The 72089-nt window shown below is 37.6% G+C and overlaps 1 protein-coding gene across 1 annotated transcript; it reads left to right on the top strand.

Annotated features, from left to right (window-relative positions):
* The first annotated feature begins 22410 nt into the window (after positions 1–22410).
* Positions 22411–41465, top strand: ADH7 (alcohol dehydrogenase 7 (class IV), mu or sigma polypeptide). Its single transcript, XM_054485412.2, has 9 exons — positions 22411–22549; positions 28129–28230; positions 29131–29269; positions 29588–29675; positions 29774–29990; positions 32700–32960; positions 34372–34507; positions 37869–38007; positions 40259–41465. The coding sequence occupies exons 1-9, from the start codon at positions 22496–22498 to the stop codon at positions 40281–40283; spliced, it is 1161 nt and encodes a 386-aa protein (XP_054341387.1). The 5' UTR covers positions 22411–22495; the 3' UTR covers positions 40284–41465.
* The last annotated feature ends 30624 nt before the right edge of the window (positions 41466–72089 follow it).

Genomic DNA, 72089 nt, shown 5'->3' with positions numbered 1-72089 from the left:
TAAGGAAGTGGAGCTTTGCCTGGGATTGGATGCTGTCAGGAAGCGGGGGCAATTCTATGATTGGGCATTTTAATAGCATTTATCAAGAAGGCAAGAGTAATAAAGTGGAAATGAACCTGTAATTGGTAAAGAAGCAGCAGTTACTCATTTAACCAGATACTGTAGTTATCTTTTCTTTGGAGCAAATTATCCCAAAACTTAGCAGCTTAAAACAACCACCAGTTAGTTGTCTCTCACTCTTTCTAAGGATCAGATATCCAGGAAAGGATTAGCTGCGTAGTTCTGGCTCAAGGTGTTTCTTGAGGTCTCACTGAAGCTGTCAGCTGGAGCTGCAGTCCTAGAAGACTGGGGCCAAAGTTGAGCTTCCAGTTCTTTCAAGTGGCTGTCGACAGGAGGCTCCAGTTCCTCTATACAGGGCTGCTCTGACATGGCTTACCCCATTGTGAGGAAGAAGAGAGCACAGAAGGAATAAGGTCCAATGAGTTTTATGATGGAGTCTTAGAACTACACATTGTCACCTCCACCTGATTCTATTCATTAGAATCAAGTCACTAAGTCCAGCCACCCAACAGGAGGGGAAGCTCTACCTCCTGACGGGAGGAGGATTCAAAAACTGCAGACCATTTTTTCACACTTCCACATTAGGAAAGTATGATGTTTGGTCACTTTTGTGATTTGAACAATGATCATGTATGTGGACATATGTGTATGCATGCTCTGACATGATTACAGAGTGGCCATGTTTTTCTTAATCCATTATGGTCACACAGCAGATTTGTGTAATGTTGGTATTTGGGGAAGTTATTTATGTTTAACAAAGAACATCTGAACTTGCTGTGAGTGTCAGATCAACTCCTGGATATCAGGGACTGATTTATTTCTCCTTACTGTCCATAATAATTTCAACATTAAGGACTGTGGGCCTAGACACAATGATATGGCTTGCAGACCATTTTCCATGTATTTCTTTTCTACTCGAATAACAGAATCTGAGCTTTATTTGGCATACATCTCAAGGCAAGTATCCCCTTCCCTGCTGATAGTCTAGGTTTCACAGGTGACCTAGTTCTGGTGAACAGTTACAAAGGGACATCACCAGGATGCTTTTTAGGAAAGATTGCTTTCCATGAAAAGAAGGAGGCATGTGAATGGGAATGTCCTATTTAGTACTTTTCTGGATTTTTGTGTTTGTATGAAGATGAGATGTTTGCAACTGCAGCAGCCATCTTGCTAGCATGAGAGGAAGGACAAAAGCCAGCCCAAAGTCCTGACATCACTAGGGCCCTAGACCAAGGCCAGCAATCACCAACATCTAAACTTCTTGCTATTTTGGATTTTTTTAAACACACACACACACACACACACACACAGTTTTATTTGAGTATTTCTGTTCCTTGGATGAAAAATTTCTAACTGTCATAAAGAATCTCCTCAAGATAAATTTGATTGTTTGCTTTAGGAATTTTGTATAAAACAATAAAAGAGAATAAAAATTGTTTCTACGAAGAAACAGGAAAGCTGCCACTTTGTACGAGGCACAGTATAACAGAATTACCTATGCACTTTGGGTGTTCTCATCATATTCCTACATAATCCTTGTATGGTATTAAAACATTCCCTTTTCACAAAAGTTTAAACTGAGATCTAGATGGGATTCGTAACTTATTATGGTCAGCTGCTAAGTATCAGAGCCAGAATTCCAACTAAAATCTATTAGACTCCATACCCCAAATTTGCTTGCTAGCACTGGCCTGATTTAAAGCAGCATGTGATTAAAATAATATTCTAGTTGTCTCTCTGATAAATGACATTGGCTAGTATTCCTTCATAACATCTCTCATCTCTAGTGGAGAAATTGATAAGGAAATATAAGAAGACCAAAACTAGAGGAGCAGTTGAGCTTATAGAAATGCTAAGGGAATTCAAAGGGACTTGAAAAACAGATAAGCTTTAAAATATGAAAAATGCTACTTTTTAATCAAAAGTGACATTACAATTTTAGAGACTACAACATGATGTTCAAGAAAATGTCTTTCATTGAAAGAATACAAAAATGTGGACTGACAGTTCTTCAAATAGTATGTTTTTGCTGACAACAAATTAGCCTAGATTTTATCTTTACTCTTCTTTTTGGAAAGTAGAGTTATTTGGGGACAAAAGATTATTGATATAAAAGTTGATTAAACATTTATTATATTGTAAACTTCTTGGAACAGAAACTACATCATAACCATTTTAATACTGCCAGCCTAAATAACAAACAGAAGAAAAGGCTCTCTAAAAGAAAATGATGTTTATTCAGGAATAGGGTATTGCAATGGGACTATGTGTGCCACAGTAAACTATGTGCACATTCAGGGAGATGAAGAAAGACAAAGGTTTTGAAAGGAAAAATGAGGGGGGATATGGCCAAGAAAGCCAACTAGAAGCAGCTAGTCTGCATGGCTTTCATGGAGAAAAAGAGAAGGGGCAAGTAAATACAACACCTTCAACTGAAACATCCAGGTACCCGCATTGGGACTAATTAAGGAAACAATGTGATCCATGAAGAATGGAGAAAAGCAAGGCAGGACAATGGCCCACTTGGGAATAACAGAGCCAAGGAAACCTCCCACACCCAGGGAAGCAGTGAGTGAATGTGCAACCTCGAGAATGCATGATTCTCTCACAGATCTTTGCAACCCTTGGGTCAGGAGATCCCCTCATGAACCCACTCCACTGGGGCCTTCTGATACACACAGCTGCGTAGAGTCTCAGCAGAGCAGCTGCTCAGGCACACACAGAGATGCAGGATCCTTAGATATTCAAGTTCTCTGGGCTTTCCAGCAAAATTAGCTGCAACTCCAGCAAAGTGGGAGGTTAGACCCTGGTACATATCACTAGAAAAGAGGATGAATCCAGGGGGCTGAGCAGTGACAGTCTGCAGGCCTCATTTCCATGGCACCTCACAGGATAAGACCCACTGCCTTGGAATTCCAGTCAGCCACCAGTAGCAGCATTGCACTTCCCTGTGATGGAGCTCCCAGGTGTAGGGGCGGGCTGCCATCTTTGCTCTTTGGGCAACTTAGCCATTCCAGCCTTCAGGCTTTGGAGAGTCTGCTTCCCTGGGTGTGGGAGGTTTCCTTGGCTCTGTGTTACTCCCAGGTGGGCCGTTGTCCTGCCTTGCTTTTCTCCACTCTTCATAGGTCAAGTTGTTTCCTTAATTAGTCCCAATGGAGGTACCTGGATGTTTCAGTTGAAGGTGTTGTATTTACTTGCCCCTTCTCTTTTTCTCCATGAAAGCCATGCACACTAGCTGGGGACAAAGGTAGTACCCAAGCACAGCAGAGCTGCTCTGTGAAAATGTGAACAAACTGCTTTTTTAAGTGAGTCCCCAATCCCATTCCTCCTCACTGGCTGGGAACTCCCAAGTGAGGTCTCCAGCCACCTCCCACAAGTACACTTGGGCCAGCAACAGGTCTGTACCTCCATGGTACAGAGCTTTCAGAGGAGGGGCAGGCTGCCATCTTTGCTCTTTTGCAGCTTTACCTGGTGATACCTCCAGGTACTGGAAAATCCGAAGAGACTAGAAACAGGAGCAGTCCCCCAGCATACTGCAGCAGCCCTACAGAAAAGTGGCCAGACTGTTGCTTGGGTGCCATTTCCCATATCTCCTCACTGGGCAGGTCCTCCAGACCTGGGCCCCAGCTGACCCCTCCCAGAGCTATCAAGCCAGTTGCAATTCAACAACTCCCTGTACAGAGTCTCCAGGGGCAACTAAATGCCTTTCTACCACTGCCTCTGCAGTGGAACTGCACCTGCTACCCTCGGACTAGTGAAGGAGCAAAGACCCTAAGTGCTTTAACCATACCTCCAACAAGCTGCAATTGACCCAAGGAAAGGAGGCCAGTCTGTCTCCCATGGGTCTCACACACCCAGCACTACTTGTCACCAGGCAGGGACCCCTGGCTTGGACCCACAGCACAGACCCTCCATCCTGAGATGATTGTACTGAGTAATTGCTGACCTGCATCTTTCTAGGTTGGAGCCCCCAGGAGGCAAGCAAAAGACCCTTGGCCACAACCACTACTAAGGTTCTTTACTCTGCTGCCTGCAAGTTGGGGAAGGAACATAAACACTGAGATTGTCAGAGAGCTACAGTGGCCAGCCCAGGAGTGCCAAGTCATGATCAACCACCAGCACTCAATGGGGAGAGGCACCCACACTTTCAGAGCACTGAGAGGAACACACCTGCAACTGTGAAGAAACATAGGGGAGCCACACAGCTGAGCAAGAGTCTACCAACTAATAAGCCTAAGTGACACCTATTGGATCACACCCCGAAGCTTCAACACCAAAATACCTTGCTAACACGCCCCATTCTGAAACCAGAGACAGGAAATCAGCTTCAAATAAAGACCCTGCACAAAGTCTTGGTGTGATGAAAACATCAAAAAAAAAAAAAAAAAAAGTCTATTGACTGCAATCTACACTGCTGTAAAGAACATCCACATGCATAGATGAGAAAAAAAAGAAAAAGTCAAGAACTCCAGTAACTCAAATGGCCAGAGTGTTATATGTCCTCCAAATGACTGCACCAGTTCTCTGACAAAACTTCTTAACCAGGCTGAACCGGCTCTAATGACTGAAGTAAAATTAAGAATATGGATAGGAAAGAAGATCATCAAGATTCAGGAAGACAGCAAAACCTAATCCATGGAAAATAAGAATCACCTTAAAGTGATACAGGAGCTGAAGGATAAAACAGCCAGTATAAAACAGAGCCTGATGGGTCTAAAAGAGCTGAATAACAAAATACAAGAATTTCACAATGCAATCACAAGTATTAATGCAGAATAAATCAAGCTTAGGAAAGAATCTCAGAATCTCACATGAAAATAAAGAAAAAAGAATAAAAAGGATTGAACAAAACCTCTCAGAAGTCTGGGATTATGTAAAGAGGCCAAATCCACTAATCACTGGTATCACTGAAAGGGAGGGGGAGAAAGCAAACAACTTGGAAAACATATCTCAGGACATTGTCCCTGAAAGCTTCCCCAACCTTGCTAGAGAGGCCAAGAGTCAAATTCAAGAAATGCAGAGAAGTGCAACATTCTACACAGGAAGATCACCCCTAAGACACATAATCATCAGCTTTCCCAAGGCTGAAATAAAAGAAAGAATGTTAAAGACAGGTAGAGAAAAAGGGCAGCTCACCTACAAAGGGAACACCATCAGGCTAACAGCAGACTTCTCAACTGAAACCCTACAAGCCAGAAGAGATTAGAGGCTTAGATTCAACATTCTTAAGGACAAAAATCTAAAAATAATAACCAAGAATTTTTATATCCAGCCAAACTAAGCTTCCTAAGTGAAGGAGGAATAAGATCCTTTTTGCAAATAAGCAAATGTTGAGGGAGTTTGTTACCACCAGACCTGCCTTACGAGAGATCCTGAAAGGTGCACTAAATATGGAAAGAAAATTTTGCTATCAGCTAATACAAAAACACACTTAAACACACAAACCAGTATCACTGTTAAGCAACCACACAAACAAGGCAACATAGTAACCAGTTAACAACAAAATGACATGATCCAATCCACACATATCAATACTAACCTTGAATATAAACAGGCTAAATGCCCTACTTAAAAGGCATAGAAAAAAGCAGGGGTTGCAATCTTAGTTTCAGACAAAAGAGACTTCAAACCAAAAAAGCTAAAAAAAAAAGACAAGGGCATTGCATAATGATAAAGCGTTCAATTTAACAAGAAGACTTAACTACCCTAAATAAATATGCATCAAACACAGGAGCACTCAGATTCATGAAGCAAGTTCTTAGAGACCTATGACAAGACACAGACTCCCATACAATAGTAGTGGGAGATTTCACCACTCCACTGACAATATTAGACATAACTTTGAGGCAGAAAATTAACAGAGATATTCAGGACCTGAACTAAACATTGGACCAAATGGATCTGATACACTTCTACAGAACTCTCCACACCAAAACAACAGAGTATACATTCTTCTCTTTGCTACATGGCACATACCCTAAAATCGACCATGTAATTGGACACAGAACAATCCTTAGCAAATGCAAAAAAAATCCAAATCATACCAAACACACTCTCAGACCACAGTGCAATAAAAACAGAAGTCAAGGCTAAGAAAATAATTCAAAACCATGCAATTACATGGAAATTAAGCAACATGCTTCTGAATTGTTTTTGGGTAAATAATGAAATTTAGGCAGCAATCAATAAGCTTTTGAAACTAATGAGAACAAAGATACCATATTCCAGAATCTCTGGGACATAACTAAGGCAGTGTTCAAAGGGAAATTCATTGCACTAAATGCCCATATAAAAAAGTCAGAAAGATCTCAAGTTAACAACCTAACATCACAACTGAAAAAAATTAGAGAAGCAAGAAAAAAATCAGCCCCCAAACTAGCAGAAGACAAGAAATAATCAAAATCAAACCTGAACTGAAGGAAATTGAGACGTGAAAAGCCATTCAAAAGATCAATGAATCTAAGAGTTTGTTTTTTGAAAAAATTAATAAGATAGGCCACTAGCTAGACTAATAAAGAAGAAAAGAGAAAAGATCCAACTAAACACAATTTGAAATGATGAAGGGAATGTTACTACTGACCCCAGGGGAATATAAATAACCATCAGAAACTACTACAAACTCCTCTACACGCACAAACTAGAAAGCCTAGAAGAGATGGATAAATTCCTGGACACATACACTCTCCCAAGACTGAACCAAGAAGAAATTGATTTCCTAAACAGACCAACAATGAGTTCTAAAATTGAATTAGTAATAAATATCTGACTAATCAAAATAAAGCCCAGGACCTGATGGATTCACAAATTCTACCAGATGTACAAAGAAAAGCTATTATCATTCTTACAAAAACTATTCCAAAAAATTGAGGAGACAGGACTCCTCCCCAACTCATTCTATGAGGCCAGCATTATCCTGATGCCAAAATGCTGTCATAGACACAAGAAAAGAAAACTTCAGGCCAATATCCTTGATTAATATCAATGCAAAAATCCTCAATAAAATACTTGCAAATCCAATCCAGCAGCACATCAAAAAGCTAATCCACCATGATCAAGTAGGCTTAATCCCTGGGATACCCAAGGTTGGTTCAACATAAGCAAATCAATAAATATGATTCATCACATGAACAGAACTAAAGAAAAAAACACATTATTATCTCAGTAGATGCAGAAAGGCTTTTGATAAAATTCAACACTGCTTCATGTTAAAACTCTCAATAAACTAGGTATTGAAGGAACATACTTCAAAATAATAAAAACCATTCATGACAAACCCATACCTAACATTATACCAAATAGGCAATAGCTGGAATCATTCCCCTTGAACACCAGCACAAGACAAGGATGACCTCTCTCACCACTCCTATTCAACATAGTACTGGAAGTCCTAGCCACGGTAATCAGGCAAGAAAAGAAATAAAAGGCATCCAAATAGGAAGAGAGGAAGTCAAACTATCTGTTTACAGATGACATAATTCTATATCTAGAAAATCCCATAGTCTCAGCCCAAAAGCTCCTTCAGCTGATAAACAACTTCAGCAAAGTCACAGGATAAAAAATTAATGTGCAAAAATCACCAGCATTCCTATATACCAACAATAGCCAAGCCAAGAGTGAAATCAGAAAGGCAATCTCATTGACAATCACCACAAAAAGAGTAGAATACATAGGAATACAGCTAACCAGGGAGATGAAAGATGTCCACAATGAGAATTACAAAACACTGCTCAAAGAAATCAGAGATAACACAAACAAATGGAAAAAACATGCCATGTTCATGGATAGGAAAAATTAACATCATTAAAATGGCCATACTGCCCAAAGCAATTTACAGATTCAACGCTATTCTTATCAATCTACAATGACATTCTTCAACTAGAAAAAAATATTTTAAAATTTACATGGAACCAAAAAACAACCTGAATAGCCAACACGATCCTAAGAGAAACAAAACAAAACAAAACAAAAACAAAGCTGGAGGAATCATGTTACCCAACTTCAAACTATACTACAGGGCTACAATAACCAAAATAGCATGGTATTGGTACAAAAACAGGCACATAGACCAATGGAACAGAATAGAGAACCCAAAAATAAGGCTGTACATCTACAACCACCTGATCCTCAACAAAAACAAGCAATGGAGAAACGGCTCCCCATTCAATAAATGGTACTGGGATAATTGGCTAGCCATATGCAAAAAATTAAAACTAGACCCCTTCCTTACACCATATACAAAAATTAACTCAAGATGAATTAAAGACTTAAATGTAAAACTCAAAACTACAAAAACTCTGGAAGACAACCTAGGCAATACCATCCTGGACATAGGAACGGGCAAAGATTTTATGACAAAGACACCAAAACAATTGCAACAAGAGCAGAAACTGACAAATGGAATCTAATTAAACACAGGAGCTTCAGCACAGCAAAAGAAACTATCAACAGAGTACACAAACAACCTATAGAATAAGAGAAAATAGTTATAAACTATGCATCTGACAAAGATCTAATATCCAGTGTCCATAAGAAACTTAAACAAATTTACAAGATAAAAACAAACAGTCCCATTAAAAAGTGGGCAAAAGGCATGAACAGACACTTCTCAAAAGAAGATATACATGTGGCCAAGAGTCATATGAAAAAAATCTCAACATCACTGATCATTAGAAAAATGCAAATTGAAACCACAATGAGATACAATCTCATAGCAGTAAGAATGGTTACTATTAAAAAGTAAAAAAAATAACAGATGCTGGCGAGGTTGTGGAGAAAAGGGAATGCTTATACACTGTTGGTGGGAGTGTAAATTAGTTCAACCATTGTGGAAGACAGTGTGGTGATTCCTCAAAAACCTAAAGTCAGAACTACCATTTTATCCTGCAATCCCATTACTGGGTATATACCCAAAGCAATATAAATTGTTTTATTATAGAGACACATGCACACACATGTTCACTGCAGCACGTTTCACAATAGCAAAGACATGGAATCAACCTAAATGCCCATCAGTCGTAGACTGGATAAAGAAAATGTGGTATGTATACACCATGGAATACTACGCAGCCATAAAAAGGAATGAGATCAGTCTTTTGCAGGAACATGGATGGGGCTGGAGGCTATTATCCTCAGCAAACTAACACAGCAACAGAAAACCAACTACTGCATGTTCTCACTTATAAGTGGGAGGTAAATGATGAGTATGAACACAAAGAAGGAAACAACAGACACTGGACTCTTCTTGAGGATGAAGGTTGGGAGGAGGGAGAAGAGCAGCAAAGATAACTATTGAGTACTGGCTTAATTCCCAGGTGATGAAATAATCTATACAACAAACCTCCATGAAATGAGTTTACCTATGTAACAAACCTTCACATGTACCACTGAACCTAAAATAAAAGTTAAAAATAATAAGCAGAATTGTATAATTGTGTTGAGATAATTATCTTTGGCTACAAAGATTAATAACAAAGGAACAAAGGTGGTGCCAGTCTGAGTTTGGACAGGCAGTTAGTTGCTGGGCAGATATCCTCACAGAAGTATTTTTTGTGTAAGGTTGTGATGACCTTTGTGCATCGTGTGGCTTCTGTAGAGTCTTTTGTGGGAGTTTTTATTATCTGGCATATAAGTGTGAGAAGCCTCTCTTCATAGTCCTCCCCAGCTCTATTTGTCAGGGTTTTTTGTATTTGTTTGTTTGTTTCTTTTAAACATACATGACTCCATTTTCATTCCCACCACTTTCATATTTCTCTTTTTGATTACAGTTGTTCTCTGAAGGTATCATAGATCAATCATCCTGTAGTTAGGTTTTGATTGTCCTTCAATACCCAAATGAACCTGCACTGAGTTGCTGGTCTGTCCCACATTGGAGAGAGTGATTGGCAACTAAGAGTCAATGTCAAACTATTTAGCAACATTTCGGCAAAAGGGAAGTTTGAATGGACAGCTCTCCAGCCACTCCTCAGGTGGCTCTTCTTTTTTAAAGACAGAATTATTTGGGGATGAAAGACTATTGAAAAAACAGATTGTTGGAAATCTATTATATTCTAAGCCTATTGGAACAGAAACTGTCTCAGAATCATTTTAGTATCTGACCCCACCACCAATATCCCGGCACCTAAGCCCACAGTAGAAACTAATACAAAATCTCGTTGAATGAATAAAAGATTTACTGCCTGATTAAGTAAATGAATGGTCACTCACACTTGTGACATTTGTAACTTTTAGGAGATCCTGTGAACTGAGTTTCCCAGGCTCCAATTTGATTCAGTTCTTTTCTTTCTCATAGCCCAGCCAAGCCTTCTTGATCCCATTGTGATCCTTCACACTGGAGGACTAGTGAAGCAGTTAATCACAGACGGTGGTTTCTTCAGCTGCAGAGGGAAATGTCACTCTCACTGTGACTCAGATCTTTTCCATTGCTTGCTCGAATTGCGGTTTGTTGAATAAATCTGGTCGAGTTTGACGATAAAGGTCTCCCAGGAAGTGTTAAAATAAATGAGGTCTTAGTAAGGTGTCTCCTAGACATTTAAAAAAAAAAAAACAAAAAACAAAAAAAAACACACTTCATAAAAAGAATTGTTTGGTTAATGGGCTATCCTTTGATTACAATTGTAAGCATTTGATTTAAAACTGGCTAGTAGAACTTTCATTTACTAAGTAGTTTACATTTAGGTATCAGTATTGTCTTTGAAGTATAAGAAGGTGGTCCTCTTTTTGCTACATGCTTAAAAGGATTTGTGAGTTAGTGTTAACTGGAGTGCCCAGACTCTGAATCTACATGGAGAGTCACCCTTGCAGTACTTGAGCAGCCCCATGTATAAAAATTTTGTTCCTTTCAATATGATTATGTTTCCCTGCCTCTTCATGTCTGGCCCCCTGCTTGGGATGTTACAGAACTACCCTCAGTTGCCCAATGAGCCACTAATGTAACATATTGTGTACCTGCCCTTACAGTGTCTTCCAGGACCTACTTTCTGATGTCCTGTGTTTTTCTGGATACATTTGGTACTCCTATACACACACGTTCTTCACTTTTCCTTGTTGACTCTGCCTGGAGAGGAGAGATCCTATAATATTCCTTTCGGTTAGAGACCCCTTTTGTGTTCATTTCATAGAGCTGCCATAACAAGGTACACAAACTTGGTAGCCTAAAACAACAGAAATTTGTTCTCTCATAGTTTCTGAACACCAGAAGTCCAAAATCAAAGTATCATCAGGATTGGACACTCCTAGAGTCTCTAAAGCAGAATCTGTTCCATGCCTTTCCCCTAGCTTCTGGTAGTTCCCAGCAATCTTTGGCATCCTTTGGCTTGTGGATGCATCACTCCAATTTTTGCCTCTGTGGTCACATGTTGTTCTCCTCTGTGTGTCTCTTTGCATCTTCACCTAGCCTTCATATAAGGACACTAATCTTTGAATTTAGAGCTCACTCTAATTCGATATGACCTCATCTTAACTACTTACATTACATCTGCAAGGACCCTATTCTCAAATAAGGCCACATTCTGAGGTTCTGGCATACATGAATTTTGGAGGAACACTATTCAATCCAATACACCTCCTTTCTTCCCAGCTGGGTCTTACAAGAGCACAAGGTATCATTCAAGCTTTCTTGAGATTTTGCCCACACCCTATGCTTACATATATATGTGCAAGCTCATTTATCTAAAGAGAAAAGAACTAGAAAGCTAGGATTTCATCATTTGAATGCACATTTAAGAGTGGCAGCTTGGAGAAAATAATGTGCATATAAATTATTCAAAGCTTGTCTGGTGGTATCCTAATAAGGGTAGTTACCTTGCAGTGGGCAGGCTTATCACTGATCTTCAGTAATGATAATAAAAGCTAACACTTGTTGATCATAAACAGTTTTCTAGGGAATATTTCAAGCATTTCATAAATGGTATCTCATTAAATCTTTACAACAGTTTTGTGAAAGAAGTACTAAATTGGTATTATCCTCATTTTACAGGTGAAGAAATTAAGACTTGCAGAAATTAGGTAGTTTATCAGAGGTAACAATATTCTTAAATGGATGTCAGAGTCCAGAGATGAAACTTTTAAACACTTCGATGTGGTCTTCTTATAAAAAATACATTGTCTTCTCCATTTGTCAGATGAGAAAAAACGTGGGTACAAGAAGTTAAGTCATTTGTCTGAAGTGTTATAGCCGGTACATCTGAAATGAAAATCCTGATCTGTTTTCCCTTAAAGCTAAATTCTTTTTATAGCACCTGACAGCAAATTTGTTTCTACAGGGGCCCAGGTGATGACAGCAATGGAGGAAAGTGGATAGCTGGCTGTTTGAGGATCCAGCAGATAAAAAAAAAAAAAAAAAAAAAAAAAAAAAGAGGTTGAATCATGAATAATAACCTCAATGGTTTGTCCAAGAGTTTGCTAAACCCACACAAGCCTGACTATGCCTGAGTTTGAATTTGGGAGCCCTTTCTTTCCTTTTGACACTGAGATTCTGTGAGAAAGACACTGCCCTTGGCTCCATGGATGTAGGGACACAGAAACTCCCATTTAGGGGGCTTCATGCTGATAATACTGACTATAATGATACCTAAATGTAAACTACTTAGTAAATGAAAGTTCTACCAGGAAGAACTTTTAAATACTTAAAATTGTAAGTATTTAAATCTAATACTTACAATTTACTTTTAAATACTTAAAATTGTAAGTATTTAAATCTAATACTTACAATTTACTTTTAAATACTTAAAATTGTAAGTATTTAAATCTAATACTTACAATCAAGGGATAGCCCATTCCTTGATTAAATGATGATGGCCCAACTTAGAACTTGGTGTTAGGACTCAGACCACTTGCTGGCTTCCAGCTCATTTCCTTTCCTCTTTTTTTTTTCCTTTTTCCTTCTCTTATTTATCCCCTTTGTTCAATTATTTTATAAATATTTCCACAATCCACCAATAGGTTTCCTGTCACCCATGTAGCATATCATTTCCCCTTTGAGATTACCTTGAGGTTTATTTTAAATTGTGCCTCAGTCTCTTTCTCTAAAATGAACAATGTCATCTGCTTTGTAAGCGTTTTATAATCAAATGAGATAATTATTTAGTGATCTAATAAACATTAGCTATGATTAATTGAAGGAACATTCAGTTAAAAAGAGAAAGATACAGACCATAATTTAACCAAGGTAATTTCTAATAAATTACAGGCCATAATTTCAGATAGAAGGAGGTTACCTACTCTCCTTATACAATGGCAAAAATTTGGCCAGGTCTCTGATTTTCAGGCATCTTTTGACATAAAATATCCTGTTCTACTTTTTCCATAAAGCACTGAAATATTTCAGAAATTCTTCCATTTCAGTGTCCAAGTTACATTTCCAACACTAGGTCTCAAATATGGAAGTGACATCAACAACATCAATGCCAAAACCCTTTACCAGTCTATGCATTGATTTTTAATTAATTTAATTAATTCTCCATAGTTTAGGCAGAGTTAAGCCTTTTTGTTTTAAAGTTAGAAGTTCTTCGTTTTGAAGAAATCCAGGACAAACCATAGCTTCTTGTCAGTTTAGACCTCTCTTACACAATTATAGCTCTGACCTCAATTTAGCCACCAGCGTCCTCATAGTTATATAATTCCTGGTCTCGTCCTCAGTCAGCACTGCCATAAGACTCAGTCTTGTCACAAAACTTCATTCCTAGGACAAGAAAAAAAAACACAAGGCCACAGTGTTGTCTGACCATAGTTCTTCAACAATGTCCAGGGGTCTTTCCTCCAGAGGTGTGTTTAGCTGAGGAACATCAGATTTTATATCAGACAGGCACCTGCTCCTTAAGGTTCGATTGGGCTCTTCCTTTTGCTTTTATCACTTAGAATAAATGCACATTTTATACTCATACATTTCCATTTTTTCCAGGCAAATTATAGAAGAAATGAGAGAGCACACGTATGTTATCTGAGAGAAAACTGGCAAAGACAAGCCAACCCTTTGAGGATGCTATGCTTTATTTACCTCGGTAATGACACAAAAAGTGATGAAGGATGCAGTGCCAGTCTTGGAAGGACAGAAAGTACAGGGGCATATCTCACAAAGCATCGTCTTTGGAATGAACTAGGATCTAATACATGGTTTTGAGCTGTGTTTCTTAAACTATCTGTGGTGAAGACCCATTCTATTCCTTCTCCAGTCCGTCATGGACTGATCCTTCTATAAAATATAATAAAAGTGGATTACTAGAAAAATAAAATGAGAAGCAAAATACTAATCCATTTTTTTATTATATTTAACAGATATAGACTTAATTTGTCAAGTTTCTATAGAAGTTTCTAAACACTCTTAGTTTTGAGGTCCGTCTCCTCATGGACTACTACTAATAATCAGAGGGTTGATGCTAGGCTAGGATCACGCTTTGGGTGGCACTGCTAGTATGGAAGATTAGCGGTCCCAGATAGGCTTCACACTGGGTCACTTGGGAAGATGTCCCCAAACTTGTGTTTATTGAAAGGTGAATCATGTGGATGTTGTTCTGGTATTGTGTTTTTTTAACAGCTTCTCAATTCTTTCTAATGTGCAGTGAAGTTGAAAAACATTGCTCCAGAATAACAGGCCTTGTTATTTAAGCTTCATTTCTGTCAGTTACTGACAAACAGCCATATCTACATAAAGAGTAATAACCCTGAAGGTACAGACAGCTTAGACATTCTAGCCCTGTCCAGCTAAATTACATAAATAAAATTCTAGCTTTTATTTTTTAGAGATAGCCCTGGCATTCATTTAAAAAAACAAAAAAAGGACTCTTAAGGAATTTCTTTAAGACAAAATGACATTCTTTGCTCTGATATCAGCATTAGTTGACCATTTGATCTAAATTTGTTTCCTGTGTGGATTTGCCAGAAGGGGGTACATTTTACAATACGGTACACATGGACCTGTGTGTAAAACCAGACTTCATTTTACTACCTGTGGGAATATGGGCCAGTTATCTAAAATCTCTGAGTCCAGTTTCTTTTTTAAAAAACTTTTAAGTTCGGGGGTACATGTGCAGGTTACATGGGTAAATATGTGTCATGGGGTGTTGTTGTGCAGGTTATTTCATCACTCAGTTTTTAAGCCTAGTACCCATTAGTTATTTTTCCTGATACCCTCCCTCCTCTCACCCTCCACCCTCTTATAAACCCCAGTGTGTGTTCTTCCCGTCTACATGTCCATGTGTTCTCATCATTTAGCTCCTACTTATAAATGAGAACATGTGGCATTTGGTTTTCTGTTCCTGCATTAGTTTGCTAAGGATAATGATCTCCAGCTCTATCCATGTCGCAGCAAAGAATATAATCTCATCCATTACAATGGCTGCCTGGTTTTCCGTGGTGTATATGTACCACATTTTCTTTATCCAGTCTACCATTGATGGGCATTTAGGTTGATTCCATGTCTTTGCTATTGTGAATGGTGCTACAGTAAACGTACATGTGCATGTGTCTTTATAATAGAACAATTTATATTCCTTTGGGTATATACTCAGTAATGGGATTGCTGGGTCGAATGGCAGTTCTGTCTTTAGGTCTTTGAGGAATCACCACACTGTTTTCTACAATGGCTGAACTAATTTACACTCCCACCAACAGTGCATAAGCATTCCTTTTTCTCCAGAACCTCTCCAGCCTCTGTTATTTTTTGACTTTTTAAAATGGCTATTCTGACTAGTGTGAGATGGTGTCTCATTGTGGTTTTGATTTGCATTTCTCTAATGATCAGTGATGTTGAGCTTTTTTTCATAACGATTGTTGGCCACATGTATGTCCTCTTTGAACAATGTCTGTTCATATTCTTTGCCCACTTTTTAATTGTGTTTTTTCCTTGTAACTTTAAGTTTCTTATAATGCTGTATATTAGATTTTTTTGTCAGATGCATAGTTTGCAAAACTTTTCTCCCATTCTATATGTTGTCTGTGTACTCTGTTGGTAGTTCTTTTGCTGTGCAGAAACTCTTGAGTTTAATTAGATACCATTTGTCAATTTTTGCTTTTGTTGCAATTGCTTTTTGCATCTTCCTCATGAAATCTTTGCCTGTGCCTATGTCCTGAATGATATTGCCTAGATTGTCTTCCAGAGTTTTTATAGTCTTGGGTTTTACATTTAAGTCTTTAATCCACCTTGAGTTAATTTTTGTACTTGGCTTAAGGAAGGGGCCTAGTTTTAATTTTCTGCATATGGCTAGCCTGTTATTCCAGAACCGTTTATTGAATAGGGAATTCTTTCCCTATTGCTTGTTTTTGTCAGGTTTATTGAAGATCAGATAATTGTAGGTGTGTGGTCTTATTTCTGGGTTCTCCGTTCTGTTCCAGTGGTCCATGTGTCTGTTTTTGTACCAGTACCATGCTTTTTTGGTTACTGTGGCCCTGTAGTATAGTTTGAAATTGAGTGGCAGGATGCCTCTAGCTTTGTTCTTTTTGCTTAGAGTTGCCTTGGTTATTTGGGCTCTTTTTTGGTTCAATATGAATTTTAAAATAGTTTTCTCTAGTTCTGTGAAGAATGTCATTGGTAGTTTAATGGGAATAGCATTGAATGTATAAATTGCTTTGAGCACTATGGCAATTTTAATGATATTGATTTTTCCTATCCATGAACATGGAATATTTTTCCATTCGTTTATGTCATCTATGATTTCTTTGAGCAGCGGTTTTTAGTTCTTCTTAGAGAGATCTTTCACCTCCCTTGTTAGCTGTATTCCTAGGTATTTTTTTCTTTTTGTGGCAGTTGTGAATGGGAGCTCATTTGTGACTTTGCTCTCATCTCATCTTGCCTGTTGTTGGTGTACAGTTGCTAGCGATTTTTGTGCATTAATTGTGTATCTTGAGCCTTTACTGAAGTTGTCTATCAGCTTAAAAAGCTTTTGGGCTAAAGTGATGGGGTTTCCTAGATATAGGATCATTTCATCTGCAAGCAGGGAGAGTCCAGTTTCTTAAATGCCTTCCTCAAACTACGTTTTATTACCTGTGGGACCAAGAGGAAGTTATCTAAAAATCTCTGAGCCCTTGTTTCTTAAATGCATTCCTCAAAGGATCATTGTGAGTTTTCAATAAAATAACCCACAAATATTGATTATATATTAGTGTCTGGCATGTAGTAGGATTACTCAAATATTAACCCTCACTCATTTCCAGGGCTGACATCTATCTGATATGCCCTGAAATGGCAAGTCAGCTGGCATCTATTAAATTAAGCTGTGGATCCACTGATTGATCAGTGCCATGTATTTTAGGTTGATAAATATTTTGAATATTTTGAATATTACATCTACCAATCGTGTTTCTTATGCGGAATCTGTTCAAAATTATAGTGCCAGGCATTATATATTAACAAATTGGTACCTTGTTTATCAATTTTTCATGTACATGATTAATGTGAATCAGATTCCAGAATTTAATCAAACTCAGAATCTAATCAAAATCAGGCTCTCAAACTTACACAGCTGAGAATTTTTTAGACCCAAGATAACCTCATCATACTATAGGAATCCCAGGGAGATGAGATTCAATATCATCCTGGATCTGCTCTTAACCACCTTAAAAACAATCTAAAACTCATGGGGCACCTGGGTGGAGAGCAAAAGCAGAAATACCTGGTTCACTGTGAGAGCAGTAATCCTTTTGTTCTCGGAAGTCCAGACAGCAGTGAAGCTTTCACCAGTTCAATAAGATGAAAGAGAACAGTTAAGAAGTTAATGAGAGTTGTGGTTTTTATCACATTTATAATATTGTATTAGGTTGTTGCAAAAGTAATTGCAGTTTTTATATTAAAAGTAATGGATTACTTTTGCACCAACCTATTAGCAAATTGTTGTTTGTGCCTCCTCTTCCTCTCTTTCACCTTCCTCACCCATCCTTGCAAATACTCCTACATTTCAAGGTTCATGTGATATAATTGTATTTGGAGACTTAGACCTCCAAGGACTTTCCATTTCACCTCCTGGCATATGTTGATCCACGTTTGGATCCATTCTGGCTTCTGAATTCTAGCAGCCAGAAATAGAAGCTCACTGGGGTGAATGAAGGAAGTCACAATGACCTCTGTTGGCTGCAGCCTAGATAGTGCTCTTCACTATCCCTTGCATTTCCAATTATCAGTTCTTATGTTTCATGTCTTAGGTAATACTGAAGTTAGTTTAACCTCTCCCAACAGTGCAGGAGTTTGGTCTGTACTGTTACTTGCAGATGGTTGTGACCTTCTCATGATAAGCAGCTCAAAACCTTCATAAGTTAACCTATTTAAGATTGGAATTCTCTTCTCCATATAGATAACAGGTTAGTCTCAAGAGTTTCTCTCATGTTTCTACTTCCAGGCTTTAGAAAATACAAGGGGGCAAAACCGTGAGGAACCTCTTTTCTCCAAATAAAGGCTTGCCAATATGAAACAGGTTAAAGCAAAACTTCAAGAGTTGAGGTGCAGTGGAGAGTCACTGAGGTTTCTTCCAGGCTTGCCCCTGACCACACTGCTGCAGCGTAAGGTGAGGTACTAAGTATGTGCAAAGCTCTGCAATGAAGAATTGGTCCAAGGCCACTTCTGGTGCTACCATACCATTCCAGGAGCCTACTCTATATTTTAGTGACATGAGTCCTGAGGGGACCTCCGGAAACAGATGCAAAGAGAGAACCTTTAACTTGACTTCATGAGATACTGAACACCTCCCAGAGCCATGTCTGTCTTCTTCGCAAGGTTGTGCCTCCTGTCTTCCAGTTTTTAGGCACGCTCCCTTTCTAGTTGCTGTGTTTAGATGCCAGTCCTTCCCTGCCAGAAACAGCCTTTAGGCTCAGTCTCTGTAAAGGACTGCTAGGCCTTAGTGCCTTGGGGTCATTTTCAACATATCCTTAGTCGCATACATCACAAAACTGATTCTCCTGTGCTTTTTTTTTTTTTTTTTTGAGATAATGAGTAGGAAAAAAAAAAAACTTGGGTTTATTTTTTTCACAATCCTTGACCTCCTTGAAATGAAATTCCCATCAGCCAGCACACTGATTTCATGAGCTGAGTGAAATGGAGAGTTTATGTGAAGCAGATGTGAAGCCCTCATCTTGTGAAAAATCTGCTTTGGATTCTTTTCTTGAGTAGGGTGTGCATGCAGAAGCAAATTTTCTGAAACTACTAGGCACAATCTCCCATGGCAGTTCTGAAAGCTGGCACAGTGTGCCTGAAAAAGGATTAGCAAAAGCGTGACGAATCTGGGCAGAGCTGCAGAGGCCCGATCTCTGCCCTACTCCTGGCACAGCCTCATTCCCAGTTGGCTTGGCAGAGCTGATGGTATGAAAGGATGAGTTTCAGCTTGCATCTAGCCATAGGATTTACCACCTGAGTTTGCAGTGTTGGAGAAAGAGAATTTTAGAGACAATGGCAAGAATAAAACCCCACTCTCAAGGTTGGAGTTTACTAAAGTGGAGTGTAAATGAGCAGCATTCATCCTAATACTGGGTGTCTAGTTATATCCCACTCAGTAAGTACAATTGCATAACTATTTATGCTATTAAGAATGATTTAGCAATAAACAGAGATCCTTTCTTCCCTTATTAACCTTAGGGAAATACCTATTTAATTTTCAGTTACTGAGTGTTTGAAAGTTGAATAAGCACTTCCACATTTGTGCTTTACAGCAAGTCCCGAAGTGGGTATTATTTCCTCCCTTTGTGAAGGTTGGAGCATTTAGTTTTCTCACCGTAAGTGCCTACCAGTCCCTACTGGAGCAGATACCTAGCTCTTCTGACTTTAGTGACTCTTTCACTTCTCTGCTGTCATTATGAGACTGGAGTGAGAACACTTCTGGACAGGGTCCATAACAGAAAGCTGTTACCGAAGGGCGAAGGAGCAAGGCTGTGGGAGAGTAGTGCTGATAACATGACCCTGTAAGCCTCCCACACTTACAGACTCCCACACTCACAGGTGATGCAGAGTGTGGACAGGGTGACCGACTAGTCTCCATTTGCCTGGGACTCCCCTGGTTTGGGAACTGAAAATCTTGCATCCTGGGAACTCCCTCAATTCTGTGCACACCAATGGCTGGTCAACCCCTGTGTGGATCGTATTTTGCCTCTTTGGTTTCACCTAAATTTCTGGTAGCACTTCCGGGTTCAAAAGACTAAGTCCTCAAACTCTTAGGAAATTCTGGCGGCTTCCAGGACCTCACAGTCAATTGCTGCAAGACAGATTTACTGAGCCAGGACTCCGGGACATTTTGTCTCAAGTGGTTACACATTTAAATATTTGAGCAACCAATCCATAATAATAATAATCCAAGCAGCCAACTGGAGTCAAGTTAATAATAATGACATCTACTACTGATTATGAATCAGGCAGTATACTTCAGTGCTTTCTGACCCTCACCACCAGTCCTCAGGACACCCATGCAATGTGGTTATCATTAGTCTTATTTTATGGATATGGAAGCTGAAGTCATACATATTCAAGCAAGGCTCCAGGCCCTGAACCAAGTGACTCTAATTCCAAAGCCCATATTCCTGTAGTACACTTTTCAAAGTTCCTCTAATTTCCCCTGTATCTTGACCTGAGTAAATTACAGTTGCATGGGTGCTTTGAGGTAATCATTAAAGGCTTTTGTAAACTTTGGGAGTAGGACCAGGCTCACAGTAACTAGGAGATTGAGTACCCTGAGAGTTCTGGCCACCGAATTTCATGGAAATATGGTGTTTAGAAGAAAGGGTCATCTGTTAAATTCTCTAAACCTAAAATTAAGACTTAGCTGCTATATATCCAAACTGACCAATTTTTTTTATTACCTTCCAAGATTCAGCTTTTGGCACTTTATCATCCAATCAAGTTTCATGGAGACTGGATTAGGACCATAAGACTTATTCAGATATTAAGCCTCACATGATACATTATTTTTTGTAAAAAAATTTTTAGATTAATTTGCTACAAAGTTTTGCCAAGCCCTTAAGAGGGAGTTTATCAATTCAGTGCTTTTGCGTTTATGCTGTCACCACCCATGTTTGAACTCATTTACTTTTGTTCATAAGTAAACAAGTTTTTGTTTGAAAGTTGAGCTTAAGAATACCTGCCCTTGTCCACACCTGTTTAACTTTGTCTTACAGTGCCGGCAAATATACTGGAGTTCTTCAGCATTACTGCTAAAGCAATCATGCTTACTCACAAACCTAATCAACTGGCAATGCTTTTTCCTGGTGGATTTAATTTGGTAATGAGTTATAATAACAAATTCTAATTACAAATTCTGAATTTGACATAATATATGTTAAATTGGATTTACATTTACTATATTATATTGAGAGAGAGATTTGTGGAAAAATGTATACTTATTTTTGAAAAGAAACTTTTGTTTGTATCTGAAAAATAAACTCTTAACAAATTTCATCTCTGGGTTGTTAAGAGTCCAGGTTCTGGATTTCATAGCTTGAACAGCTTTGTCTGAAGACTTAGAAAACCTGCTTCACTGGATCACTTAACAAGAGCAAAATATCCTTTGTGTAAAGTTTTCTTGGAGGTGATGGTGTACCAGTATGCTGACCACCTACTGTCAAAAATAACATCTACACTGGACATTCTGCTATCAAATAGTAGATCCAGAAGCTTCTGGTGCCATTGCAACTTATATTAAGAAATAATGGTCTGTAGTGGTTAAACAGCTACTCAAGAAGACCTAGGTACTTGCCCAAGTAAATGAAAACCCTCTGGCATTCGAGAGCCAGTATGCAAGCTGGATTTCAATTTCTCTTGAGCCCCTGCACTGTGTTACATTGGTGCCATAAACAAACTGTACAACCATATGAGACAACTCTGTGGTTAATGTGACTTGGAGTCAGATGATAATTTCTCTATGTGCAGACACAGAAAGTTTTACTTAACTTTCTATACCTAAAATACTTAGAAACCATAGTCATCCATATTGATAGTTTATATCATCTCAACTTCTCTTGCCCAAACTTGACCTACTGTTGCAATTATTTTACATTTCCTTGGCTCTATTTTCATTTATATTTAATTCCAGAAACCACATCAAGTCTTTGCAGAACGAAGTAGAGTATAAAGAAGTAGAGATGTACACATGCATCTCTAAAATCAGCCATGCCTAGGCAAAGTAGCCTGCACTTAAACACACAATACACTTTTCATGATTGTGTTGAAGTGAAGTAACCTAACCAGTTTTTATATCCTTCAAAATAAGGTGGATAGGAATGCTTTCAGCCCTTTTCAATAGCTTTGATTATCTTGTTTTTGTTAGATCCCTCCTCTTGGTTTGATCATAGTAGTTACTGTATTTCTTTTTATAAGTTGGTCTGCAAAGGGTAGGGCTTGCAGACCATTGGAAAGTTGTGACGGCTGTGAGTCATATTGCTGAAGGCGGAACTCTGGAGCCAGACTATCTATGTGAAGGCACAAGATGCTGTTATTTACAAGAGTGAACTGAGCATCAGTCAGACAAAGTCTATGTTTGCAGAAATACAGATCCAAGACAAAGACAGGATGGGCACTGCTGGAAAAGTAAGTGGAATATTTCTGTCCCCTCCTCATCATGACCTAATGATGTGAGGCTGATACTTAGAACTTTGAATCCATTAAAGTAATTAAACACTTGGAGATATTCCTTGAGGAATTAAATGCTTCGTAAGCAGGCATACAGTGAGGGAAACACTGAGTATGGTGTTTCAGAGAATGTCAGTGGAAGCAGGGGTAAGTTGGAAATAGCATATCCAATGTCAGCAAGACATTGGAGGAAAATAGAGAAAGTGATTTATATTGGCATTATTCATAATTTGATTTCAGGATAGCTGGGCAATTGCTCCAGGAAGCAAAATGTTTCCACAAGGACACTTCAATCGTCTCAGTAGCATGTGCTGCACTCACTGCAGTAGTTCAATGGGAGACCAGGGTCTCATGCCCAGATGTTGGAAGAAACGTTCCTGCCATTAAGAATGGAAAATGTTAATTTTGGGATGCAAAATGGACAAGAAAATGTCATGATTTTTAGGTTTCTATGAATGTAGTTTTTATCAAAATATATATTTAAAAATTCTTTAAAATCAAGATTACATTATTGGTAAAGTATGTTTATTGTTTTAAAAACAACAGAGTTAGCAGAGTTGGTGTTAACTTTAGAAATAGCTTTGCTTTGTTTTTTTTTATTTGAAAGTAGGTCAGTATAGTTCCTTGCTTTAAATGGGTACATAATTGCTTAAAGGACTAAATGTTTTTGTTTGTTTTGTTTTAATTTGAACAATTTTCCATTTAGCTTGCTTAAGGTTTTGGAAAAATAAAGATGACATGAGAAGTCTGGGTAATGTGACAAGTCAGGAGACTCTATGATGTTAGAATTTGAAATAAGTTTTACTAGAATTGAATAGAACTGGAATAAAATCATCCTAATTTGGGTCAGAAATCCAGCAAAACTAGATTACTTGGGAAGTTAATTTTGCACTACGGAAGGTAGCAACTCTACCCATGGAAATTAATGAATCTTAGAACTGAAAGGAATCTTAAAAATTTGCAACTTTAACCACCCAATAGATGCTTCAGGTCTGGTTACACTATTTCTAGAAAGTCGATATTCATCCACTGTAAGAACATTTCTAATGATGGAGAAAGTAGCCTCAAGGCAGCACTTTCCAATTAATAATACAGTGTATAATATATAAAGAGTATAAAAGCTATATGATTTTGATATATGATCATGCAATAGTGTGGTTTGCATAAGGATTATATATTTCCCAAGTTTCTGTAGTGTTCCAGTGTAGCTCATGAAAGGAGTTTTCCCTTTACATTGGGATTGATTTTTTCTCTTTATAATAAATGTTTTCTTTTTCATTAAAAAAGTAAAAGATAACTGTACTAGTTTCCTAGGGCTTCCATAACAAAGTTTCACAGACTGAGTGGCTTAAACAGCAGAAATTTGTTTTCTTGTACATCTGAAGGCTGAAATTCTGAGATTAAGGTGTCACCAGGGTTGGTTTCTTCTGAGGCCTGTGTCCTTGGCTTGTAGATGACCCTCTTCTCCCTGTCTTCACAAGATCTTCCCTTTTCCTAATCTCCCCTTCTAATAAAGACACCAGCCATATTGGATTAGCTTCCACCCTGATTACCACATTTTAAATTAATTACCTCTTGAAAGACCCCATCTCCAAATACAGTCACCTTCTGAGGTACTGAGGGTTAGGACTTCAACATATGAATTTGGAGGGAGACACAATTCATCCCATACCAATGATTATTCTAGAAAATTTGGAAGGTCAGAAAATATGAAGGAAAAAAAATCAATCATAATATCACATCCCCAAACTACCATTTTTTTGTGTGTGTTTCCATCTATTTTTCCATCCATAGTTTATGTAGCTGTACTCATACAATATACAAATATTTTATCCTATTTTTCCAACTTAAACATTTTTCAATTTATTACAATTTATAAACATTTTTAAATGTCTAATTTCTGCATTTACCACAATTTATTTCATCATTCCTCTATTATTGTTTATGTATTTTCCTTTATAAATAGTGCTATGATGACATCTACTATATAGAGAGATTTTTCTAAAATTAGTATTTCATCGAGGTAGCCTTTAAAAATGGAATTACATGGGTAAACATGTCACAACATCCTTAAATATCTTGATGTACCATGCAAATTACTTTCTAAAGGGTTGACATAGGTAAGATGGCCCATTTTACCATTTCTCTGACAATATTGTGTATTCTCATTAAGTTTTCATTAAGTAAAAAGTCATTATCAGAGCATGGTGGCTTGTGCCTGTAGTCCCAGCTAACTGGGGAGGCTGAGATGGGAAGATCACTTGAGCCCAGGAGCTAGAGTACAATCTAGGCAACAGAGTGTGATATTGTCTTAAAAAATTTTTTTAAAATTCACTATAGACTTGATAAGCAGATAATTGTACCTCATTTTTATTTTTTTTAAAGGCGTTTTTATGAGTGAGAACAAACATGTCACAATCTATTCATTAATCTGTTGCAGTTTTTTCCATAGGTCCTCTGCCTGCTATGTATCTCTCAGGGTGTAAGTGTGGTATGTGGAAGTGGGAAAGAGTGTTAGGAGTGAAGTTGTTAACGCTTCCTCTGTAAATTTGAGTAAGCATTGTATTTATCAAATGTGGTAACTTTTATCTATTTTGCTTTAATATTTTCCCTCAATACTCTTTGCTGTCAGTGTGGAAAATTTACTATTTCTCAACACACAAAATGTTAATTCTTAGAAGCTGTTTCCTTTATGACTTTTTTTAACTTTTATTTTAGGTTCAGGAATACATGTGCAGGTTTGCTACACAGGCAAATTGTGTATTGTGGGGTTTGGTGTATAAATTATTTTGTCACCCAGATAATAAGCATGGTACCTAATTGGTGGTTTTTTGATCCTTACCCTCCCTCCACCTTCCACCCTCAAATGGGCCCTGGTGTCCATTGTTCTTTTCTTTGTGTCCATAGGTATTCAATATTTAGCTTCCACTCATAAGTGAGAACATGTAGTATTTAGTTTTCTGTTTCTGCATTCGTTTGCTCAGGATAATGGCCTCCAGCTCCTTCCATGTCCCTGCAAAGAATATGATCTTATTTTTTTATGGCTGCATAGTATTCTGTGGCAAATATGTACCACATTTTCTTTATCTAGTCTAGCATTAATGGGCACTTAGGTTGATTCCATGTCTTTGCTATTGTGAATAGTGCTTCCGTGAACATACACATGCATGTGTCTTTATGGTAGGACGATTTATATTCCTTTAGGTATATACCCAATAATGGGATTGCTAGGTCAAATGTTAATCCTGTTTTAAGTTCTTTGAGAAATGGCCAGACTGCTTTCCACAATGGCTGAACTAATTAACCTTCCCACCAGCAGTGTATACGTATTCCCTTTTCGCTCCAACCTCATCAGTTTATTTTTTGACTTTTTAACAATAGTCATTCTGACTGGTACAAGATAGTACCTCATTGTGGTTTTGATTTGCATTATTCTAATGATTAGTGATGTTGAATATTTTTTCATATGCTTGTTGGCCATATGTATGTTTTGTTTTGAAAAATGTCTGTTCATATCGTTTGCCCACTTTTTTATGGCATTGTTTGTTTTTTGCTTATTATTTTGTTTAACTTCCTTATAGATGCTGGATATTAGACCTTCGTTAGATGCATAGTTCGCAAATATTTTCTCCAATTCTGTAGGTCGTCTGTGTACTCTGTTGATAGTTTCTCTTGCTGTGCAGAAGCCCTTTAGTTAAATTAGGCCCCTTTTGTCAATTTTTGTTTTTGTTGCAATTGCTTTTGGCATCTTTGTCATTAAGTCTTTACCAGGTCCTATGTTCAGAACGGTATTCCCAAGGTTATCTTCCAGGGTTTTTAGAGTTTTGGGTTTTAGATTTAAGTCACATCTTAAGTTAATTTTTATGTATGATATAAGGAAGGGGTCTAGCTTCAATCTTCTGCATATGGCTAGCCAGTTATCTCAGCACCATTTATTAAGTAGAGCATTCTTTCCCCATGGCTTGTCCTTTGTTATTTTTTCTATCACTCTTAAGCATAAAAGTTACTCCATGCTCAGTATGATCGATATTTACATCTTCACTGATTGACAAAATAGTATGACTTTAAAAATAAATCTTGGGCCAGGCACAGTGGCTCACACCTGTAATCCCAGCTCTCTGGGAGGCCGAGGAGGACAGATAACAAGGTCAGGAGATCGAGACTATCCTGGCCAACATGGTGAAACCCTGTCTCTACTAAAATACAAAAACATATTAGCTGGGCGTGGTGGCGCATGCCTGTAGTCTCAGCTACTCAGGAGATGGAGGCAGGGGACTCGCTGAACCCGGGAGGCAGAGGTTGCAGTGAGCCCAGATCGCGCCATTGCACTCCAGCCTAGCAACAGAGCAAGATTGCATCTAAAAAAATAATAATAAAAAAATAAAAATCTTAACAATGAATCCAGCTTGAATTTGTTTGGGAATGTGGTGTGAGATTTCTAACTTCAACATTGGGCCATATTACACTGTAACCCATAACATTTTCGTTAGTAAGGCAGAGGGTAAATATTAAATTGAGCTACTGATGGCTTTCAGCCACCCATCTGTTACCAGTTTATCATTTTTCACATTTAATCTTTTTACAAAAGAGCCACTTAAGAATCCATAAGAGCTCTCTAGGACTGTTGTGTTTGTTGACAAGATGAAGGTAACTTATTTTGCATCTGAACAAATTAATTAAAATATTTTATAGGAGCCCTAGACAGATTTGGAGGTAGGAAGGTGGAACAGTTTCTCTGTGTGTCTCTGTCTCTCTCTCTCTGTCATAATTCAATAATCTTAGCAAAACAATTTAATTGAATAACTACAGCAAAACCAGTTGAACAACTGGACGCCAGTCACTGGTATCTCCACACCTAGTTTCCACTGCTATAAGATGACAAGCTTTAACCTGCCTATCAAGCCCTACCAGGTGCAAGAACTGGGCTAGGTGCAAAAGGGATGCAGAGATGTAGACACTAATTCAATCATCCAGGAACTCACAGTCATAATCTATATGCTTCATGATGTTCATGGTTCCCTTCATCCTTACCATGCTAATAGTCTAATTTCTTCACCATTGCTATATGATTATATGCAGCTATTAAATACTGGTTTAAATTCTTACAGACAAGTCAGCAGCATTTTCTGTTTTATAAATTTGTCTCTTGTGAATAAGCGATACACAGAGGACAATTTTGTTAATCTATTACATTTGAAATTGTAACAAAATAACCTATTTTTGGGTGGGGGTATTATGTGAACAGCAAACAAAAATCAATAAGTTGGGAAAAGTACCTCAGGTCTAGTCCAGCTCTGCATCTCATGTGCTAGGTGACCATGGATCCATCATTTAGTCACTCTGGGCTGCATTTCTCATACCTTAAGCAAAGGCACACACAAGATGATTTATAAGGCTTATAACACTAGTGTTTGATGAAAATCATTCTGGAAAACTTAGAATATTATATATGCTCTTCTGTTCATATTTATACTATTTAGGGAGTCTGTATTTAAAGGCATAATTCGGACCCATTTTAACACTTGCCTATTTCTTAGGTTATTAAATGCAAAGCAGCTGTGCTTTGGGAGCAGAAGCAACCCTTTTCCATTGAGGAAATAGAAGTTGCCCCACCAAAGACTAAAGAAGTTCGCATTAAGGTAAGCGTGAGCCCTGGAGAACTTAAGCCAAAGCATTATCAAACTTATATTGAATATAGCACTGTTGTGAGGCTGGATTCTTAAATAAGGAGATGCTTCCCATGTTTGGAGTATTAATTCCTTTACTGGCTCTTGTATATTGTTAAGGATCTGGTTGTACTGGATGTGAAATTAATGAGTTCATTATCCTTTTAAAAAACAACAGTGCTAACATGCTTTATTATACTTTTGATTTGTTGAATTTTTATTCATATAGTGTCTAATTAAAAATGGTTAATAATCATAGCTAAAGACTTCTTTTAAAATCTTCTGGGAGTCAGATTGTTTTGAGGTTACTTTTCACAAAGAATGAGGAACTCACTTGTGCCTGGAGAAATGACAGCTTCGTGGAACGTTTTCCTCCCTTTCTTTGGACAGAGCTTAACCTTGGCTTTGGACACCAGTTGTTGAGTAGGCATTGCTACCAATCTTTCTTTGACCCTCTTACTGTTACCTGAGCACAACAGTAGCAGTAAGATTTTGCTCTTTGCTTACCTTCTTGCATGGAATTTCCTCTGTTCTTTGTTAAGAGAGCCCAATAAGGGCCTAGCTATAAAAATCTACTTTGGGGCCATCACATGGTAACATCTGCATTCTGGTTCCCTCACAAGAGCACCAATTTACTACAGATAGGCACCAAGATTCAACCTAGGGTATAAGGGAACAATATTATAAGTTCCGTCAGAGAGGGATCTTGTCTGATGGTTGATTTTTGGCTCAGAATCGTCTAAGAGTAAATGTTGTTATATTAGGCAAAGATATTGATTAAACAATTATAATTTCTTCAAGAAGTTAAATATTCTCCCAACAGTGAAATGATCAGTTTGTTGATTGGTGCAATGTTTTTGTCTTTGAACACAGATTTTGGCCACAGGAATCTGTCGCACAGATGACCATGTGATAAAAGGAACAATGGTGTCCAAGTTTCCAGTGATTGTGGGACATGAGGCAACTGGGATTGTAGAGAGCATTGGAGAAGGAGTGACTACAGTGAAACCAGGTATATGCAGGTGTCAAACCACAAGTTTGAAATAATTAGGCTTTGATTAGCCTATCAAAGGAAATAGCACACCCTAGGAATTATTAGAGGGATCCTTAACACAATTCAGGGAATTAAAAGGGTACAAGAATGGATTTTACTGAGTAATGTTTAATTTGGCAAAACCTCAACCTTTAGAAGGCAAACCTTACAGTGTTTATAAATCTTAGAATATCTTTTTAGAAGTTTTACCTATAGTATAGGCTCAGTTCACATTTGTTAATTTCATATTTTAACATTAATGAACAGCATCTTATATCATGATTTTTTTTCCTGTAGGTGACAAAGTCATCCCTCTCTTTCTGCCACAATGTAGAGAATGCAATGCTTGTCGCAACCCAGATGGCAACCTTTGCATTAGGAGCGAGTAGGTTTCAGTCATTTTTACTTTAATGTTACTCAAATTTTTCCTATGCTAATTTTTGAATTGAATTAATTAATACGTGTATTTGATGTATCAAATAGTATTACTGGTCGTGGAGTACTGGCTGATGGCACCACCAGATTTACATGCAAGGGCAAACCAGTCCATCACTTCATGAACACCAGTACATTTACTGAGTACACAGTGGTGGATGAATCTTCTGTTGCTAAGATTGATGATGCAGCTCCTCCTGAGAAAGTCTGTTTAATTGGCTGTGGGTTTTCCACTGGATATGGGGCTGCTGTTAAAACTGGCAAGGTAAGAAACAGGGTAGGCTAGTTTATTTGTTTCTTCTTTCCTTTTCTTAAATGATTTCCTTGGAATCTTGAAGAGTTTTGGGAAAAAAAAAACATTTAAAAAAATATATTGCATATTCAGGCTGCCAAGCAACACAATGCCAAATCAACTAAAAGAAAAATAAAAAATTCAGATTAGAAATTTTATTTCTTTTTTTTACACTTGAGAATATTTATTGACTATATTTGCAAACTGCATCATTTATCCATCTTTAAAATATACTCCTTCCCCATCTGTTAAGTTTGTTAAGATAGAATGATCTCAGTATTTTAGTTACAGCAGAGGCTTTTTGTCAGAGCTTTTACTCCTAGTTTCTTGTCAGCTAAGTAAGATTTATTGTATAACTACAAAATAGAGTAGTAAGTACATTACCAGCTTCTCAGGAAAAAGTACAATTATGTCAAATCACCTGTTATAGATAATATAAAGAGCAATAAAATCATTAATCATTTGGATTACCACCTATAATGCATATCAGAAATAAAATACAGTAGTGTTTGTTGTCTATTATCAGTAATGCTGTTACTGTTCACCAAAACTGATTTCTCAATATACACTTTTCCATCAACTGTGATGTTAGATAGGATCTCTGGAATTTTAAATTAATCACATGAAATTTCACAAGGAAATTGGCGTTCAAGGAATTAAGAATCTTTGACCTAATACAGTATTAAAAGAAAAAACCTTTATCGAGAAATACAATTGAAAATGAAATTTCTAGATTTAATTTTTGTTTCTTCCACATCTCCTTCAGTTTCAAATTTCTAAAATTTATATTTGTATCTGTTTATTTACAAATGACTCAGAGTTATGATTTTTTTATTTCTTCTATTAAAAAATGGGATATATGTGCAGAACGTGCAGGTTTGTTACACATACGTGTGCCATGGTGGTTTGCTGCATTTATTGACTCGTCCTCTAAGTTCCCTCCCCTCACCCCCCACCTCCTAACAGGCCCTGATGTGTGTTGTTCCCCTCTCTGTGTCCATGTGTTCTCATTGTTCAACTCCCACTTACGAGTGAGAACATGTGGTGTTTGCTTTTCTGTTCTTGCGTTAGTTTGCTGAGAATGATGGCTTCCAGCTTCATCCATGTCCCTGCAAACGACAAGATCTCATTTATTTTTATGGCTGCATAGTATTCCATGGTGTATATGTACTACATTTTCTTTATCCAGTATATCATTGATGGCCATTTGGGTTAGTTCCAAGTCTTTGCTATTGTAAATAGTGCTGCAGTAAACATACGTGTGCATGTGTCTTTACAGTGGAATGATTTATATTCCTTTGGGTGTATACCCAGTAATGGGATGGCTGGGTCAAATGATATTTCTGGTTCTAGATCCTTGAGGAATTGCCATACTGTCTTCCACAATGGTTGAACTAATTTATATTCTCACCAACAGTGTAAAAGCATTCTTATTTCTCCATAGCCTCACCAGCATCTATTGTTTCCTGACTTTTTAATAATCGCCATTCTGACTGGCATGAGATGGTATCTCATGGTGGTTTTGATTTGCATTTCTCTAATGATCAGTGATGTTGAGCTTTTTTCATATGTTTATCGGCCACATAAATGTCTTCTTTTGAGAAGTGTCTGTTCATATCCTGTGCCCACTTTTGGATGGGGTTCTTCATTTTTTTTCTTGTATATTTGTTTAAGTTCCTTGTAAATTCTGCATATTAGACCTTTGTCAGATGGGTAGATCGCAAAAATTTCTTCCCATTCTGTAGGTTGCCTGTTCACTCTGATGATAGTTTCTTTTGCTGTGCAGAAGCTCTTTAGTTTAATTAGATCCCATTTGTCAAGTTTGGCTTTTGTTGCAATTGCTTTTGGCATTTTTGTCATGAAGTCTTTGCCCATGTCTATGTTCTGAATGGTATTGCCTAGGTTTTCTTCTAGGGTTTTTATGGTTTTGGGTTTTACATTTAAGTGTTTAATCCATCTTGAGTTAATTTTTGTGTAAGATATAAGGAAGGGGTCCAGTTTGAGTTTTCTGCATATGGCTAGCCAGTTTTCCTAGCATCATTTATTAAACATCATTTATTAAATAGGGAATCCTTTCCCCATTGTTTGTTTTTGTTGGATTTGTTGAAGAGCAAATGATTGTAGATGTGTGGTGTTATTTCTGAGGCCTCTGTTCTGTTCCATTGGTCTGCATATCTGTTTTGGTACCAGTACTATGCTGTTTTTGTTACCGTAGCCTTGTAGTATAGTTTGAAGTCAGGTAGCGTGATGCCTCCAGCTTTGTTCTTTTGGCTTAGGATTGTCTTGGCTATATGGGCTCTTTTTTGGTTCTATATGAAATTTAAAGTAGTTTTTTTCTAATTCTGTGAAGAAAGTAAATGGTAGCTTGATAGGGATAACATTGAATCTATAAATTACTTTGGGCAGTATGGCCATTTTCACGATATTGATTCTTCCTATCCATGAGCATGGAATTTTTCCATTTGTTTGTGTCCTCTCTTATTTCCTTGAGCAGTGGTTTGTAATTCTGCTTGAAGAGGTCCTTCACATCCCTTGTAAGTTGTATTCCTAGATATTTTATTCTCTTTGTAGCAATTGTGAATGGGAGTTCACTCATGATTTGTGTTTTTAACTGGAGGCTCTTTTCAGATTTCACTTTTTGACCCTAACACCTAACATGTTGAAGAACATTCCTCTCCACAGGTCAAACCTGGTTCCACTTGCGTCGTCTTTGGCCTGGGAGGAGTTGGCCTGTCAGTCGTCATGGGCTGTAAGTCAGCTGGTGCATCTAGGATCATTGGGATTGACCTCAACAAAGACAAATTTGAGAAGGCCATGGCTGTAGGTGCCACTGAGTGTATCAGCCCCAACGACTCTACCAAACCCATCAGTGAGGTGCTGTCAGAAATGACAGGCAACAATGTGGGGTACACCTTTGAAGTTATTGGGCATCTTGAAACCATGGTAAGACCCAAAATTTGAGAAGCCACAAAATACCCAAGTTATTAGATATGCACAAGGTAAATTTAATTTTCTATAATTTTATTAATAGTCAATAATGGAAATATCTCTGTGATTGTCAGTTTCACTCAGGCAAAAACCGATAATCACATAGCAATTTTGCCTAAAAAGTCAAACACTTAGCAGATTCACTGGACCAAAGTTAAATACCATATCGTACCACTCTCAGCTGACTAGATGGCAAAGTAGTCAACCCTTCTAGATAATTGTTTTAAGTATGATCTTCCTTGTATATGTAGATCGCTTGGTGAAAGCAATTCTATCTCTTGAATGTTAGCAAAATAAGCATCAGAAGGTGACTGAGGAGTGGTGAAAAGAGATTATTCCAAATGTTGTGGTCTCTTCCCCCAAATCTGTGATCCATCGACCTTCTCACTCTTTACACCTGAGCTTTGTTTGCCCTTATCTGAATTTCCTTAGAATATGAACCTTCAATTTTCTAACCATGCCTCCTGTATGGCAGCCCGCAGCACCAGACCTTCAGTTAGACCCGTAAAACAGATCCAAGGTTCCTGGAACTAGGAAGCTCCAGCCTGGCATAGCGTAAGGAGACTTGGAAAAATGCAATAAAGCCACTTTTGCTCAAGATTGAGTAGCAGATTAACTCACCTTAATGTTTTTGGTAATTTAAGAATAAGTAGTCCTTAATTTATCATTGTTGTCATATTCCTTTCCTAGTGAATCCCTTAGATTTATTTCATATCAACAAATAGCATTCTAGGTCGTAAGTTTGTGAAGCCATACATGACATTGGATATATTATTAGAGCCTATTGATTTCCAGTTGCTACTTGATGAAGGCCGGTCTCTAAAAACAATGCCATCTGTTGCTCCAATCTAGCTAGTATTAAATTATTAATTAATAACTGGATGGGTTAATGACCAGAAAATGTGAGGTTAGTCTCAGAAATGCTCCCAAGAAAAGGGATTCTTTTGTCCAACATTTTAGTATTTTATTTAATTTTAAGACTAAACTTAAAAAGACAACTACGCTAAATGATTTGGTATACTTAATTCAACTTAGTTTAGTTCAAATGGCTTTCAAAGGCTTATCTGAAGTGGTGATATTGATATGAAAATATCACAAGAATTTCCCCTGTATTTTAGTCCATGGTACACTGAAAATGCCACAAACACTGACCACATTGATCGCTGTTTTTTGTCCTAAAGGGCAACTGTGTATAGAAATTTAATTACAGACTAAAGTTGCACTGAAATTTTTTTAAAGCAAGTAAAAAACAGAAGGTGGCTTAATTTAATTTCATGACTTTGCCATAGTACACAGGTCATTTCAGAGCTTATGTTACACTGTAAGAGACACAGGAAGCAAACGATCTCCTCTGTTTTAAACTCAGATTGATGCCCTGGCATCCTGCCACATGAACTATGGGACCAGCGTGGTAGTAGGAGCTCCTCCGTCAGCCAAGATGCTCACCTATGACCCGATGTTGCTCTTCACTGGACGCACGTGGAAGGGATGTGTCTTTGGAGGTGAGGAAAGCAAAGCCTCTGGATGGGGAGTGATGGCTTTCACTCTGTTGCATGGCAAGTGGGAGAAGCCTGTTTCCTCAGGTCTTTCTTCCAAGAATGAGTATGAAGTGATCTAAAATGGAACTGTGACCATAATAGCACAAAAGATAATTCCCCACTCCTCACCTTGATGTAAGAGTAATATTGGTGGACGCATTTTTAATATTAGCATCTGCAATTCAAGTTCCCCAAAGGCCTGAATGAGAGACACCAGTGGTCTTTCTATAGAGATGAATTATGTGACAGGAACTTCTGATGTAATCCATTAATATTAATATACACAAGAATGTGTATTAAAATGAATTTATTCAATTCATTATAGCACCAACAAAAATCCTGGACCCAAAGCCAAAACCAACAACAACAAAAAAAGAGATTGTCACATTTTATGGGAACAGCTCAGATTCACACTGGAAGGACTTAGATTATCACTCAACAATTAATATTGTTTTAGGAAAGATGGAGCCAGGGCCACTCTGCTCAAGGCAGGTGACACAATGATTCCTTTTATTTCCCTCCTCCACAGAGTCTCGTTTTCTAGTGCCTTCATACAGACTTGTACTGGATGCTTTGAAGGTACTCCCAATATTAGAGTCTGCCTTATACAATATAAGAGAATAGTAATTGTTCAAGTACTTGTTAAGAGTATAAAAAGGAGAAAATAATTGTTCTTGACTTAGAGAAGCACATAATGTAGCGAAGGATACAAAAACAAATATAAAAGAAAGAATATAAAAATAAGTGTAGCTACAGATATTATAAAACAAATTATAAGAGCAGTTTTTTAGCATTTATTCTATGTTAAAAGTTTTACATTAATGTGTTAGTTTATTTTATTTCTCAGTAACTCTCTGAGGAAGCTACTTAATGAATAATAAAACTGAGACTTGGAACTATTAAGTTTTTTGCCCCTATAGCTCTCAAGTTGAGAACTGAGATTTAAAGCTGGTCCATGGGAGAACAAAGTTTTTCTCTTTCTGCAACATTACTTGGGGCATAAAAAAGCAAGAGGCTAGTTGGTATAGATGAGGTTTTAGAGAGAAGGCTTCTTAGGGAAAATAAAACTTGAATTGAAGAACAAAACAATAAGAGATATAAGAAGTTGAACCTCCTTGCTTTGACTATTTGTGGGAAGTGGGAAGATTATAGATTATTCAGGAATATTAGAGGTAAAATTCAGTTATTCAGCAAATATTTATTGAGTGTATACTGAGTACAGGTACCATTGTGTACACAGTGTACCATTCCAGGAGCTAGGAACGGAGAAGAGACAAAACATACTAAGTCCCTGATCTCAGGAAGTGTGAGAATCCTCTCATTTTGGTATAGAGAGACTGACAATAAATAAATGAATGCAGAATACACCATATGGTTACAAGTGCAAAGGATAATAATAGAGGATGGGTAACGGGCAGTACCAGAGGACTGGGGTGGAGGTGGAGGCGAATGCTATTTTATAAAGTTCAGGGAAGGCCTCCTTGATAAGGTAACATTGCAGCAGAAACATAAATAAGATATTCAGAAAACTTGGGAAAGAATATTCCGGGAAGGAGATGTAGTAAATACAAAAGGGTGTTGGCAAGAACCATAAGAATGGGGAAAAGGTCAGTATGGCTACAACAGAGTGAGGACAGAAGAACAGTCACTGCTGGGGTCAGAGGACCTTAAATTATATGGGGCCTTTGGACCATTGCAAGGTTTTAAGATTTTATTCTGAGAGAGAAATAAAACCACAGAGGCTTCTGAAGGAGATGTCGCCTGATCTGACCTCCATTTTAACACTCTCCTTCTGGCTGCTCTATGGGGAATACTCTAAATAGGGCAAAGGGCACAAACAGGGAGACCATGGACGAAGTTATTATAATGCTGGAAGGATAGGATGCTGGCTTGGAGTGATGGGGCTGGTGAGAAGTAGTCAGCTCTTGGATACATTTTGAAGATAGAGTCAACAAAATTTGCTGAAATAGTTATTGTATGGCAAAAAGAGTAGAATCCAAGATTTTGGGTCCTAAGCAACAGGAATCATGTCACCATCATCATTTATTGAGAAGGAAGACTATAGAAGGAATACATTGGGGGCTACGGTGGAAGTGGTAGAAACCAGGAGTGGTTTGGGGCAGGTTACACTTGTGCACCTGTGAGATATCTGAATAAAGATGTCTATAAAATGTAGGCAATTGGGTATGAGTCTGTAGTACAGGTAGAGGTTTAAGATGGGTATAGAAACCTAAGTGTTTTAAGAGGAGTATATCGAAAGCCACAAGACCAGAGGAGGTCACCCTAGAAGTAAATGTAGATAAAGAGGAGAAATGGACCAAGGACCAAGCCCTAGGAATCCTTGGAGTTAGAGGTCTGGGAGATGTAGAGGACCCAGCAAAGATTTGTGGAAGAAGTAACTAGTGAGCAAGGAAAGTGACAATGATGACGATGATGTAGTATCTAGAAGCTAAGGGAACAGAGTGTTTGAGAAAAGGGGAGCCACCAACAGTATCAATTCTACCTAACAGTTCATATAAGAGGAGGACTGAGAAATGACCCTTGTCTGGGTCAAAATGGAGCTCAAAGATGACCTTGATGATAGCTGTTACAGGACAGTGCTGGGGGCAAGAGCGTAATCAGAGTGGGCTCAGAGAGGATGAGAGGAAAGGAACAGGATCCAGAAACAATGAACTGGAGACAATTCTGTCTGTAAAGTAAAGAAGTTTCTCTGCAATAGAAGCAAAGATATGGGGTGACTGGAAGGAGATGTGGGTATCAGAAGAGTTTTTTTAACCTTTGTTTCTTTTTAATTTAATTTTTATTTTACTTTAAGTTCTGGGATACATGTGCAGAATGTGCAGGTTCGTTACATTGGAATACAAGTGCCATGGTGGTTTGCTGTGCCCATCAACCCATCATCTAGGTTTTAAGCCCCGCATGCATTAGGTATTTGTCTTAATGCTCTCCCTCCCCTTGCCCCCCACCCACCGACAGGCCCTGGTATGTGTCGTTCCCCTCCCTGTGTCCATGTGTTCTCATTGTTCAACTCCCACTTATGAGTGAGAACATGCGGTGTTTGGTTTTTTGTTCCTGTGTTAGTTTGCTGAGAATAATGGTTTCCAGCTTCATCCATGTCCCTGCAAAGGACATGAACTCATTCTTTTTTATGGCTGCATAACTTTTGTTTCCTATGCTGGGACAAATACAGCTTGTTTGTACACTGCTGGGAATGATCTAACACAGGGAAAGTCATAGTGCAGGAAAGAGAAGGAATAAATATAACATAATAAAAGGTAAGGATTATTTAGTAATGTCTAAAGAGAAAATGTGTGCTTATTTACAGGTTTGAAAAGCAGAGATGATGTCCCAAAACTAGTGACTGAGTTCCTGGCAAAGAAATTTGACCTGGACCAGTTGATAACTCATGTTTTACCATTTAAAAAAATCAGTGAAGGATTTGAGCTGCTCAATTCAGGACAAAGGTAACTGTTTCTTATGATGATCTTGTCAATGTGCCTGTTTTCTTCATATTTTATTTCTAATTATTTAATCTAGCCAGATTGATACAGCTAATTACTTCTCTTTCCCCACGCATTAGTGTATTTTCATACTTCTATAAAAGAAAACTGCCCAAGACTGGGTCATTTATAAAGCAAAGAGATTCAATTGACTCACAGTTCAGCATGGCTGGGGGCTTCAGGAAACTTATAATCATGGTAGAAGGCAAAGAGGAAGCAAGGCACCTTCTTCACAGGCTGCAGGAAGGAGACGTGTCAAGCAAAGCGGGACGAGTCCCTTACAAAACCATCAGATCTTGTGAAAACTCACTCACTAGCATGAGAACAGCATGAGGGAAACTGCCCCCATAATTCAATTACCTCCACCTGGTCTCTCCCTTGACATGTAGGGATTATGGGGATTATAGTTCAAGATGAGATTTGGGTGGGGACACAAAGTCTAACCATATCACCAACTTAGTATGCCATTGTACTATATTAATCAATTTTTTAAAAATCTTTTGGATTTTATTTGTTTACCTAGTTGATTTCATTGTGGCCATTTTTATCATAAAGCTGCTAGTTATTTCAAGTAGGCCACAAAATTTCCTTATTTTACGGTTTTCAAAGTGCTTTCTCAAATGTGCATTTTTCAGATCCCTGTAGGCCAGGTATTATTTTTACCATTTTTAGATGAAGACCAAGGTTGTGAAAGCAAATAAATAACAGGTCAAACCTCCTGGGGTAGTGCCAGGATACAAACTAATTGCAAAACTTGTGCTCTTTTGACCATATAACAAACTTCTCTGACAGAGCTTGGCAAGCTTTGGGTAAACATGGGTGTGGTGATTACTGCTCTTGTTGCTTCTGAGGGTTGGGCAAAGGTAGAGGTCAAGTATGAATGCAAGCAAATTTTATCTACAACATCTACCTCATGGAGGTCTCAAACAGCAATCAAAAACCTGTCTACAAGATGAAATGACTTTCACTCATTGGGTCTATAAATAATTATTGAGCTTACACTATGTGCCAAGGACTTGGATTTCATTAGTAAAAGGAACTGTATATTGAGATCCAAATTTTTACTAATTTTTTTTAACCTGAGAGCTTTTTCAATGTTGTGTCTTGTCTCCACATTTGGTCTAGCCTACAGGATCATCATATTATGAACATACATTTTTTTAAGCAAGTAAACAATGGGATTTTGTAAGAAAAACTGTCAGAACCACTCAATACTACTTTACTCAGATAAGCAAAACTAACAGCTTAGTATGGCCAAATAGAAAATAATTACTAATTGTTTTCCAAAGAAACATAAATTCTGCTTTCAGGAATTTTCTTTCAAATATCATCTTAATGCAGGGACATCCAAACTAACATTTGTAAACCTAAACTCTTCAATTTCCATTTACTTCCTGCACAGCTCCATTTGAATGTCCCACTTGGAAATATTTTTTCTCCAGTAATTTTTATCTCAGTCATTATATTATGCATTCCTCTTTTATAGATGAGAAGCCATAGCATCATGTCTGACTTCTTTTTCACCCTTGCCTACCACATACAAACCAATTCTAAGTCTTGATGATGCAACCCTTGGTTTCTCCTTCAGAATCCCTCATCTTGTTTCCCATGCTCATTGCTTTAATTCATTTCTAACATGGGCATGGTAGTGAGATAATAGGTTTTCCACCTTCTGTATTAAAATACATTCCAGTTAGTCTTTCACTAAGCTGCCAAGCTCAAGTTTTGCCAAAATGTCAATGTCTTAGCATGGTTTTGAAAGCCTTTATTATTGAACTAAAACTTATTTTGTTTCAACAGTTAAGAATTTGGCATTCATTCTATCACCCTCTGCAGCAGGCTTTTGGGATAAAGTGAGGGAAGTAGGTCTCATCTACTTGCAGGATCTCTTGGGCATCCAGAAATCTAAGCATACTGGATTACCTTTCCTGTTCACATGTTCCTAGGCTTGTTCATGCTTTCTCCTCAGCCTGGAAACCACTTCCCTCTTGTTGGCATACTGAAATTATACTGATGCTTTCAGAATTAGCTCAGATACACTTATCAGAGTTGCATAACAAAGAAAACTAATTGTTAAGGACTTTGAGCCCAAAGGATTTCCAATAACAGAATTTACTTGACGTTTCCATGACAGATAGAAAAGACAATTGTTTAAACTATCCTTTCTTGAAAGATATGAAAACAAGTCATTAAAAACTCTCATTTTACATTTCAGCATTCGAACTGTCCTGATGTTTTGAGATCCAAAGTGGCAGGAGGTCTGCGTTGTCATGGTGAACTGGAGTTTCTCTTTTGACAGTTCCCTTATCTGAAATCAAGTGTCTGTCTCACAAATACAAGCATAAGTAGAAGATTTGTTGAAGACATAGAACCCTTATAAAAGATTATTAACCTTTATAAACATTTAAAGCCTTGTGAGCACCTGGGAATTAGTAAAATAACAATGTTAATATTTTTGATTTACATTTTGTAAGGCTATAATTGTATCTTTTAAAAAAAATACACTTGGATTTCTATGTTGAAATGGAGATTTTTTAAGAGTTTTAACCAGCTGCTGCAGATATATTTCTCAAAACAGATATAGCATATAAAGATATAGTAAATGCATCTCCTAGAGTAATATTCACTTAAAACATTGAAACTATTATTTTTTAAATTTGAATATAAATGTATTTTTTTTTTTTTTTGAGACAGAGTCTCACTTTGTTGCCCAGGCTGGAATGCAGTGATGCAATCTCGGCTCACTGCAAGCTCCGCCTCCCGGATTTACGCCATCCTCGCCTCAGCCTCCGGAGTAGCTGGGACTACAGGCACCCGCCACCACACCCGGCTAATTTTTTGTATTTTTAGTAGAGACAGGGTTTCATCATGTTGGCCAGGCTGGTCTCGAACTCCTGACCTCAAGTGATCCACTTGCCTCAGCCTCCCAAAGTGCTGGGATTACAGGTGTGAGCCACTGCGTCAGGCCATATAAATGTATTTTTTAAACACTTGTTATGAGTTGACGTGGATTACATTTTGAAATCAGTTCATTCCATGATACATATTACTGGATTAGATTAAGAAAGACAGAAAAGATTAAGGGACGGCACATTTTTCAACGATTAAGAATCATCATTACATAACTTGGTGAAACTGAAAAAGTATATCATATGGGTACACAAGCCTATTTGCCAGCATATATTAATATTTTAGAAAATATTCCTTTTTGTAATACTGAATATAAACATAGAGCTAGAATCACATTATCATATTTATCATAATGTTCAATTTGATACAGTAGAATTGCAAGTCCCTAAGTCCCTATTCACTGTGCTTAGTAGTGACTCCATTTAATAAAAAGTGTTTCTAGTTTTTAACAACTACACTGATGTATCTATATATATCTATAACGTTAAAAATTCTTAAGAAAATTAAAAATTATATAAAATGTTTTGTGGTGATATATTTTTAAACAGGCATTTTTATGTTGTTATTGAGCTTTTATTTGTTATAAACAAAGTGTTGAAGCACCTGAAAATATAAAAATACTTTATCAGACACATAAGAAGTTGGGTGGTCATAGCAGAAATTGAGGCTCCCAATGTTAGGGCATAATGTAGATTGGACACTTCTACCATGGAAAATTGCAAAATGTCCAGGTATTTATGAAGCACTTTTACATGACGAATATTTGCCAATGAAAAGTGGCATGAACTCAAGGAGTAAAATTTCCTTTTTCTTTTACCAGTTTGTCAATCTAGGCTTAATCTAGGTTTAAAAAAAATAGCTGAAAAGTGTAAATAATTATTTTGAAGTATCTTCATCATCAGCTGAGTTTAGCTATGGCAATTCTCAAAACACTATGAATATTTACAGCTTATAAGAATTATATTTTTATGTATACATATATATCTATATTTATGTCAATAAATAGATACACAGATGATAGATGATAGACAGATAGAAAGATAGATAGATAGATAGATAGATAGATAGATAGATACATAGATAGATGATAGATATAGATAAGTATAGAAAATCTCTACCCAAGAATCATTTGGAGACATTTCCTCTGTTCATTAGCAATATCTATAGCTAGGATCTCAGAATCCATTAAGGAAGGAAAACTGCCCCCCAAAAAAGCATTTTTAACAAGAAAAATATGTAGAATGGATTAATTCCTTTATGTCTCTTGCCTCAAATTTTGAAAAACGTGTAAATAAGGATACTGAAAGTAATATGCAAATATAGGTACATCAAAAGAAATAAATCCAAGAAGGAATAAACACATTTATATTCTCAGATCACAGCTTTTTAAATGAAATCCACTTTATGCTTAGATAAAATTATATTTTGACAAACATGCTGCATATATGACAATTTTATTTATTTAATATTTATTATGATACTTTGTGGAATCATTCCTCATGTCTGAGCTTGTCATGGCCAAATAATGAACAGAAAGACCTTCTACTATTTTTCTCAGGGTAACCTGCACATGAATAGCATTTTGAGTCATCAGAAAACACTGGTTCTAAGAAAAGATGAGGAAATCTGATTATTTTTGCATATTTCTTATTTCTGGTCAATGAAACCACAAAGCATTGTCAAACTGAGTTATTGAATATAAATCAAAATATAAGTAAGCAATAAATAGCTAGAGGAATGCTAAAAGAAATATCCAACTTCTTTAAAGAATAGTCTAGACTTCTAATCATTTAACTGATACGGGGAGAATATTCATTATTGGGCAATTTTTTTTTTAAATTTCAACCAGTATTAAGCACTGAGCCAGGTGTTTGGTATACAGTAATGAATAAAACAGAATAATGAATGCCTTTTGGAGCATATGGTCTAGTAGTGATAGCAGCTCCTCTCTGCTAGGAACTGAACACTCTTCGGGACACCCTGGCTGCAGAAAGGAGTGACCCACTGCAGGTCTCCTCTGAGATGTTCTATCACTCAATAAAGCTCTTCTTCGCCTTGCTCATTCTTCAGTTGTCTGCATACCTCATTCTTCCAGTTCACCGGACAGGAACTTGGGGCCCACCAAATAGCCGGGCTAAAAGAGCTGTAACACCAACAGGGCTGAAACACGTCCCTTGCTCACCATGTTGTGGGCGACAAGGAGAGAAAAGAGATGGAGAGAAGAGCTGCAACCCTTTGGGGAGCCCAGACCTAGGAGCTCCCTAAGCCAGGGCTTTAACACCCTCTTTGGAACTCTGGTTCCTGATGTCTCCAAGTTTCCGGGCACCACTGCATTCTTGGTGTCAGCTGTGGAAGCTGCTTATGGTATGCCTGGTCCAGCCGCAGACTTGCAGGAAGCTGGTGCTCATGCCAGCACCTGGAGCTGCCCATCCTGCTGCAGCCAGCAGTGTGCAGTGGCCAGACTCCATACTTCCTCACACACCCCTCATCACTCCTTGACTGGCTCACCCTTGGCAGATGTGGGACCCAGACCAGTAGCATGAGCTGAGCATAGCCTGCCAGGCTGTGTGGGCAGAATGAGCCCAGCAGGCCAGAGCAAAACACTAGCAAAGGCACCACTGGCCACAGAGGTTTCTGGCTGGCAAAGCGACACCCCAAGGATCCTGTAACAGTAGGAGATTTAATAAGTAAATAAACATACAAGTATATTACTTCAATTTTTGATAAATGATAAGGCAATGATCAAGGTGCTGTGTTAGAGAGAAAAAAGAGGGGAAACAGGAAGGTATTTCCAGCTTTCTATAAGGTACTTGAAGGCCTCTCTGAGGAGGTAAATTTAAGCTTACATGGAAGGATAAGCTAGAGCCAGTTCTATGAAGAGAAGAGCAAAATTATCTCAGGTGAAGAAACAACATGGCCAAAGGCCATTAATTTGGGAAAAGCATACCCACTTATTTTTGGGAACTATAAAAGGGCCAGTGTAGCTGTGTGTTTGCTGCAAAACATTAATGATATTGTTTAGGTTCATGAAGCTGAAAAAAGTGCTAAATCCTTGTGGACATTTTTATACATTTACCTCAATAATCAGCTTCCTTATGTATATTTCCAGAAGATAATGTGATTTGATTAGTGCCAAAATTGATATGAAATTATTTTAATTTAGAGGAAGAAAAGGACTATATAGAAATAGCATTCCCAAGAGTACCCTCTTGCCCACGACTTCAACTCCAGTCTCTGCAAAGATTTCTTCCACCAGCAATTTCCTTTTTGTTTCTCATTTCTATTTACACCTAAAATTGTTTATATTTTTATGTAATAAGTAACTAACCAAGGCCTCATAAACTAGTTTGTAGTATTCATCTTCTTCATGCATAGGTATTTGTCCATTTTTTTATTCCTTACTCCCTCACAGAGTTAGATTCCCTTCATTAAGGAAAATCTTGATTACCTAGGCCACCAGCTTTAGGTTCCAGTAGTTCTTTCCACCATGTATCTGACTTTGTCTGTTACCCTATAGGGTACAGAAAAGTGATGGATGCCTTCACTGAAAGTCCATTCTGTTTTACATGTAAAGTGTCAGAAAATAAGAATTATTTTTTAAGTTCTTTCTCAAAACAGTACCTAGTATTAATAGAACATTTTGTGCCCAATGGACACTATGCAAACATTCTTAGCTGATTCAACAATTGAATTGAGAGGATTATGTATTTCTGGCTGTGTCACGTGTCCAGCTCATTAAATGCATCTTCATGTTAGCCAAAGAATTGAATGAAATAATAAAGCATGTTTTTGGCAACAGCTCTTTCAGGTAGTCAAATTTTTAATCTTAAATTTGGATTTATTTTTCTATTTGGTAAACGAATGAGACTTACACTTCAGATTCAAGTCAACATTTTAATTAAAAATAACGTTTACTAGCCTTAGGAAAAATACCTAATGCATGTGGGGCTTAAAACCTAGACGACAGGTTGATAGGTGCAGCAAACCACCGTGGCACATGTATACCTATGTAACAAACCCATACATACTGCACATGTATCCCAGAACTTACAGTAAAATTTTAAAAAATAATAATGTTTACTTGAATTTGCAATGGTATATTTGAAAAAAAGTGGATATGTTGTTTTAATTTCGCTAGGATTTTATAAATTTCAAAGCAAGTTTTGGCAAAGAACCACATAGTTACATAACTACCTGGCATGCATCATTTTAGTACTATTTATTCAGAAAGGTCTTTTATAAAACAAACTTTCCTGCCAAAAAAAGGAAGTACAAATATTGTACTCTGATTGTGTATTACAACTTGTCAAAAGTGTGATGTGGTGACCTAATTCAGGAGGCCTGGGTTTGATTACAACTCTACCTCCAATTAAAACTCACAGTAGCTATTTTCTGAAGTCTGACATAGCATTCTCAAAGGTTCTAACTAGAATGAGGTTTCTTTTTTATTGTTAATAACTTTTCTGTACATACCATGGTTTTGAGAGGGTTTCTGAAATTGTCATAAAATTGGTTATTGGTTTTCCTGTACCTTCCAAAAGAAGACTGAGGAGTGTCTCCCTAAGGAAGAAAAGGTGCTAAAGCACTTGCAATTTGCTGCTTCAAACTAGGGGACTTATCTAGTGCATTTGTTCTAGAAAATTAGAATCATAGACATAGTCTCTCCTGGAAGCCACTGAAAGTTCTAGGAACCACTTGGCTACATTTGAAAGAAACACTCAAAAGAGATAGCTTAACCAAAGATGAAATCCCTCGGAAGAAACAAGAGAGGACTCGATTCTAGGACCTCAGTCCCAGCACCATCAGGAAGCCTTATTTTATTCCTATCTGCTTAGAGGATGCTTGGTATGGCAGAATTCTAATCCTGCTTTGGGGTGTTGTCCCTTTGAAACCTAAAAGTATTGAAACAATCAATTCTCTCTTCCTCTTCCTTGCTAGCTTGTTGCCCTAGTTCATTCCTTTATCTCTTGCCCATATTCCTGCAATAACCACCAACTGCATGTCCCTGCCTACTGTAGAATGGCCTTGGAATTAATTTGAATGGCTTATCAAATCCCCCAATCCCACCCATGGGAATGCTAAATTGAGCACTCTCTTCCTCTTTGCTTTAAATACAAAAAGGCTTTTTGAGAGCAAAGGAGAAAGCAGCATCATACTCATTCTCCACTGATATGGTTAGGCTTTGTGTCCCCACCCAAATCTCATCTTGAATTATAATTTCCATAATGCCCATAATCCCTATATGTCAAGGGACAGACCCGGTGGAGGTAATTGAATTATGGGGACAGTTTCCCCATGCTGTTCTTGTGATAGTGAGTGAGTTCTCATGAGATCTGATGGTTTTATAAAGGGCTCTTCCTTCTTTGCTCTTCTCCTTCCTGCTGCCTTGTGAAGAAGGTGCCTTGTTTCCACTTTGCCTTCTGCCATGATTGTTAAGTTTCCAAAGCCGTGCTGAACTGTGAGTCAGTTGAATCTCTTTCCTTTATAAATTACCCATCCTTGGGCAGCTGTTTATAGCAGTGTGAGAATGAACTAATACATCCACATTCTCTCACTTCAAGCCTTAGAGCAGGATACCTCACAGTCCCAGCATAGACAGGATGTATAGAATGGAGAGGAGATACTCTGTTCATTGGGACCAGCTCTGCTTGAGCCCCAGCAGATTCTTGTTCATGTAGGAGTGAGGGGAATAGACCACCACCTGAAAAGGATGGAGGTAATGCCAAACACCTAGGTGTAGGTCTTATCTCTGCCCTCCTTCTTTCCATCAGAGCAGGAACTCTTTCTTATTCCTCCCTTTTCTTTAAGAAGAAGGATACTTGTCTTTCATTGGCTTGTTTCTCTCTTAAAATCAAGGCAGAGGATTCAGGGTCTAATTACCATGGATTTACCTCCATTATCATTCATTGGAGACAAGCTCGGTTCTAAGCTTCATTCTACTTTGGGAATTACGATATTCTTCTGGTGAGATTTACTGAGTTTCTAAATGTTTACTCAGTACTCACCAAAAACATGGTCTTTGTGACTTAATTTTTCATTTTTCTTTAGAAAATCACCAATACTTAAAGAGAAATTTTGCTATCTTCTTGTCTTTCTTCAGGATAATTACAAAGAGAACTTCAAGAAATTTCACATACCTTGCCTCTTGTCTTATTCCCTTCAGATATAGCTTTCCCACTGTCCCCAGACTGTAACATCCAAAAGGCAAATCTGACCATGCCACTCTTGCTTAATAAATATTCAGGGGCTTTACTTTGCCTCCAAGATTATTAATAGGCATCAAGGGCCCCTTGAGATGTGTTCCCATTGCTCCCTGCACTACCCAACATTCTCAGGCAACATTAAAATGCTGCACACACCATGCAGAGTTTTATTATCTTTCTTGCTTTCTCTCTTGCTACTCCTCCTCCTTGAATATTCTCTCATCCTTCCCCTTTGTCTTGGCAAATTCCTGCTCATTTTTTAGGGTTTAGTTTTGTCTTCACTCCTCCAGAATATCTCCTCTGATCTCAACGTGTCTGTTGTCTCTCAGTAACCTGGTATAAGTCTCTTTTCTTGTATCATGTTATCACTTAATTTTCTGTTTATGTGTTTGTTCTCTCACAGGTCTATTCATCTACCTCCAGCTGCTGGCAGAGAAGCTAACAAGAATAGAGATCCACTAGTGTTTCTTTTCTTTTCTTTCTTTTTTTTTTTTTTTTGAGGCTCTCAATACTCGATTTTTAAAAAATAATTTTTCTCTTTCTTTTTCTTTTTCCTTTTTTTAATTTCAGTAGATTTTTGGGAAACAGGTGGTGTTTGGTTACATGAATAACTTCTTTAGTGGTGAGTTCTGAGATTTTGGAGCACCCATCACCTGAGCGGTGTACACTGTACCACCCTTCTCCCACCCTTTCCCCTGAGTCCCCAAAGTTCACTGTATCATTGTTATGCTTTTGCATCCTCATTTGCATTCCCACTTATGAGTGAGAACATACAGTGTTTGGTTTTCCATTCCTGAGTTACTTCACTTAGAATAGTGGTCTCTAATTCCATCCAGTTTGGTCCTTTCAGGATTGGTTTCCTCTGCAGTACTTATGAGGGCAGGAAGGTGGCAGCATTTAGCTATCAGTGAGTTCATGCTGATGCTAGGAAGAGAAATAGAAATAACCACTCCTATCTTGGGACATTTTTCCAACTTCCTTGATTGCTTCTCTTTTCTAGCAGAACTGAGAAAAATAAGGCCACAGTCGAGAATTTTGTGCTTGATGGAGACATCAAACCCAGAAATGCTGGACTGGCTGAGCAACTTGAGTAAAGCCCATCCTCCCACTTTTGTCATGCAGGCCCTGGGAACTGCTTTAGGAATGAGAAAAATGGACATAAAATGGTCTAATCAGTATGTAAATTATTATCTTGCTTACAGTTTCATAGACTAAGGGAATTATTGGGAGAGATTGCTTATATCTTCAATGTGACTTCAAGTCTATCTTTTTATACTTTATTTGCATTTATTAGTGTTTAATCCCACAGAATGATCCCATTCTCCTATTTTAAGTGTTCTAATTCCCGCACACAATTCCTCTACCTATAGATTCTAAATTTATAATTGTAGGTTGAAAGAATGGTTTTTTTCATTCAACCCTAAGCGTTCAGTGGTTGCTACATTCTTCATGTTACATTTTCTCAGTTCCTTATGTTGGTTAACTTCTAACTGATTAGGCTGAGAACTAGAATTTCCATCACAGTAGTACTCATGCTGAGTAGTCACTGCTTATTGATTTGTCTGGTGGAAAACCTGAAGGTAGGACCTGTATCAGTCAGGGTCTTAGCAGGGAACCACTGTTTAATCAAGTTAGGGCTTAATGGGAGATAATTTAATAATTTTCTTTCCAGAGGTACAGGCAGGGTTAATCACTCCAATAAGGGATGTTGAAGTATCCAGGGTTTCGCTACAGTGGGAAGCTATTATTGCCCCTAGGCCTGAAGGTCGATGACAAGGAAGTTATTAGAATCTGGCAAGTGATGGAGTGGAGCTATAGCCAAGGGGCTGCCTGAGAGAAGCAGTGGCCAAATGCGATTGAGAATTGCTGGTGAAATGATTCACCAACCACAGGAAGAGGCTGACCATCATAGACCTCCTTTCAATGACTTATGTTTCATTAATGAGTCATCATCAATTTCTCTTTCATTTTGATAGCCCCCTCTTAGGGTCCAGGTTTTGAGGTAACTCTTCTACTAGACAACATTTTAAAGTAGTAACTATTTTTCCCATTGGTATTAACCAAGCCACACATTAATGCCGAGCTTCTGTTAAGTAAAAAATAACTAGGGATACCAGAATGAATTTTTCAGCCCAGTCAAAAGAAAAGCAATTTGACATACTGTTACCCTTTGCAGTTTTAGCAAGAGAAAGACAATGTGCTTGTTTATTGTCTAAATTAGCACTTTGCCCCTGATACTTCTCAAAGCTGAAAGACCCTCTAAGATCAAGAACCGATGAAGTAAGTCTTCAGATTTGATAAACTGGTGTTCTATAGGGAAATTAAAGCCAGTGTGAAATTTGCAGTTGACTTTTGTGATGACTACCTTCCCCTTTTAAATTCTGAGTGTATCATGCATTTAAATATAAATTTGTTTTTTCAGGGCTATAGAAAAATGTGCTGCTCAAAAGGAGATTTCCATCTTGAAAAGGCAAATTACTGGGAAAAATGAATCTGTTTTCTCTACCAAGGTAACCTACTAATTTATGAAACACACTGGGGACTTTAAGCAGGATATTTGGCACCACACCTTCTAATCACACCCACTCTTTGTTGTGTAGCTGGATTCTGTTTTCTCATTTAACACATGGTTTCTTTCCCTAAAAATGAGAATGAAAAATCTTGTTCTTTGAGAAACAAAGTTGGAACTTTGTGTATTTTTTATGGCGTTATTTTGAGTATGAGTTTTGAGATAACTATTTTCAGATTCCAGGAAGCTATGAGGCCATATCTAGTTTCAGAGTTGCATTGCTGTTACAGGCTCAACGTTAGGTAACATATTTTGTTTTCAGTCTGTTTCAGCTCCAGTATCGACTGCTTTCTCTCTCTTGAACTTTGCATCCACAATTCAGTTTAGGGAGAGTCAAGAACATAAGTGTTTTTCATCATTAACCATTAACTTTTAAAGCACCATTAATCCTGTGTATGATTAGCTCAGCTTTCAGAACCAGAATTCAGAAATATGGTAAAAATCACCGGGACAAACTTTTAACAGTTTTCACAAGTATTCCCAAAGTGATGATCAAAGCCTACAGTAACAGATCTTTTAAAAGAAGGGGCTTCCTTATGGGCTGGGCCCCCCCAACAGGGGGAGTTGATTAAGAAAATCTTACCACTTTCTTACAACTTTATAGAAAATAAGTCATGTTAAAGCACAGGGGTAGTGAAAGGAGTGTTTAAGAAGTGGTCTCAACTGAGGTTTTGGGGTGCTAGTGGAGCCCCTTTGCCTTGGTTCCAACAGAAGAGTGATGCACGCGAAGCATGTGGTTATGAGTGCCCCAGGTCCTTTTGGGCTTTAGCTGCTTACCACATGGTGAAGAGGAATGGTGATAGAAATCCAAAGTGGACTTTTTTATATTATTATTATGGCTTTATATATAGTCAAAAGAGCTCACCTTCTTCTCCTAGCTCAGACATGGGTTTGGCTAAGGAAGGAGAAATGGGGTTGGGGAGGTTGGGAGCAGGGCATGCAATGCTCTTCTGAAAAAATAGGGACATAAAGGAGATATGCCCGCAACTCTCCATCAGGATGAAGGATTCTTTCTATTAGCCTTTCAGCATTTGGATCCTTATGATTTTGATGCTTCTCTGTAGCATTGGAGACATAGAAGGAGACTGCCTCCTGCTGGGGTCAGTATTTTCTGCATCCCATGAATGGAAGTGAGAACAGCCTTGGGAGCTAATGCCGAAGGTGGGAGAATCTGATGCCCTCAGTCTCCAGTGAACTAAAGTAAGAGTCTTACTACTTTCAGTGCTTGGGAACTGCTGCAATACATGGGCTGCTCCAACTTATTTCCTTAAACCTCCACTCACAGATTTTCAGATGCTGCACAGGTGAAATGGTTCAAGTTCTAAATGTCACATGACTGTCTTGTTTATTTATATGTTGGGTGTAGCCTGTGGAGTACTCAGGCCCTAAAGAAACCCTTTTGGATGAATAAACATCCCAGAGTCCTTATGCTAGTTCTACCTGTGAGGTGTTTGCTACAGTCTGAAAGTTTATGTAACCCCAGCACTCATATGTTAAAATTCGAAAACCCCCAATCCCCGTGATAGTATTTGGAGGCAGAGCCTTTGGAAGGTAATTAGGTCATGGGGGAAAAGGCCTTATGAATGGGATTAGTGCTCTTATAAAAGAGGCTGGAGGCTAGGTATGAAGGCTCAAGCCTGTGATCTCAGCACTTTCACAGGCTGAAAGGTAGGATCGCTTGAGCCCAAGAGTTCAAGACCAGCCTGGGCAACATAGTGAGACCCTGTCTCTACAAATAATTTTAAAATTAGCCCAACATGGTGGTGTGTGCCTGTAATCCTAGCTACTCAGGAGGCTGAAGTGGGAGGATCACATGAGCCCAAGAAGTCAAGGCTGCAGTGAGTAGGAAGGCACCTGCCTTCAAACTAGGAAGAGGGCCCTCACTAGACACCCAAACTGCCAGCACCTTGATCTTGGACTTCCTAGCCTCCAGGGCTGTGAGAAATAAATTCCTGTGATTTGTAAGCCACCCAGTCTATGGTATTTTGTTACGGCAGCCCAAATGGACTGAGGTAGTACTCCTAGTCCCATCTCACATCTTAGACTACAAGTCCTAGAGAATACATGCTGAGAGGAAAAAGCTTTTAGGTGTTTCAGGGCATCTATTACCCCCATTACGCTCTTCTCCCTAAAGTCATGGAGTGAGGGAGTTCAGAATTACCTGAAGCACAGAAATTTATACTAGGAGACCACATAACACCCTTTCGTTGGCTGTCAGGCCCATGAGGTAACCTAGTGCCCAGAGCCCCCTCACTTGAGATCTTGGAGGTTCCCCGTCAAAGGCCTAGAAAAACTAGAGTTGAAGGCTGCCACTGCAGCTCAATGCAGTTCTCATTTCACCTTCCAGTAAGAGCTTTCAACACCTCCCTGATCCTCCTAAAATCCTTTCATCAGTGATGGCCCAGAGTGTAGTCTCTGTCTGAAGTCTCACCAGCTCAGAGTAGAGCTTCCATTATGAGAAACTCTGATGCTTCCATGCACATGGAGTGGGTAGATGGGTAGGGCAGGGCAATGGACATGTTTGGGTGTACCAAGAAGGAAAGAGGAAAGGTCAGAGTCATCTTCTTCCTTATAGGCAATGCTCAGTTTCCTATCTATACAATGGGCAAAATCCCCTGCCCCATCTCCTTGCTGGAGTAATAGTGCAAAGCAGGTGAATCAGGAAGGATAATCAGGTCCTCAGTGGCATCAGTGGATTCTTACACTCTCTGAACCCTTAAGGTTAGAGGCAAGCAATATTTTTCCTAAGAGTCTGCAGAGAAGTCATGAGGAGTTTAAGTTTCTGTTATTCTACTAACTGTTTAACATTTGGAAGTTACTTCAAATCACTCAGCTTCAGTTTTTGCCTGTATAAAATATAATAGTAAATATCTCGTAGCATGTTCATGATAAACTATGGAGATGGTGAGGTCTGTCCAATTGCAGATGAGAGAAATTCACCCTCAAATTTTGTTGAGCAGCTCTCCCTGTGTGGTTGCCATCCCCTCCTACTGCAATCTGCTTTCCTTGTGCAGTGGACAAATAGAATACAGGTGGCTCAAGACTCAGGTCATCCCAGCATAGCAGGTCCAGAAGAAAGAAAACTTCCCTCTCCTAGAATCTTTTCTTAAAAATCCCAAAGAAGAGCTCAAACAAGCATGGCTGGGGCCATGTGTTCATCCCAGAGCCAATATCTTTGAATGGAACAATGTGATGCTGTCATTGAACAGAGCTGGGTCTTGTGCTTATCTCCATGGCTGGGTTGTTGCAGTGGCAGGTTCATTGGAAATACATGGAGTAAGGGAAGGGTAATTCCCAAATGAAGAGGATTTATTATAAAAAGAAGGAAGAATCGAATGCTCTGGATTCAGTAACAACAGACATCCATGACAAATTGAGAATGTGTTAAGTCATGGAATACAAGGAAGTGTGTACAACCAAACCAAGAACAGCATAGGAAGGCACTTGGGCCTCGGCAATGCCAGAACAGAACTTGGCTTCAGCACAGAGTTCCTCTTTACTGTTATATCTACTTCTTTGTGTAAGTTTGCTTCTTTTTACTTCACTATACACTGGCTTTCTCCACATGTCATGAAACATAGTGGGTATTAGTACCACTCCCACCAACGATTCATGTCCTCCATTCCCACCAGTGACTCATGTTCTTTCCATAGAAGGGTTGATATGGAAGCAGGGTGTTCAGGCAACTCTGAGACACAGAAGGCCTTCACTTTGTGATCCCCCATGTTCATCTTCTGCCCCTTTTCTTCATCTCTGGAGTCATCCATCTCCTGTGTATTAACCAACATTGGTAGATGGCTATATAGCTCATTATCTGACCAATACAATTTTTTTAATTTTTATTTTTTGGGGGTACATAGTAGGTGTATGTATTTATGGGGTATGTGAAAATTTTTGATATAGGCATGCAACATGTAATAATCTCATCAGGATAAATGGAGTATCCATCATCTCAACCATTTATCCTTTATGTTATAAATAATCTAATTATACCCTTTCAGTTATTTTTAAATGAGCAATTAAATTATTATTGACTATAGTCACCCTGTTGTGCTGTCAATTTGTTATTCATTCCAACAATATTTTGGTACCTACCATCCCCACTTTCCCCGATCCGCCCATTACCCTTCTCAGCATCTGGTAGCCATCTTTCTATTCTCTATCTCCATGAGTTCAGTTGTTTTAATTTTTAGCTCCCACAAATAAGTGAAAATATGTGAAGTTTGGGTCTTTCTGTGACTGGCTTATTTCACTTTACACAATGATGTCCAGTTCCATCAGTGTTGTTGCAAATGACAGGATCTCATTTTTTATGGCTGAACAGTACTCCGTTGTGTATATGTACCACAGTTTCTTCCTTTTCTTTTTTTTTCTTAAAAGATGAGGTCTTGCTTTGTCACCCAGGCTGGAGTACAGTGGTGAGATCATGGCTCACTGCCACCTTGAACTCCCAGGCTCAAGGGATCCTACTGCCTCAGCATCCTGTGTAGCTGGGTCTAGAGATGTGAGCCACCATGCCTGGCTAATTAAACAACAAAAACAGAAACAAAAATGTAGAGATGGGGCCTTGCCATCTTGCCCACGTTGGTCTCAAACTCCTGGACTCAAACAGTCCTCCCGCCTTTGCCTCCCAAAGTGCTAAGATAAAAGGCATGAGCCACCACACCCAGCCCCACATTTTCTTTACCCATTCATTTGTTGATGGACACTTGTGTTGGTTCCAAATCTTGGCCATTGTGAAGAGTACCACAACAAACATGGGAATGCACATATCTCTTTGATATCCTGATTTCTTTTATTTTGGGTATATACACAGCAGTGAGACTGCTGGATCATATGGCAACTCTATTTTTAGTTTGTTGAGGAACCGACAAACTGTTCTGCTTAGAAGTCGTACTAATTTACATCCCCACTAACAGTTTACAAGAGTTCCCTTTTCTCCACATCCTTGCCAGAATTTGTTATTTCCTGCCTTTGAATAAAGCCATTTTAACTGGAGTGAGAGGACATCTCCTTGAGGTTTTGATTTGCATTTATCTCATGATGAATGATGTTAAGCACCTTTTCATATAGCTGATTGCTATCTGTATGTCTTCTTTTGAGATATGTCTACTCAGACCTTTTGCCCATGTTTTAATTGGATTATTAAATTTTTTCCTATAGAATTGTTTGAGCTCCTCATTTATTCTGGTTATTAATCTCTTTTCAGATGGGTATATTGCAAATATTTTCTCTCATTCTGTGGATCGACTCTTCATTTTGTTGATTGTTTCTTTTGCTGTGCAGAAGCTTTTTACCTTTTGTGTTCCCAGTTGTCCATTTTTGCTTTGGTTGCTTGGGTTTGTGGGGTATTACTCAAGAAATCTTTGCCCACTCCAATGTCTGGGAGACTTTCCTGAAAGTTTTCATTTAGTAATTTCATAATTTGAGGTCTTAGATTTAAGTATTTAATACATTTTGATTTTATTTTTGTATATAGTCACAGATAGGGGTCAAGCTTTATTCTTCTGCATATGGATATCCATTTTTCCCAGAACCATTTATTGAAGAAACTGTCCTTTCCCCAATGTATGATATTGGTGGCTTTGTCAAAAATTAGTTCACTCTAGATGTATGAATTTGTTTCTGGGTTCTCTATGCTGTTCCATTGGTCTTTGTGTCTGTTTTTATGGCAGTACCATGCTGTTTTGCTTATTATAGCTCTGTGCTATAATTTAAAGTCAGGTAATGTGATTCCTTCACTTCTTTAGCTTAGGATAGCCTTGGCTATTCTGGGACTTCTGTGGTTCGATATAAATTTCTGGATTGTTTTTTCCATTTCTGTGAAGAATGTCTGGTATTTTGATAGGGATTGCACTGAATCTGTAGATTGCTTTGGGTAGTATGAACATTTTAACAATATTGATTCTTCCAATCCATGAACATGAAATGTCTTTTCACTTTTTTGTAGTATCTTCAGTTTCTTGCATCAGTGTTTTATACTTTTCATTGTAGAGATCTTTCACTTCTTTAGTTAATTCCTAGGTGTTTTATTTTATTTGTTGCTTTTGTAAATAAGATTACTTTCTTGATTTCTGTTGCAGATTGTTTGCTGTTGGCGTATAGAAATGCTACTGATTTTGTATGTTTATTTTGTATCCTGAAACTTTACTGAATTTGTTTATCAGTTCTAATAGTTTCTTTGTTGGAGCCTTTAGGCTTTTCCAAATATAAGATCGTATTATGGGCAAACAAGGATAAATTTGAATTCTTCCTTTCAATTTGATGCCCTTTCTTTCTTTCTTTTTTCTGATTACTCTAGCTAGGATTTCAGTACTATGTTGAATAATGGTGGTAAAAATGGGCATCTTTATCATGTTCCTGATGTTAGAGGAAAGGCTTTCAGCTTTTCCCCATTCAGTAGGATACTAGCTATGGGTCTGTCATATATAGCTTTTATTATATTGAGGTACATTCCTTCTATGCCCAGTTTTTTCAGGATTTTCAACATCTCATGATGCAATATTGAATTTTATCAATGCTTTTTCAGCTTCCATGGAAATGATCGTATGATTTTTGTCCTTCATCCTGTTGATATGATGTATCACATTGATTGATTTGCATATGTTGAACCATCCTTGAAGCTATGGGACAAATCTCACTTGATCATGATGAATGACCTTGTTAATGTGTTTCTGAATTCTGTTTGCTAGTATTTTGGTGATAATTTTTGCATCACTATTCATCAGAGATATTGGCCTGTAGTTTTCTTTTTTCAATGTGTCTTTGTCTGTTTTTGGTATAAAGTATTACTGGCCTTGTAGAATGAGTTTGGAAATATTCCTCCTCTATATTTAGAACAGTTTGAGTAGGATGGGTATTAGTTCTTCAAAAGTTTGATGGAATTCATGAGTGAAACCATAGGATCCTGGGCTTTTCTTTGCTGGGAAATCTTTTATTATGGCTTTGATCTCATTACTTCTTATTGGTCTGTTCAGGTTTTATATTTTTTCATGGTTCAATCTTGGTAGGTTGTATGTGTCTAGGAATTTATTCATTTCTTCTAGATTTTCCAGTTTTTGGCATACAGCTACTCATAGTAGCCACTAATGATCCTTTGAATTTCTGAAGTATCAGTTATAATGTCTCCTTTTTCATTTCTGATTTTATTTATCTGGATCTTCTCTCTTTTTTTCTTAGTGACTTGGATAAACATTTGTCAAATTTGTTTATCTTTTCAAAAGACCACTTTAAGTTCTCTTATATTATGCTTTTCAATAAACTTTCTACTCCTATCACTTTCTCTACTTCCTCTTTAAGGTCACTGACTCTAAGGTTTGTCCCTCTGAGGCTTTTTTCTAGATCTTGCAAGCATGCTTTTTCAGTCTTTTTCTTTTTTCTTTTTGTCTCCTCTGTGTATTTTCAAATAGTCCGTCTTCAGTCTCACTAATTCTTTCTTCTGCTTGATCAATTCTGCTATTAAGAGACTAAGATGCATTCTTCAGCATGTCAATTACATTTTTCAAATCAAGAATTTCTGCTTGATTCTAATTATTTCAATCTCTTTGTTAAATTTATCCATTAAAATTCTGAATTCCTTCTCTGTGTTACCTTGAACTTCTTTGAATTTCCTCAGAACAGCTATTTTGAATTCTCCTCCTGAAAGGTCACATAACTCTCTCTCTCCAGGATTGGTTTCTAGTGTCTTAAGTAATTCATTTGGTGGCATCATGTTTTCCTGGATGGCCTTCATGCTTGTGAATGTTCATAAGTGTCTGTGCATTAAAGAGTTAGCTATTTATTGTAGTCTTGAGTCTGAGCTTGTTTGCACTGTCCTTCTTGAGAATGCTTTCTAGATACGAAAGGGACTTGAGTGTTGTGATCTAAGCCATATCTGCTTTAGGGATCTCCAAGTTCAATAATGCTATGGTTCCTGCAGACTCACAGAGGTGGTTTTTGTTCTTGCAGACTCACCTTGGTGGTCTTGGATAAAATCGAGAATAATTCTCTGGATTACCAGGCAGAGACTCTTGTTCTCTTCCTTTATTTTCTTCCAAACAAGTGGAATTTTTTTCTTTGTGCTGAATCATCTGAATCTGAGGATAGGGTGACACAAGCACCCCTGTGGTCACAACCACTGTAACCACTACCTAGATACTATGTTCATTCAAGGCCATAAAGCTCTAAGTCAGCAAGAATACTTTAGACCATGACATCAAGGCTTGCTGAAACTTAAGTTTAGTCAACGGGGATGGACAATTCCTCTCTGGCTAGGGCTGGTCTAAATGCTCCCTCAGTGGGTGCGAATTAGCTGAGTTCAGCCCAATTTTGCTTTCTGCTATGACAGAGCAGCACTGAGTTCACTTCAAAGTCCCACTATCACTGCACTCTCCCTCCCCCAAGTGCACAGATTGTCTGCACCACAAAGCTGCAACTGGGGTATGATGGAGAGGTAGCATCACTGACCCATGACTATCTTTTCTACCCTTTTCAGTGCCTCTTTCAGCTATGTGAAGTTAAAGCCTGGTACTGTGATTGCTGTCCTGATTTTTGGTTCTTATGGAGGTGCTTTTTGTGTAAATAGTTGTTAAATTTGGTGCTCTTGGTGGGGTCAGGGGTGGTGATCAGTGGAGGCTTTTATTTGGCCATCTTGCTCTGCTCCTCCAACAAGTACAATTTTAAGTATGAATGGCTTCATTATTGATAACTATGGTAAGACAGGGGACACAAGCCATTGGAGACCCAGAAAAATTAGGACATATAGTCACCCTCTGTTTAGTTTTCCACTCTTTCACTCTCCTCCTTTGTTAAGAGCTGCTCTTAGAAAGGGAATATCAGTCACTGCATGAATCAGACTTCTTTGCCTTCCAGAGAAATTTTTAATGTTAACTCACATGGAAAAATAAATAATTTTCTTTCCCTTGTAAAGGAAGTAGTTTCTATCTTTGTTTAATGAAAATATTGTTTCAGTCCTGCAAGATAAAAAGTTCCAGAGATCTATTTCACAATAATTTAAGTATGTTTAGTACTACTGAACATTACACTTAAAATGGCTAGGATGGTAAATTTTATGACAGGTGTTTGTTGCCACCATAAGAAAATAGATTCAAATTGAACTTTTAGACATTTGGAATAGAAACTGGATAGAAACCATATGAATAGTTTCTATCATTTTTTCTGTAACATATCAAACCATTTGCCTTTTAAGTTTACAGTGTTTTTAAAAGATAACTTTATGATTCATTGCCTTTAATCAAAGACATTCCTACATAAGGGTTTTTTTTTGTTTTTTTTGGTTTTTGAACACAGGAAGGTAAAGCCAGCCTGGTGACTGTTAGAAGAGTAATAACGAAAAATTACCCTGATCAATCTCATAAGGTATATGTAGGCCTTTTAAAAAGCTTCTTTGGTTCTAGATGCTTGATGAATCACCACACTGTCTTCCACAATAATTGGACTAATTTACACTCCCACCAACATTATAAAAGCTTTCCTATTTCTCCACAGCCTCACCAGCATCTATTGTTTTCTGACTTTTTAATAATCGCCACTCTGACTGGCATGAGATGGTATCCCATTGTGGTTTTGATTTGCATTTCTCTAATGACCAGTGATGATGAGCTTTTCTTCATATCTTTGTTGGCTGCATAACTGTCTTCTTTTGAGAAGTGCCTGTTCATATCCTTCACCTACTTTTTGATGGGGTTGTTTGACTTTTTCTTGTAAATTTGTTTAAGTTCCTTGTAGATTCTGGATATTAGCCCTTTGTCAGATGGCTAGATTGCAAAAATTTTCTCCCATTCTGTAGATTGCCTGTTCACTCTGGTGGTAGTTTCTTTTGCTGTGCAGAAGCTCTTTCATTTAATTAGATCCCATTTGTCAATTTTGGCTTTTGTTACCATTGCTTTTGGCAAAGTATTATAAATTATTCTACTATAAAGACACATGAACAAGTACGTTTATTGCAGCACTATTTACAGTAGCAGACTTGGAACCAAACCAAATGCCCATCAATGATAGATTGGATAAAGAAGATGTGGCACATATACATCAGGGAATTCTATGCAGCCATAAAAAAAGAATGAGTTCATGTCCTTTGTAGGGACATGGATGAAACTGGAAGCTATCATTCTCAGCAAACTAACACAGGAACAGATAATCAAATATCGCATGTCCTTACTCATAAGTGGGAGCTGAACAGTGAGAACACATGGACACAGGGAGAGGAATATCACACACCAAGGCCTGTTGGGGGTATGGGGACAAGGGGAAGGAGAGCATTAGGACAAATACCTAATGCATGTAGGGCTTAAAACCTAGATGACGGGTTGATAGATGCAGCAAACCACCATGGTACATGTATACCTATGTAAGAAACCTGGACGTTCTGTACATGTATCCTGGAAGTTAAAGTTAAATTTTTTAAAAAAGTAAAAAATAAGAAAAAAGTGTCTTTGAATTGTAACTGACATACAATATACTGCACAGATATAAAGTGTACAATTTGATAACTGTTTACATATATATTCACAATCAAGGTAATGAACATGTCCATTATGCCACAAAGATCTTTGTGCCACACTGTGATTCCTATTCCTGCCCCTCCCTGTCTTCCCCATCCCAACACAACTACTGATCTTATTGCTGCCACTGTCAATTTTCCTTCTGCCTAAAGGATTTTCTTTAGTATTTTTTGTACTGTGAGTCTGATGGCGATTAATTCTTTCAGCCTTTACATGCTGAAAATAGTCTTTATTTCACCTTCATTTTGGAAAGATATTCACTGGGTACAGAATTTCAGATTGAAAGGTATTTTCTTTCAATGCTTTAAAAAGGTTGCTCTACTCTGTTCTCTCTTGTGCTATTTCCAGTAATAAATCTATTGTCTTGCTTACTTGTGTCTGCTAAGCATCACCAATATTTTAAAATTTTTTCTCATTAACATTGGTTATGACTATGATGTGCCTTGGCATAGTTTTCTCCTTATTGTTTGTACCTAGGGCTTATTGAGCTCCCTGAAGTTGTAAGTTTATGATTTTCATGAAATATGAAAAATGTTAACCATTATGTTCTAAAAATGTTTTCCTTTTTTTCCTAGGGCAACAATTACACACATATTAGGCCTCCTGAAGTTGTCTCACCTTGCACTGATGCTTTTATCAGTTTTTTCCCTGTATTTAATCTGAATAGCTATTATCTCTTTTTCTGTAACATATAATTTGCTGTTAATCTCATCCACTGTATTTTTTATTCCAGATGTCTAAAAGTTCAACTTGAATCTATTATTGTCACAAAAAATGCCTATCATAAAATTTACTATCTTAACAATTTTTAAGTATAATATTTAGTAATGTTAAACATACTTAAATTATTGTGAAATAGATCTCTGAAACTTTTTTATCTTTCAGAACTGAAACAGTATTTCCATTAAACAATAACTCCTCTTTGTCTCCTCCTCCTACCCTGCCAGAAACCACCATTCTACTTTTCATTTCTATGAATTTGACTACTTTAGATACCTCTTATAAGGGGAATCATACAGTATTTGTTCTTTTGTGATTATTTCACTTAATGTTATATTCCCAAGGTTCATCCATGTTGTAGCACGTGGTTAATTTTCATTTCATTTTATAGCTGTATAATATTCAACTCTATCACATTTTCTTTAACCATTCATCTGTTAGACATTTAGGTTGCTTTCACCTCTTGGCTAGTGTGAATAGTACAGCTATGAATATGGGTATGCAAATATCTCTTCAAGACCTTAATTTTAAATCTTTTTAATATATACCCAGAAGTGGAATTGCTGAATGATATAGTAATTTAATTGTTAAATTTTGGAGGAACCACCATATTGTTATACATACTGCCATAGTGGTTGCACTATTTAAAAACCCAACCAACAGTTCATGGTGTCCCAATTTAGCCATATCTTTGCCAATATATTTTTTTTAATATATAGTGGCCATCCTAATGGGTGTGAGGTGATGCTTCATTGTGGTTTTGGTTTGCATTTCTCTGATGATTAGTGAAGTTGAGAATTTTTTCATATCCTTGACGGCCATTTGTATAACATCTCTGGATAAATGTCTATTCAATTTCTTTGTTCATTTTTAAATTGGGTTATTTGTTTTTTTGATATTGAGTTGTAGAAGTTCTTTATACATTCTAGGTATACCCCTTACCAGATATATTATTTGCAAATATTTTCTTCCATTCTGTAGATTGCCCTTTCACTCTGTTGACAGTGTACTTCAATAAACAAAAGTTTTTAACTTTGATGTAGTCCCATTTGTCTATTTTAGCTTTTGTTGCCTGTGCTTTTGCTGTCATATTCAATAAGTAATTGCCAACTCTAATGTCATGAAGATTTTCTCCTACGTTTCCTTCTAGGAGTTTTATAGTTTTGAGTATTATATTTAAGTCTTTAACCCATTCTTAGTTAATTTTTGTATGTAGTGTAAGATAAGGGTCCAACTTCATTCTTTTGCTTGTGGATATTCAGTTTTCCCAATACCATTAATTGAACAGACCCTTCTTTACCCATTGAGTGGTCTTAACACTCTTGTCAAAGATCATTTGGCCATATTTGTAAGGGTTTGTTTCTGAGCTCTATATTTCATTGGTCTATATGTATGGCTTTAATGCCAATACCACACCGTTTTAATTATTATAGCTTTATGATATGTTTTAAAATAGAGACATGTGAGTTCTCCAACTTTGTTCTTTTTCAAAATTGTTTTGGCTATTCAGTTAGGACCTTTGTTATATTTGTATGTTTCTATGTAACATGTTCAGTCATTCCTCTAGCTTTTGGAACATACAGAATGATTATGGCTTAAATGTGTCCCCTCCAAAATTCACATGTTGTGAATGTGGTAGTAATAAGAGATAAAACCTGTAAGAGGTGCTTAGGTCATGAGGGTGCCTCTGTCATGTATGGAATTAACACCCTTACAAAAGACACTGCACACAGCATTTGCTTGCCCTTCCACCTTTTTCCATGTGAGTACACAGTCTTCCTCCCCTCCAGAGGATGTAGCCTTCACCAGACAACCAAACCTGCTGGTGCTTTGGTCTTGATAATTTTCTGTTCTTTATAAATTACCCATTATCACATATTAGAACAGCACAGACAGGCTAAGACAGAAATTGGTACCAAGATGTGGGGTTGTTGCTATAAAAAAAATCTAAAAATGAGGCCAGGCATAGTGGCTCATGCCTATAATCCCAGCACTTTGGGAGGCTGAGGCGGGCAGATCACGAGGTCAGGAGATCGAGACCATCCTGGCTAACACAGTGAAACCCCATCTCTACTAAAAATACAAAAAATTAGCTGGGCGTGGTGGCGGGTGACTGTAGTCCCAGCTACTCAGAAGGCTGAGGCAGGAGAATGGTGTGAACCCAGGAGGTGGAGCTTGCAGTGAGCCGAGATCATGCCACTGTACTCCAGCCTGGGTGACAGAGCAAGACTCTGCCTCAAAAAAAAAAAAAAAAAAAAATCTAAAAATGTGGAAGCAGCTTTGAAATTGGGTAATGGGCAAAGGCTGGAAGAGTTTGGAGGAGTAGGCCAGAAAAATCATATACTGCTGTGGCTGAAGCATTAAGGGTAATGCTGGTGAGAGCCCAGAAGAGGAGAGCTGTAGAGAGAGCCTTGGTATTCTTAGAGATTACTTCAGTGGACAGGAAGATAATATTGGTAGAATATGGACAGTGTAGAAAACTCTGATGAGATTTTAGACAGAAATGAGTAATATCTTACTGGAAACTGGAGGAAAGACCGTCCTTGTGACTGAATTACATTCCTGTCCGATGACTTTATGGAAGACAGAACTTAAGAGCAATGAACTAGGATATTTGGCAAAGGAAATCTCTAAGCAGCAAAGCTTTCAGGATGCTATGTGGCTTCTTTTAACTGCTTATAGTAAAATGTAAAAGGAAAAATAGTTTTAAGACAGAACTTATAATTAAAAAGGAAAGCAGAATGTAAAGATTTGGAAAATTTTTAGCCTGGCTACGTAAACAAAGAAAGAAAACCAAGGGTGCAACCAAGTGACCCTTTTATAAGGAAATATATATGGCTAGTATAAAGCCAGGTGCTACTCATCAAAAGAAGGGAAGAATGACCTCAAAGGCATTTTGGAGATCTTTGAGGCTCTTCCTCTCATCATAGACTCAGACTGCCAGGAATTTGAGGCCAGAACAATTTTGAGAGAGGTCCCAGGACTCTCATAAAGCCTTGGGATTCATGATTCAGGGCCACTCTAAGTCTCTGCTCCCTTCATTCCAGGACAGCACTCCTCAGCCACCCGAGCTGTGGTTCAAGTGAGCCTAAGTGCAGTTCAGGCTGCTACTCCAAAAGGCAAAACACACAACCCTTGACAATGTCCACATGGTGCTAACTCTGCAGGGATGCAGAGTGTGCAATCTCTATGGAGGCTGTTAAAAACACCATAAGAATTTTAATAAAAATTGCATTGAATCTGTAGGTCACTTTGTGTAATATGAAAATTTTAACAGTATTAATTCTTCCAATCCATGAACATGGGATATCTTTCCATTTATTTGTCTTTTTCAATTTGTTTCATGAGTTTTTTTGTAGTTTTCAGTGTACAGATCTTTCACTTCATTATTACATGTATTTCTTAAGTATTTTGTTCCTTTGATGCTATTTTAATAGAATTGTTTTCTCAATTTCTTTTTGGATCAGTCATTGTTCGTGTATTGAAATATGACTTTTTTAATGTTGATGTTATATTCTACAACTTCACTGAATTCATTTAACAGTTTTCTGGTGGTGTCTTTAGGGTTTTCTATATATAGGATGTAATTTGAAATCAGCGAAAATGTTACTTTCTTTCCAATTCAGATGCTTTCTATTTCTGCCTCCTGTCTAATTGTTCTGGCTAGAATTTTCAGTACTAGTTGAATAGAAGTGGTGAAAGTGGGCACCTTTGAAATCCAAACTGTTCCAAATAACATTTGAAGTAATACATTAATTAGATTCTACTTGCTTTTTAAAATTACTGCCCTGAACTACTGCCTCCACACACTATACATCCAGTCAAAATATGCCCCATACATTGCCCCTTCTATGAAGGTATTTCTCCAGTTGGAATTATTTTTCCCTCATATGCCCACTTGTCAAAATATAAAAAGCCCAGTTTAAATTACTTTATTCATGGACATTTCTCAGTCACTCTGGTTTGACCTATGTGATAAGTCTTTTTTAAGCTTGTAATAAAACATGTATCTAACTTTTCCCCACATTAACTTTTAGAGTTTAAATTCCTTAAAAGCAGTAAGTGTCTCTAGTTCATCTTGGCATTTTTATTTCTTCCTTCAACTGAGTAATAAGAGTTGACTAAACAGAGTTAGCTAAGGAAAAGAAAGTACCCTCCTCTGTTTTGCTCTTTCCCACCCCAATCAGAATTTTTCACAAGCTTTGTTGAAACACACCAAACTGCAATTCTCACCTACATTTTCTATATAGATCACTATCTCCCATACAGACACTGCTCTCTGCTGAAGCCCAACAAGACTTAGCTCTTATTTTCACTAGCTTTATTTATTTCAACCTTCTGGCACAACCATATAATATTTTTTGATTTCCTTATGGGAACATATGTGATTAATAGTTTTTATATTCTCTTATTCTTAAGCAAAGTATCCCAAGGGCTGGGCACCTGTTCTGACAAATATCGAACACCTACAGTAAGATAAGTGAACATATAATAAGCATACATTTCTTTAAAATTCTCTTTGTTTAGAAAATCACACATATTTGCCTTTTATTTGTCCACACAAATTCACAAGAAGTTTTTTCTTTGAATCCAAGTCAAGGCAGAAAAATATTGTGATTCTACATCATTACAGACCCACATTATTTGCCCTCAGGAAGTAATACAAAGAATCAGACACTCTCCTCCTCCCTCATTTCTGGGAAGATCATCAGGTTGTCCCAGTGGAGGCTCATCTATAAGTACAAGTAAAATCCTTCTGCAGCCCTCTATTTAGTGAGTGGGCAATTCTAGCCTGAGCCTCAACTTTTCAGGTAATTGAAGATTCTAACCATCAAGGAGCAGCTGAACACAGTGCAGTACTACCTGAGTAATAATTGGCTTCTAAACCAGTTTAAAGAACAATGACAATGCCATAGGTACTTGAAGAACTTTATTTACAAGCTAAGTAAATAAAAACTCAGTTGAATCAGTTTTGCCACCACGCATGTATATCTTGGGCTGTCTTTTTCCACAAAGCTGTCATAGGTTTTCTACTTCCTTAAGTTAAAGATCTAGGCTATAATTTTTCTTATTAAATAACTTAAGCTTTTACCTGTTAGTACAGATGAGAGCATATTATAAACTTCGGTATCTGACTTTCCAAAAAGTCCACAATTTCATTTTTAATTTATTCTGTAAAGCAATAGCTAATGAAAGTTTCTATTTTTTTATTGGTTGGTTGGTTAATTTCTTTGTTTAAATCTGTATAATTAAATTTTAATCTAGTTTTCAGACTATATGACTTGTACAATTTCTGCTCTTTGGAGTTAATAAGACTTTTGTTTCCCAGGCCGTCATGCATTTTGTAAGTCTTGTATAAACTTTCAAAAAAAGATATTCTTTGTATGTAGAATATACAGCAGTATAATTTTACCACATTTAATATTATTATTCTAAATACTCTTCACATGTCAAGTATATTAGTGGTCCACAACCTTTTGGCACTAGGGGCTGGTTTTGTGGAAGACAATTTTTCTATGAACTGGGATTGGAGGATAGTTTCGGGATAATTCATGCACATTGCATTTATTGTGCACTTTTTCTATTATTATTACATTGTAATATATAATGAAATAATTCTACAATTCACCATAAAGTAGAATCAGTGGGAGCCCCAAGCTTGATTTCCTGAAACTAGACAGTCCCATCTAGGGGTGATGGGAGACAGTGACAGATAATCAGGTATTCAATTGTCATAAGGAGTGCACTTCCTGGATCTCTTGCATGTGCAGTCCACAATAGAGTTCTCACTCCTATGAGAATCTAATGCTCTGATGATCTGTCAGAAAGCAGAACTCAAGCAGTAAAGGAAGCGCTAGGGAGTGGCTGTAAAAACAGATAACATTTTGTTAGCTCACCCATCACTCACCTTCTGCTGTGTGGTCTGGTTCCTTAATAGTCCATGGACTGTTACTGGTTGGTGGCCCATGGGTAAGGGCCCCTGAAGTATATGACTGATTATGAATGAATAATGTGCACATGAATTACCTGGGGATCTTGTTAGAATGTAGATTGTGCTTCAGTAGGCACAGTGGGCTATGAGATTCAACATCTCTAATAAACACCGCAGTGATGCCCGTGTTGCTGGTCTGTGGACCTCACTTTGTGTAGCAAGGGCTTAAGCCACTGTTAGTTAGTATTTTGTAACTTGGAACCCAGGTATCATTACGGATGGGGCCCCAACCTTTATGTATTCCTCTCCCTTAGATTAGATTGGCACTTCCAAGTTCCTTGAAGTGCTTACTTCTCATTTTCTCTATGATTCTAACTTTTAAGATATTGTATCATCTAATGCTAAGGTATTCCTTGACTATGCAATCTTCCTTCTAGCCATAAAAAATTATCCTCTCTGTCAGGTCTCAGGCTTCTTTGATGTTTATTAAGCCATCCTGAATTTTGTGTTTAAATTTGCCCAATATATATGCTTAAAGCCTAATGGGTACTCAAAAATATTAATTGAATGGAAAACTACTACCATCTATTTTTTATATCTTTGATTTTTATTATTTTGGTTCAAGAAGTATCTTTTTGTTTTTTTATCCTATTCTAGGGTCTCTTGATAAGTATCTAGAGGTTGTCCAGATTGCTGATTTGACGTCAAGAGTGTCAATTCTGGTCTTTACTATTTCCATTTTGAGTTTTTATTTGTTGGCTTGTTTGCTTGCTTGTTTTTACTATTATATTCCTAGTTTATTTTGTAAGTTGTTCATTCACTGGGATTCCACTTGGAGCTCAGCCTTTACTTTAGCCGTAATGGGTCAAAGCATCCATTTCATGGAGGCTATTCTATTCATACACCTGGAGAAGACCAATGAACCAATTGCTTTCTAAAATTGTTATTTGTTTCTTATAAAAAGTTATGTTCTTTTATGTTTTTGGGTGTTGTCTTCCCTCCCTTGTATTGCAGTATTGTTTTATAGGCCCCATTTTAGTTTCTTCTTGTTTCCTTTTTCTTATATAAAACTGTTTCTGATACTGCATTTGTCAAAAGATAGGGTGAGTGGAACAGCCTTAAGCTTCCATTCTGTCTACTTGGGAGCTTGTTTGGTAGCTAAAGCTAAATTCTATTTTCATGCACAGCACCTAGCCATGCAATATGCAGTTCTTAATTAAGCAACATAACACATGGGACTAGACCTCCTCATTAACTGTTCCCACAGGCTAACTCTATCCACACTTGTAATACGTTTCCTTAGTTCACGCTAAGCATACCAGGATGCCCTGTGCTTTCTCCAGACCCTTTTTATACAATATGTTGCATTCATAAAGAAGCCTGGATGGAGAAAGAGCAGTAGTAATGTTGCAGGATGTGTCTAGGGAAAGTAGGATAATTCCAATGGGCAAAGACAATTCTACATGGTCTGTTCAGGAATGGCAACATTTCCTGATGGTTTAATCTGAAAAAGGCATAGAGAGGAGAGATAAAACAAAGTATTTTCATATTTCCTTTGGCATATGGTTCAAAAGCTAGAGTATGTGGTATGCCTCAAAAACTATGCTTCTCAATACAGATGAAAAATCTATTCTGACTATGACCTTTGAATTTATATTGTGGATACTAGCTTTTGTAGTAATTGTTGGCTTCATTGAGTGGAGGCACAGGAGGCATGATTATTCATCTATCATGTTAACCCAGTAATTTAACCCAAATATGCAATAACCTAGAGAATTAAGGAACCTGTGATCAGACCCCATATTAGCAAGGAATATAAGAAAATATGGAATTCCCATTCTAGATATTTCACCAACTACATGTGACCTGAAAAAATTGCATAACCTCAGAGGGCCCTTAATTTTATCATGTGTAAAATAATTTAGACTAAATAATACCATCTAGCTGTAATTTTTTGTTTAAAAAAACCTCAAAGTACAATGGAAATGTTTTTATTTTTCCTACAGAGATTTAAAGTCCAAAAAGTCTTATAAAGCAGAGGTTCTCATTTTCAAAAGACATAATGCTTAGAATTCATTATACTCTTTACAGAATATCATGTAATATTGAAGTTACATTTAGAGTAACTAATTATGTAATCCTGAGATTATAGAATAAACATATGGAAGCAGATGTTTAAGTTTATGACAGAGAAAAAAATTATATTATTTTACTTCTGCTTCCTACTATTTTCTTGTTCTACATATTCTTTTTAATTATCTTTTTAGTTCTAGAAGACTTTTACAAATTGGCCTTACAATTAACTTTACTGAACTTTTCAGATTCTTGAGAATATTATTTGACATGAGGTGTCCAAACAGATATTAAACTTAGCTTGTATAACTTTGTTAACAAGCTATTAAATTGCTATTAAACTTCCTTGTTTAATTATTCTAATCATAACAATTCAGAAGAAAACAGGCAACTCTGACCCCATGGCTTATGCACTTGGCTTGATCCTTTGGGTCTTTCCAATTACTGTGTGGTGTTTGAAGTAGATTTTAATCCCATAAGATTAAGAATAAACATTTCTTTCTTTATTTTCCTTTTAAGGGCAGAAGTTTTGAAATAAAGTTGAAATGTGTGGTGTCATTCTACCTGGAACATGTCCACATAGAACGAAAAGCATTTTTTTTTTCCTTTTCTTTTGGCAGCAGTGCAAACACGGTGCACATGCACAGGAAGCGTGACTGCGTGTTTTTACTAATGCATAACATATGTCTGGGAGTGCTTGCCTCCTAAAAAACCATGAGTTTTTCACTTACTTTGCACGTGGTACCCTGAAGTTATAAGAGTGCTACAAATTATTCAGTAAACATGTAACAAAGTTCAGAAAGCATGATGGTAGAAATGGGTGTCCAGAAAGAGAGTAAACAGGTGTTTTCATTCAACAACCATGACCTTCAGCTTTGGCAATAAAAGTAGATTTAAATGACATTGGAATTTTCCACCCAGATCCAAGGCTAGCCTTCTGGTTTAAACTTCTTTATATCTCTATGACATTATCTCCTTCTAAGACCTTCTTCTCAATTGACCCGAAACATCCATATGATTGGTGGCCAGAGAAATATCGATCAAGATTATTGCTATTTACTCCCTGATGTTTAAAATAGGACTTTGAAGTAAGACAATAAGCTTAAAAGCCAAGCTTTTTAGGGTAGAGAGTTTTCTAAATTCCTTTTCTTTTTTTTCTTAAAGGCTGAAGAAGACTCAGATTTCTGACACAATGGTAACACCTATCCCTTCTGCCTGTGACTGCCAGGGCTTGCTGTAGGATGATAAGAAGAGAATGTGACACAGAGGAAGGGGAAAAAGTCCATCCCTCTAGTAGTAGGGGGGTGTGGAATGGGAGGGAAAAAGGGAGAAGGAGAAGTAGAAAACATTCAGATCTAAATGTCTTCATGTCTTCTGCTTGGCTTTAGCCAGGAATGAGTGTTAGGAAAGAGGGGATGCTCTAGAAGAGGAAGCTATGGAGTCTTATTTGGGTCTATGTAAACAGCCCAACCACAGGCCCTTCTGCCCAATCTAGAGCAGACCCATACCAGAGTTTAACTTGGCAGCAAAGTGTGGCTAGACAGAGGTTAGGCATGGAGTTTAGCTTTTCAAGGCAGGTTTCCATCACTACAAGGCCAAGTCAGAAAGTAAATATCTCATTTCTTTTTTGCAGGGTAGAGCAAGCAGGGGAAAGGGGAATGACTGAGCAATCAGGTGACTTGAGAGTCAAATAACATTCCCACTCACAGGGCCTGAACTGGTGAAATGTATCAAGATCTTCAGCTTGAGATGGACCATCAGAGCAGGAGGCCAGATGAGAAACATGGGGTTTGCTGTGATAACTAGAGCTAAAGTGAGCTAAGTGATCAGTAGAGCAACACTGGGCTCTGGCCAACCAAAATAAACCAGACCATGAGCTCCACCAGATAAGGCCCTCTGCTGCAAGTACAGTAGGTGAGCAGCACCCAGGCAGAAAGAGGCATTGTCATGAAGACTGAAGGAAAGAGGAGCATCACAAGTGATGAGGAGCTGATCTTCACCTAGGCAAGGAGGTGGGAAAGTCTTCCTTCCCCCAGATGCCCTGGGAGAGAATTGGGGAACAGGAAGACTCTGGGAAACTGAGCGTTTCTTTTTATCAAAAGATAAAGAGCACAAGGATTATTTACATCATTGTAATAACCTACATTTTTTAGGCATAATCTTAGAAACACATCTTGGCTGCATATACGTGAGATTGCTTACATTTTTAAACATTACAATTGCTTATTAAATAAATGAAGGACCCAAATAAGAAAGAAGAGAAAAAATAAGCAAGATGCTTAAAATGACTTATCTCCTTCAACAGTAGAGTTCTCCAGCAAGAGAAATACTAAAACCTAAGCTATTGCTTTAGCACTAAGATTAAGGTTCCTTCCCAAGTGTTAGTCCCAGTAAAGAAGAGTCTGAGAAAAAACTGTGAAGTGCAAGCAATTTGTTGTTAATTCTTTCATGATTCAACATTCTACTAAGCTACCTGATTTACCCTGGTTTTGTTGTTGTTATTGTTGTTGTTAGCCATTACAAATACCTTGCTTTCAGGGAAGACTCAGATATTAATTACAAATCTCAGGGTGAGTTTATTAATGCTAAATGATGAACAGTGTTATATTGAAAGATATTTCAAAAACAACCAAATCTAGTTTCCATAGCAACTATTTTGTGTATGGAAGAGACACAGAAATTAAAGTAAAAAGACCTACCACTTACTGTGTGACCTTGACCTCTTTGATAACGTTTCTTCATTTGTGAAATAATGAAAAACTAATCATTACTCTACCAACTCTATTCCTTTTTATGAAGATTGAAACCACATTAGTGAAAGTGCTTTGTGGTCTTTGAAAAATATAATTATAATTGTTATGTCAAAGACCAAAAGAGATATTCAGGGCTCAAGGCAGGCCTTCAGGATTTCCCTGAGATAATGTTGTGGGCATTGTTTCATGATCTTTTACTATACGAGATGTAGAGAAAGGAAGAGAGTTCTAAATGTTCATATACTCTGGTCAATAAAATGCTTAAATTACTCCCTCCTAATCCACTTCTAAGATAAATATTGGTGAGGAGCCAGGATAGGCACTTTTTTTGTTGTTTACAATGGTGGGGAAGGAGTTGAGTTGAAATCAAAGCCTTTAGTAATG

Source organism: Pongo pygmaeus, chromosome 3, assembly GCF_028885625.2.
Source record: "Pongo pygmaeus isolate AG05252 chromosome 3, NHGRI_mPonPyg2-v2.0_pri, whole genome shotgun sequence".
Classification (NCBI taxonomy): Eukaryota; Metazoa; Chordata; class Mammalia; order Primates; family Hominidae; genus Pongo; species Pongo pygmaeus.
This window is presented reverse-complemented; position numbering and strand designations above follow the sequence as displayed.

Coding starts and splice junctions, on each gene's coding strand:
- ADH7 (XM_054485412.2), top strand. CDS start 22,496: ATGTTTGCAGAAATACAGATCCAAGACAAAGACAGGATGGGCACTGCT. Junction 29,270..29,587: donor AGTGACTACAGTGAAACCAG/GTATATGCAGGT, acceptor TTTTTCCTGTAG/GTGACAAAGTCATCCCTCTC. Junction 34,508..37,868: donor GAAGGGATGTGTCTTTGGAG/GTGAGGAAAGCA, acceptor GCTTATTTACAG/GTTTGAAAAGCAGAGATGAT.